Source organism: Pseudorca crassidens, chromosome 9 (assembly GCF_039906515.1).
Source record: "Pseudorca crassidens isolate mPseCra1 chromosome 9, mPseCra1.hap1, whole genome shotgun sequence".
NCBI classification, from domain to species: domain Eukaryota; kingdom Metazoa; phylum Chordata; class Mammalia; order Artiodactyla; family Delphinidae; genus Pseudorca; species Pseudorca crassidens.
In genome coordinates, this window is record NC_090304.1 from 5,982,627 (window position 1) to 6,046,945 (window position 64,319).

At 53.4% G+C, this 64,319-nt stretch overlaps 2 protein-coding genes and 2 long non-coding RNA genes across 10 annotated transcripts; 2 read left to right on the top strand and 2 right to left on the bottom strand.

Annotated features, from left to right (window-relative positions):
• Positions 1-5,188: 5,188 nt before the first annotated feature.
• On the bottom strand, positions 5,189-12,644 carry RHOD (ras homolog family member D). 3 transcript variants are annotated; one of them, XM_067748140.1, is made up of 5 exons: positions 12,389-12,644; positions 9,224-9,311; positions 8,366-8,475; positions 6,369-6,478; positions 5,189-5,817 (listed from the first exon to the last, which is right to left on the bottom strand). In XM_067748140.1, exons 1-5 carry the CDS (start codon positions 12,518-12,520, stop codon positions 5,655-5,657), a joined length of 603 nt encoding a protein of 200 aa, XP_067604241.1. In that variant the 5' UTR covers positions 12,521-12,644; the 3' UTR covers positions 5,189-5,654. The 3 variants fall into 3 exon arrangements, with proteins under 3 accessions (XP_067604241.1, XP_067604240.1, XP_067604242.1); XM_067748139.1 differs by having other exon boundaries at positions 6,344-6,478; XM_067748141.1 differs by lacking the exons at positions 8,366-8,475; positions 9,224-9,311 and having other exon boundaries at positions 6,344-6,478.
• A 115-nt stretch (positions 12,645-12,759) lies between these two features.
• Positions 12,760-23,328, top strand: LOC137229916 (uncharacterized). The gene is made up of 2 exons (XR_010945906.1): positions 12,760-12,901; positions 21,594-23,328. It is a non-coding gene; the product is annotated as an uncharacterized lncRNA (long non-coding RNA).
• SYT12 (synaptotagmin 12) lies at positions 18,084-39,546 on the bottom strand. 5 transcript variants are annotated; one of them, XM_067748134.1, is made up of 9 exons: positions 39,307-39,384; positions 33,661-33,717; positions 33,098-33,257; positions 28,801-28,994; positions 26,310-26,702; positions 23,458-23,673; positions 22,649-22,769; positions 21,649-21,782; positions 18,084-20,271 (listed from the first exon to the last, which is right to left on the bottom strand). In XM_067748134.1, exons 5-9 carry the CDS (start codon positions 26,583-26,585, stop codon positions 20,098-20,100), a joined length of 921 nt encoding a protein of 306 aa, XP_067604235.1. In that variant the 5' UTR covers positions 26,586-26,702; positions 28,801-28,994; positions 33,098-33,257; positions 33,661-33,717; positions 39,307-39,384; the 3' UTR covers positions 18,084-20,097. The 5 variants fall into 5 exon arrangements, with proteins under 5 accessions (XP_067604235.1, XP_067604234.1, XP_067604236.1 ...); XM_067748133.1 differs by lacking the exon at positions 33,098-33,257 and having other exon boundaries at positions 39,307-39,546; XM_067748135.1 differs by lacking the exons at positions 33,661-33,717; positions 39,307-39,384 and adding an exon at positions 33,563-33,581.
• Positions 39,547-42,604: 3,058 nt separating this feature from the next.
• LOC137231207 (uncharacterized) lies at positions 42,605-46,626 on the top strand. Its single transcript, XR_010946407.1, has 2 exons — positions 42,605-45,441; positions 46,408-46,626. It is a non-coding gene; the product is annotated as an uncharacterized lncRNA (long non-coding RNA).
• The last annotated feature ends 17,693 nt before the right edge of the window (positions 46,627-64,319 follow it).

Below are 64,319 nucleotides of genomic sequence, written 5' to 3' on the forward strand. Positions count from 1 at the left end.
CCTACGTGTCAGAAGCCTTTAGCTTGGAGATCAAGCTCTGGGTAGGGTGGGTGGTCAGGTATTCCACGCTGTTTTGGATCTCTCTGCCCCTCTGGTCTCAGGCTCTGCTGGATCCCTAGCTAGTGGCTTCGGGATGACTTCCTGGAAGCTGTGAGTTCTCATCCTCCAAAGGAAGGGTCCCCAAGAGCAAAAGGCAGGAGAGAGCAAACAGGGTGGCCTGAAGTGGGTGATCTGCCAGCCACCCATCCCTTCCCACACCCAGACGCGGGGCCCAGGGTGCTGTCTGGGCAGAGGGGAGAGGAAAGCTTCGTGACTCACAGATAGTGTGCCCCACCCTCCCTGCACAAGGATGCCAGGGAGTGGCCTGTCCTGGGGAAGATGACTTGGGGTCCCCTCCCCTACCCCTTGCCTTCTTGGCAGACACCCCCAAGGCTGGGCGGAGGCGGTGTGAAGAAATGAAGACACTGGTTTGTGGCTCTTGGCCCCAGCTGGCCTCCGGGCTGCACCTTCCCCAGGCTCCCACTCGTCTGGCCACGCCGCCCTGCCAGGCTGGTTGTGAGGAACTGAAAGCGGCTCCTCAGCTGGGCATCTCCAAGTGCTGCCACTCACCCTGCCCTCCCGTGACACCTGGGACAGCTGTGTGGTGGCCGGGATGGCTGGGGGCCTGAAGCTGGAAACCAGCCACCGAGTGGTTCCCACCTCTCCCAGAGCAGGTGTCTCAGGAAGGGGCTCGCCTTCTCACGCACGCAGGGGTGAGGCCTGCATTCTTCCCTCACTCTCAGCGTCCCCACCCTTCCCACACGCAGTCCACCCTCTCTGCAGCCACCGCTTCCCAGCCCAGAAGTCACCCGGCCTTGACTTGTGGTGGCCTGTTTCTCATGTCTGGGTGTCTGCAGCTGCCCAACTGGTCTCCTGCTCCCACCTCTGCCCTCCTGGCCACCCTGCCTGGTCTCGTCACCAGATGTGTCATCTTGAGGAATCCAAGCTGGCCTTTCCCACAGCACGGGAACAGAGGTCCAGTTCCTTAGCCAAGGGGCCACGCAAAGACAGTAAACGCTCTGGTGTGCAGGCGGGTCCGTGTGTGTGCGGTGATGCAGGAGTGAGGAAGCCAGCAGAGCCACAGGCTTCCTGGACAAGGTGGTGTCTGAGCTGGGCACCGAAGGATCTGGGGGTGGAGGGGGGTTTGAACAAGCGGTGACTGGGAGGAAGGGCAGGCCGAGGTGGGGAAACAGCCAGAGCAGAGACTTGGAGGCTGGTCCAGCTACCCTGGGTGTGGCTGGAGTGTCAGGTGTCCTAGGCGTAAGGTGGGGAAGGTGGGCTTCAGCCAGATGTGAGAGACCTCCCAGGTCTCCACCTGGCGAAGTTAGACCTTCTCTGGACAGGGGGGCTGCAGAAGGCTCAAGGTGACGTGACTGGATCTGTGCTTTGGAAGACTGCTGATGGGGAGGATGAAGGAGGCCAAGAGCCTGGAGGCTGGGAGACCTTTGAGGTGGTCCAGGCAGGCGCGGCTGACAGCCTGAAGTGGGGCATTGCCTCACGGCACTCGTCCATTTGTTCATCACGTATTTCTTTAGTGCTTCTTCCATGCGAGGCACTGTTTGAGGCACAGGGGATTCCAACAAACGCAGTCCGTGCTCTCAAGGAGTTGGCAATTCAATGGGAGACAGGATCACGTCAAAAGTTGATGAGCTCTCCAAGAATGTAAAAGAAAGCAGCCAAGGGTGGGGGGCGGGGGGAGGTGTGGCTGGAGAGAAAGTAAAGGTGAGTGTTCCTGCCTCAACTGCTCCCCTGCAGGCACTCTCCTCTCCAGCGGCCCCCATCAGAGCAGGCCCCTGCCCACTTCCCCCTCTGTGCAGTGGCCCCAGAAGCCCCCCTTCTCCACCTCTCACACCTGTGGATCCTTCCACCTCCTTGACCCCCATCCTGCTTCCCCGCTGCTCACAGACAGCAGTTGTTCCCAGACCTTGACCTCCCAAACCGTGTCCTGGGTGAAGTACAGCAATGGCCAGAGTTGAATTTCAGTCCTACTTCTGGCCACGTGACCCTCTTCTTCCAGAAACCTCAGTGCAGTGTTTGAAGGCATTCACCTCATTGGATGAGGCCCACACACATCATACAAAGTAATCTGCTTTACTCAAAGGCTACAAATTTAAAAGTAATCGGGGGCTTCCCTGGTGGCGCAGTGGTTAGGAGTCCGCCTGCCAATGCAGGGGACACAGGTTTGATCCCTGGTCCAGAAGGATCCCACATGCTGCAGAGCAACTCGGCCTGTGCGCCACAACTGCTGAGCCTGCACCCTGGATCCCGTGTGCCACAACTGCTGAGGCCTGCGCACCTGGAGCCCCTGCTCCACAGAGGGAGAGCCACCGCAAGGAGAAGCCCACGTACAGCAAAGAAGAGTAGCTCCCGCTCCCAGCAACTAGAGAAAGCCCACGCACAGCAACAAAGACCCAACGCAGCCATATTTATTTTATTTTAACTAAATAAAAATAAAAGTAATCGGGACTTCCCGGGTGGCACAGTGGATAAGACTCTGCGCTCCCAATGCAGGGGGCCCAGGTTCAATCCGTGGTCAGGGAACTAGATCCCACGTGCATACTGCAACTAAGAGTTCACATGCCACAACTAAGGAGCCCACATGCCGCAACTAAGGAGCTGGCAAGCTGCAACTAAGACCCGGTGCAGCCAAATAAATAAATATCTTTTTAAAAAGGTAATCATATCAAAAAAATACCTTCACAACATCTCAACTGGCATTTGACCAAACAACTGGGCACTGTAGCCTCATCAAGTTGACATATAAATTTTTTTTTTTTTTTTTTTGGCTGCGCTGCATGGCTTGTGGGATCTTAGTTCCCTGACCAGCAAACCTGGGGCCAAGGCAGTGAAAGCACCGAGTCCTAACCACTGGACCACCAGGGAATTCCTGGGAAGTCCCAACATTTAAATCTGGCCATCACACCTATTTATTTATCTATCTAATCATCTCATTCTTGATGTTCTTAACCCTGCTGAGAGATAAGAGGCAACAAGGCAGAATTTATTCCTCCTGTTTATCAGGTGAGTAGACTGACACTCTCCAGAACCAAGCCCACCACTCCATCACCTTCTAGTTAATACTCTCAGCCCTCCTTGGCCTGAGCCTCTTGTCTCGTCTGCCTGGCAAAACCTCACACAACATTCGACAAGACTCTCAGTGGCACTCATTACCCCCCAGGCTCACCGGGCTGTCTCTCTTTTCAGGGAAGTGCCTTTTCTCTCCTGGTAGCTTCCCAACCACCCCTGCATGCTGGGGTTAGGACCCCTCCTCTGTGGCATTGCAAACAGATCTGGCTTTGAGGGCACAAACTGTGGGTTCCCTGTATAATACCCCTAGTTCTTGTCATGGTGTTTCGGGCACATCAGGGAGCTCCTTGGACACCAGGCTGTTGAAGGCACGGATGATGGAGTCCCTGGTTGTCTCAGGGAAGGAGTCTGAGCCAGCGCTCAGGTCTCCTGACATCTGGTTCAGTACCTTGCCCTCCCGTATAGGATACACTGTCCAGTACAGCTCTACTCCATGCAATCCAGCCCGTGTTTCCTGCACACCTCCTTTATTCCTGGCACTGTGCTAGGCACCTGACAAGCAGTTTGTCACTTTACCCTCACAGCAACACTCTAGGACGGGCATGATTACCTACATTTGCCAGATGGCATGTTGAGGCTCAAAGAGTGTGACTCTCATAAAGTCACATGGCTCTGGAAAGTGGCAGGACTAGGATTCACACCCAGATCTGCTACTGACTCGAGAGACGGAACACTCTGCCTCTCTGCAATGCCAAGAGGCCAAGCCACATCCCCAACTAGGGTCTGGGAACAAAGAGATGAGGGAGACGAAGAGCCTGACTTCAAGGGAAGCCCAGGTCTGGTGCAAGAAGTCAGTGTGAAAAGCTTCCTATAGCCAGATAACTATCAAGGGTTCCAGGGACTCACATTTGGGGAAATTAGAGGAGATGTGTGAACTGGGCTTAGCTCACTGGGCTGGGGAGGGCAGGCAGGGGGAGAAGAGGGAAGAACATTCTGGGCATGGGGTGTGCTTGGGGAAGGAGCAATCAGGCTAGAAATCTAGGCCAGGAAAAGTTGTTTCCCACCCCTGAGCAGCTTATATTAAAACACTGGAGTGGAGCCTGTAATCCAGGTGGGGTTTTCTGAGCAGGTCCCTAACATCACTTCCTCTGCCTCAGCTCAGCTCTGTAACCTGAGCCATGAGCCCTCACCTGGAGGAAGTGGTCCCACCCCTGGAGCTGTTTCCTAATGAAACTGAGGGGGTGGGTGTTAGTGGCTGGTTCTGTGTGGGTGCACCTCATCCAATCAGTTGAAGACCTTAAAAGAAAAGACTGAGTTTTCCCAAGGAAGAAGGAATTCTGCCTCAAGTCAGTAATACGGAATCCCTGTCTGAATTTCCAGCCTGCTGCCCTGCAGAATTCAGACTCAAGACTGCAACATTGGGACTTCCCTGGTGGTCCAGTGGGTAAGACTCTGCGCTCCCAATGCAGGGGGCCCGGGTTCGATCCCTGGTCGGGAAACTGGATCCCGCACGCATGCCGCTACTAAGAAGTCCACATCCTGCAACGAAGACCCCACATGCCGCAACTAAGACCCGGCACAGCCTAAATAAATAAATAAATAAATATTTTTTTAAAAGAAAGACTGCAACATCGACCTCCAGCCTGCCCGACAGGTTTCAGACTTGCCAGCCTCCACAATCGCAGGGACCAATTCCTTAAAATCTCTCTCTGTATATATAGAGCCTATTGGCTCTATTTTCCTGCAGAACCCTGACTATCCATTTTATCAGTCATATTACATACATCTATAGAATATTGTCTATTGTATTTATCATAAATAAAAGTGACACCTGTGAACCTTTTGTGAGCACTTACTGTGTGCCAGGCACCTGCTACGTTCTTCGCAGGTGTCTCATGATGCTCTTACTCATCCCAAAGCTCCATGAGGTCATCTGTGATTGGTCCCATTTCACAGACGAGAGGCCCAGAGAATTCCAGTAACTTGCCCAGGGTTCTAAAGTGATAAAGCCGGATTTGGATCCAAGGTAGTTACACTGGGTCCAGTGCCTACGTGGGGTGTGCTCTTATCCACCATGGAACGTGTGTGTAAAGGCATTTCGAAACAAGAGGCGTGACGCAACTGAAAAGTGATGTCATTTTAGTGTTACAGTTACCACTGGGATGGGCAGGGCGAAGGGGGACGGGGCAGGGTGTGAGTTCTGGCTGGAGCGTCCTAGCACCACCGGTTCCTGAAGGTGCAGGCCCGAGAACACCCATGAGGTGGCGCCAGGCTGCACAGGCCGCTCCAGGATGTGTAGTCCAGGGCTGGGAGCTGGGAGTGATTCCAGGGGTCTCCAGGCCTAGCCCTCCACAGGGCTGGTGAGCCCGGGAACCCCCTTCCTCAGGCTTCAGAGGGGTTTCTCTCCAGTCCAGGGATACCAGCGCCAGAGTCAGGGGCCCGGCCTCGGTGGTGTCCATCTGTTTGGGGTACAGTTCGGTGGTCACAGCCTGGGGACTGGGTCCAGCCCAGCCAACTGGCCAGGTCAGCGCCCAGCTCCTTCCTGTGCCGCTGGTGTGGTCAGGGAAGGAGCGCCCCAGCCCATCAAGTCACCACACAACAGCTCTGGGTAATCCGCCTCCAGAAGTTGCGACGGCGGCTGCTGAGGGCCACCTTGGCCGCCTCCTGGAAGATGGTGTGGACGTTCTCCTGGAACAGAGCCGAGCACTCGAGGTAGGCCACGGCGCCCACGGCCCGTGCCATCTCCTGGCCCTAACAGGGAGAGCGGACGGGGCCGCCGTCAGGTGGGTGCCGCTGGGGCCTCACGTCCAGCCAACCCCCAGCCCCCTTGGCCATCCTAGGTGCGTCTTCCTAGGACACCCACAGCTCCTGTCCCCTGGCCTGACCAAGCCCATCTATGGCTTCATCGGGTTTCCTGCCTCAGTTCCCGGCTGGGTCTCTGCCTCTCGAGGCATCAACGAATTAACTTCCCGGCCTGACCCAGGCATGCTGCAGAGAGGGGCCTGTGGACTGGAGACCTGGGGGTCCCCCCCCGGCTGTGAAGCGCGTAGGCAGGATCTGACGTGCACCGCATTCACTCACTCTCCATCCCACAGCTGGAAACTTCCAAGCCCGGCAGTTCTTGACCATGACTGCCTCCAAATCAACCCCTACCCTGACCCACACCCTGCGGGTGCCAGATGTCTGGTGCTGCTGAGAGGCTGGGCCGGAACAGCATTACCCCAGGGGTTTCCTCTCCTGGCACCCCTACCCCCGTGCCCTGGGCTGGGTTTCCTACCCTGTGGTAGGTCACAGGTTCCAACCTATTTTTCTGCAGCTTCTTCACCAGCAACTTGTCCTTGCGCAGGTCAGTCTTGCAGGCCACGACGATGATGGGCACCTCCTTGCAGAAGTGATTCACCTCCGGGTACCACTGTGGGGAGGGAGGTGGGGAGGGGGTATGTGTGAGCCATCAAGGGAGTGGGCCGCTCTCCTGCCCTCCAGGTAACTCCCACAACAATAATCAGCAAAGCCAGTTTAGGGAGAACTACTCTGTGCCAGGCTAAGACTTTACATGTAATGAACACATTAACCCCCCAAGTCCCTATGAAGCAAGTTCTATTATCAATCCCATTGTACTGATGCACTAACTGAGGCTCAGGGACGTTATATAACTTGCCCTTGGTCACACAACTGGAAGTGGCAGAATTTGAACCCAGGGGGTGGCACCCAGAGCCCGGTTCCCACCTGCTCTAGAATCCTACCTCTGCAAGGTAAGGGGTCCCATGACCGTCTCCCCAACAGGGTAAAATATGTAAAGAAATCAGTGAGGCTTTAAAATTAAAGCATCTCACAACATGGTTGCAGCAGCTGTTGCCTGTTGGAGGGGGCACTCCTGTCCCGTGTCAGCTGCTCTTCGGAATGCGAGCCTCCAGGGCCTGGTTATTTCAGTCTGGACTATAACCTGGGAGCCTGGAATCCAGGCTTTAGATCTCCAGCAGCGCACGCCTGCTCAGTTTCAGGAAAAATTGACATCAAACCGTCTGGCTTCTGGAGCCAGATGGGGCCGGTGTGCGGTCCCAGCAAGTCCTCCCCTCCACAGAACTGCCCTTGAAAAGGGTCTCCTCCCCGACTCCACTTTGCTAAACGCAACAGGGAATCCTCAGACCTCACCCTACCTGAGCCCTGACATCAGCGATCACTCCCTCCTCTGAAACCTGGTCTGCGCTTCATCCCAGGGCCGCGCTCTCCTGGTTGACCCCAGGTCTCCAGGTGACAGCCCCCCTCTCCCCCACGCCCAGTCCACAGCTCTTCCCCACCAGCAACTCCTAAATGGATCTGCCCAGCCCTGCCCCCTCCCAGGAACTGCAGCCTCAGACTTCTGCCTGCCTGCCTGACCCTCCACTGGGACGCCCAACGGGCCTCCATCGCCCACCTCCCTGCCCCCAGCTTGCTCCTTCTCATCTTGGGAAATGGCAAGTCCACCTTCCAGGTGCTCTGGTCAAATGTCTCTCTCCCACCCATGTCCAATCCATCTGCAAATGCTGACGGTTCGGTTCTGCCTTCTGAACAGATCTGCTGGCCTCTCACCACCGCCTCTGCTGGCACCCCGGTCCCAGCCACCACTTGCCTGGTCCTTGGTGCCTACAACAGTACCTGGCACACAGTAAGTTCTCGATAAATGCTGCCATCATCGTTGTGGTTACGGTTACTAATGCTGTCACTGGCTGTGTTCTGAGGAACCCTGGAGCACGCCGTTCACACGCGCATGGAGGCCCTGGCAGCAGTGGGGGCGGGGCTGTGGCTGCTGGGTAGGAGCAGAGGAACTCAAGGGACCGTTTCCCTGACACCTGTGTGCAGCCTCGGGAACCTCTGAGATAACTGGGGGACATCCTGGGAGGCCGCTGGGAGCCAGCAGTCACACTGATGGAGGCTGAGGGCTGCTGGAAACTGATGGCTCGTGTGACCTTGGGCAGGCCCAGGCTGGGGAGATGCGGGGGCCTCTGGGTCGCCCAGAATCTTCAGGCAGGGTCACGGTAGAAAGAGCCACAGCGTTCTGAGTCTGCAGTATGGGGCAGACAAGGAGCACTGGACCGGGAGTCAGAGGGCCGGCCAGTCCAGACCCTGCCACCAAATCCCTGGGGGACCCTGACTAAGTCTCTCTAGGCCTCAGTTTCCCCATATTTATGCCAAAGGCACTGGACCCGATGCCATCCAGGGCCTGCCGAGCTCTGACAGTCTGCTGGGTCAAGGGTAGGGGTGGAGCAGAGTGGCCCGGCTATGGGGCTGTGCCTGTCTGCCCCCCACCCGCTGTACCCACCCGGTTAGAGATGTTGTCAAAGCTGTGTGGGCTGGTGACGTCAAAGCAGAGGAGCAGGACGCTGGCATCAGGGTAGAACAGGGGCCGCAGGCGGTCGTAGTCGACTTGCCCTGGGTAGAATAGGGGTGGTCACTCCCTCCAGATCTCCTGCCCATTGTCAGCACCTCCCCAGCATCAGGGAGGTCACCCCAACCAAGACTAGGGGCGGGTGTCGATGGGGATGGTCTGGATCAGGGCCTAGACCTGTGCCTCAGGATCCAACACGTGAACGTCCCCCTCGGGGCTGTGTTCCCCTGGCTGGCCTGTGGGACGTGCCACTGCTGAGAGAGCCCTGTTCTGGAAGGAGTGGGGGATGTCTGAGGCCATCACTCAGAAGCCTGCTTTGCCCTGGACTTGGGGCGGGGATGGGGGATGAGAAGAAAGAGGCAGGCAGGACCTGGGCAAAGATATCACAGCCCAACCAAGGTAAGGGGGCTGCTGGGATTCCCAGAGTTTAGCTTTGAGTTCTGATGTAGATTTGACTCTGAACCCTCTTATGGGCTAGGTCAGGAGGCTAGAGGGCAGAGGTCACGTTCAAACAGACCTTACAGAAGCTAAAGCCAGGGTGGACCGCTCAGGAGGCCAGGAACGGTCCATCCCTTGAGAGCTAAGAGCTCCGATTCACCTCCAGGACACGGTGGGCTGCTCTGGGCTGGAGAAGCAGCAGACACAGATGCCGAAGCGAGGAGGGGTCAGGCTCCCGGGGGCCCTAATCCTGGCCAACACCTGTTCCCTGGAGACTGGTTGGCCTCCCTGGTTCGGAAGGAAGGTAGTGGGTCCCTTCCTCCCACTCTGTCCCTCCCCCAGCCTGGCACCCACCTGCTGTGTCCCAGATTTGGAGGTGCACGGGTTTGCCCTTCACGTGCAGATTCACGGTGAGCTGCTCGAATACCGTGGGGGTGTAGCTCTGAGGAAGAAGGGGTCAAGGGGGCAGCTGAGAAGGCGGCATCTGAAGCCGGTGGTCACAGTGCCCAGGCCAGAGCCCAGGAGTGCCCGCGGCACTGCCGCTCTTTGGAGTAGCTTGGAGCAGAGTGGAGTAGTTTCTGGGGGGGAGTCGGCTGGTGGGTGGAGGCCTAGAGCTGCCACTCTGTAGCTGTGCACCCTCCCAAGGCACTGAGCCTCCCTGGCCTCCTCTGCGCCTAAAAAGTGGGTCTATTAAGGCCCCCAGCGCAGCACGTTGCTGAAAGGATTCAAGGAGGAGCTCCATGCGGAGCCCTGAGCACAGGGCCTGGTAGAAAATAAGCACTGTACACATGCCGGGACTGTTATTTTTATCTCTGTCCTCGTCCAGACTGTCCCATTTCTGAGCCTGCCTTCCTGCCGTCCCCTCCTCCTGGAATGACATTAACCTATGTTTGTTCATTCACTCACTTACTCATTCATTCATTCATGAGCACCCTCTCTGGATCCGATTCTGGACACCCGGGAGCAACTAATAAAGACTCATTGCCTGCCCTGGGGAGCTCCTAGCTTTTGGGGGCCCCTCCTTTGCCTCTCAACCTTCCACAATCCAACCAGGATGCCCCTGTTTCTGTCTCTCTTACCTGCCCTGCCTGGCCCCAGGGGGAGGTCACCCAGGCCAGAGGCCCCTCCGCCCCAGGCCTGCTGAGCCTGAGCTCACCCCGTCTCCACAAAGGCTGGATGAATGGAAGCAGGATGGGTTTTTACACAAGCGCAGGAATAAAGAGGGGGAGCTTTTAAGGACGGGGTCTGAGCAACAGGGGAGAAGGTTTTCAAAACCCTGCCACGACACAAGCCCTTTGCACCAAGGGGCGTGCTGGACCGCCTGCATCTTGGGTGCCCAGGCCTTGCTCCCTTGCTCAGGGCTGGGTGGGGGGACCACAGACAGGAGGACACTGTGGGGCCCTGTGCCCTGAGGCAAGACTCTTCTCTCTGGCCTCAGTTTTCCCATCTGTAAAATGAAGGCCTTGCCAGCTCTCAAACCTTGTGTTTCTTTTAAATGAAGAGGTCTCTTGGGAATTCCCTGGCGGTCCAGTGGTTAGGACCCTGTGCTTTCTGTGCCGGGGCCTGGGTTCGAAACCTGGTCGGGGAACTAAGATCCCGCAAGCCGGGCGGTGCCCAGATAAATAAATAAATAAATAGATAAATAAATAAATAAATAAATAAATGGAGAGGTGTCTCTTGTGCCTGGAGGCAGACGGGTCCCAGGAAATCAGGGTCCCCAAACAGGAGAGGAACCTAGACAAGGCAGGTCCAGCCCTTTGGTGACAGGCATGTTCTTCTCCCTTTCCCTTCAGAGTGTCCTTCACCATGCACTGTCTGGACTTCCCTGGTGGTGGAGTGGTTAAGAATCCGCCTGCCAATGCAGGGGACACAGGTTCGAGCCCTGGTCCAGGAAAATCCCACATGCCGTGGAGCAACTAAGCCCGTGCGCCACAACTGCCGAGCCTGCGCTCTAGAGCCCATGAGCCACAACTATTGAAGCCCGTGCGCCTAGAGCCCGTGCTCCACAACAAGAGAAGCCACCGCCAGGAGAAGCCCGCGCACCACAACAAAGAGTAGCCCCCACTCGCTGCAACTAGAGAAAGCCTGCGTGCAGCAACAAAGACCCAACGCAGCCAAAAAAATAATTAATTAATTAATTTTTTTTAAATTGTGAAAAACACACTGTCCATCAACTGTGAGATGCCCATTTCCGCACTGTAACCTCTCTGCAATTGGGATGGGTCTCACTCTCAAGGCCATCTCAGAGCCCAGGACAGTGGTGGTGAGCGACCACCCCTCCCAGCACTGCTTCTGGGCCCCGGCTGGCCTAGCCTCTCTGTGGCACTCTGTGGTGCTCCCTACACTGCCATAATTGTTGGGTTCTAACAGGCAGCCTCTGGGGGCCTGGAAACACATCCCTCCCCCCAGCTAAAAAAAATGTGACTGGCCAAAGGATGCGACATCAGCTCCAAAAACCACAAAGCAAGAGTCGGCTCGATGCTGCCATAGTGGAAAGAAAGGCTGACTCTGGGTTAGCAGGCCCGGCTGCTCCTGCCTCCCGCATCCAACCCCCCAGTGCTGTACCACCCCAGGGCTTTGGCGGGGGCTGGGATCAGCAGGCAGGGGGACGTGATGCTGGAAGCAGACCCACGCATGGACTCCCAGGGGAACTGGGCTGAGTGGGGCACGGTGGGTGGGTGTGTCCAGCCCGTCCTGGTACCAGTGAGTCCGCTTGGACAGGCAGTAGGCATGTCAGTGAAGGAGTGACAGTCCACATGCTCAGGCGTCAAGGACATGCCAGGTACTCGGGGCCGTCTCTCAGCCTTACCTTCCACCTCACCACCACCCTCGGGTCTCTCCACCCGGCGAGGTCGAGCGAGGGGTCAGAGGCTCACAGAGGCTGAGCAAAGTACTGAGGGCCCCAGAGTTTGTTGGAGGAGACTGAGGTGCTAACCCAGCTGTCTGAGCGGCTGGTGTGCTCTTACTCTCCAAGGCTGAGCCCACGGGACATCCACTGTAGGGGCAAGAGCTGGGGGAAGACACGATGTCTCCCAAGAAAAACGCTGGCCACTTTTCAGTGAGTCCTTCCTGTTGCAGCTCAGAGCTGAGCCCCTGACCTGTATGAACTCTCTCATCACTGCGACCCTGGGAGGTGGGCACCACGGTTATTCCTATTAAGCAGTTAAGGAAACAGGCACAGAGAGGGTAAGCGGCTTGCCCCAGGGCGCACAGCTGTAAGTCGCAAAGCCGTTATTCGAAGCCAAGGCTGTCCGTCCCACTTACCCAGGCTGTGCCGCCAAGTGCTCTCTTAGGACCCTCTATGTTCCCCAGGCTGCCTAATTCAGTCCCCGGGACACCTCCCCCGGGTAGGTGGCATTCTTGGCACTTGACAGGCGATGTCACTCCCGCGGGCAAAGTGAGAACTGCCTTCGACCCCACGCTCTGCGGGGAGGCAGAACGGGCGCACTTCCCTCCCGGGGTGGAGAAGGATGCACCCAGGCCGCGGCGCCCCGTTGAGCCCGAGGGGCCGGCACTCACCTCGGGGAAGGCGCCCTCGGCGAAGACCATCAACAGCGACGTCTTCCCGCAGCCGCCGTCGCCCACCAGGACCACCTTGACGGACCGCGCGCCGGGCGGCGCCTCCTCGCCTGAGGCCTGGGCCGCCTTCATCGCGGGGCAGCGGAGGGAGGGCCAGGCGCAGCGGAGCGGCGGCCTCGGGGCCGGCGGGGCAGGAATGTGGAAGGGGCGGGGTGGGGCGGGGCGGGGCGAGGAAGTGCGGGCGGCGGCTGGCGGCTCAGGTGAGGGGCCGGGCGGATTCCGTGGCCTGGCGCCGGCTGGGCCCTGCCCCTCGCGTCCCAGGTCCCAGGCGGCCCGAGGAAGACACACCTCTGTGTGGGGCGCTAGGTCACAGGAGTGGGCACCGAGACTCGGCCTCCGTCCTCAGGAGCGCACCCTGGTCTGATGGGGAGCAGACACGTAGCTGGGCAGTGATGGTGTGGACGGGGAAAGAGGAGCGTCCTGGCCCCCTTCCCCGGGAGAAGGGAGGTGGGGGTCAGCCCTGCTGGCCCACTAGCTTGCTGGGGACAGGGACTGGGTACCTGGTGCCCAGCCTAGGCGGGGCACCCAGCAGGAGCTGGTGACTTTTGATGGATGAATGAATGAGTGAATGAATGAATGTGCATTTCCCCAGGGCTCTGGAGAAGCCCTCCACACCACGGCCTCCCTACAGGTGTTTCAGGGCGGGTGGGAAGGGGGTGATCTGGCAGGCCTTTATGCGTTACTCACTGGCACTGCCAGCTGGGCCTACCCTCCCCCAGCCAGCACCAGGAAGTCTCACTACAGGCGGGTCTCACCTCTGCCTCGGTCATGGTCTGGAGAAAGCGATGGAACCTTCCATCTGTCAAGCGCTTAGAGTAGGGTCTGGTACGTGGTTGGTGATGCCATGTGTGAGTGATTCTTATAATTTAACCAACACTGATGGCCCCCTGTGCCCACGGACCTGGGGACCCTGAACCGTTGAAGTCAAAGTCTCCCACGGCCTAGAATGGGAGACAGGCAGGACATCACTGTGATAAGAGCTACAACGGTGGGGGGGACAGGCAGCGGACGGGAGTCGGGAAGAGGGGCTCCTCACCGGGGTTGGGGGTGGTCAGGAAACCCTTCTGAGAAAAGGGGCCAGAGTCTGCAGGAAAAAGTGAGACACAGTTAGATAGTGGAAGGATAAAGTGTTCCAAACGGAGGCAACAGCACGTGCAAGGTATGGAAGCAAGGGGGAGGGGGGGATCCTTTGCCGGGGGTTGGGGGGCGTGGTGTGGTTCTTCCCTGTGATGATGGTGAGGCTGGTTTGGGGAGTTGGTGCAGGGGGTGAGGCTGAGGGTTAATTAGGGCCTGGAGAGTGAAGCACTTTGGACGCCAGGAATAAAGACAGAATTGAACTGGAAACTCACTGTCACCCGACCTCCCACCCCTGTTAGTAGACAGAGTCAAAACATGTATTTAAAAAATGGGCACAAGGACCCCCAGATCTTGGACTGTTTTCACTGAAGCTCAGACAAACAGAGGGCAGAAGTTTTGGGGTTTCACACCCTTCCCCACACAGGTCATGACATCATTCCTCATGGAGTTCCAAGCCAGGCAGGTGAAAAACCACCCTCAGCCCCCTTTAAACCTCACTGTGGCCCAAAGAGGTAGCCAGGGCAAGAGTCACGGCCCCTCCTGCACAGAGGCAGAGCCCAGACCCCTGACTCCCATTCCAGGCTCACCCAGGGCCACAGTCAGCAGGCTGAATGAAGCCTCACCTGGATGGAGGGAGTGCCCCAGGACATCCCCAACCTTTAGGCCCCTTCCTCCCCAAAACCACCAAAGGGCTGGACAGTGACCTGGCACCAGGCTGGGTGTGTAACCACTGATCAGGACTCCCCGCCCCAAGGAGTGGTGGGGAGGGACCCCATCCCCCAGCCATCAGCTGTCAGCCTCGTCATCCCCTAGTCTCTCCACTACTGCTGTCATCAGGCTTTGGGTGGCAAGGCTGGGAGGCAGGTGGGGTCAGACCAGGGGTGGAGGGAGCTGAGAGTCAGACAGAGGCTTTTGGCCTTGGTTGCTATGGGGATAATCACTCTAATGACACTCCTGATATGCGTCATGCTTTGGAGTTTCACTGAACATTTCCTAATAGTAACAGCGCCCATCAATGGATTGCCAACCGAGTGGAGGCACTGTCCCCTCGCAGGTGGGAAGTGTTAGCCCTGGTTTACAGATGGGACCCTTGAGGCCCAGGGAGGTTTAAGCTCTTGTCTAAGATCCAAGAGGCTAGCAGGAGGCAGAGCTCTGAGTTTGAACCCAGGTCTGGTGACAAAGCTGGGCTGTCTCCCAACATCACACCTCATGTGCATTATTTCATTTAGTGCTCAGACCGTGAGCTGGGCAGGGTGGGTCATCGGGAGCTGAGGCTCAGAGAAAGGCATTGGCTTGTGGCAGGCTAGCACGACCCAGAGCCAGGATTTCAACCCAGGTCTCCTGATGTTAAACCCAGCCTCACTCCCACTCTGCGTTCCTGATTCTGTGAGAGGGAGATTAGTCACTGGGCTGGGGAAATCTGCCTTGGTTGGCAGGGAATTTCTCCAAATCTCAGACATTGCCAGGCCCTGGCCGGCACCGTTTTCCTGGAGTTTATTTTGGAGTGGGGAGGCGGCCCAAGTCACAGTCCGCCTGGTCAGGGTACTGTTAACTGTCTTACTGTTTTCTGTGGCTGCTGGTCACTACCGGCTTGCGGGTGACTCATCCCCTTGAGGCCCCACCAGTCCCAGGTCCAGAGTCCTTCAGCACCCTGCTCAGCGGGTCACTGCCCTGCAGACCCCAGGCCCTCGGCCTGAGGTGGAATCCCCTCCTTCAGATGCAGGTGGCCAGGCAGGATCTTCCAGTCCCCAGCCAAGTCTTGAGCACCTCCAGGGCAGGGGCCGAGTCCCACCCATCTCTGTATCCCAGACAGGAGTGCCTGCCCCAGGCTGGCATCCAGCTGTGGCTCAGGATGTTATGTCCAGTTCACTGGCTGGACAAGGAAAAGGAAGGAAAAGGAAGGAGCAAGGGAAAGAGAAAGGAAGGAAGATGGGCTCCCTCAAAGCATTTACAAACTGAAGAAACAAAGGAACAACAGTTGCATGGATGAGTGAATTCAGCGAATGACCTGAGTGTCGGGTCAGTAGACAGGTGACCACCCTCCGGCCTCCATCTGCTCCAAGGCCCCCCTGGCCTTGGCCCCTCTGCCCCTTTTTCTGACCTCCCACCCCCATTCTCCCTGAGGCCGGAATCCCCTGCTGTCGGGGCCGGGTCTCTGCTGCCCCCGTGTGGCCGCTCTGCTCCCTGCACCGTCATCACCCGGGGCTGCCAGCTCTGCTTCGGGTTCCCGGCTTGGGGTGTGGAGTGTTTATGGATGGTTGAAGGAGTGGAGGGACATGGAGGCACCCTGGAGTTGGTGCCAGAGGGGGTGGAACTTCATAGGCCCAGTCCTGCCCCTTGGGATGCCTTGGAAGGGGACACAGACTCTTTGCTCCCGATGCCTCCTGGGATGTCCCCTCCCGATGTCCCCTCCCCTCCCTTTCATCCCAAACACCAGATCCCAGAGCTCCAGAACTCCTCCACCCAAAGCCTTGACCTCACGTTTACTGAGCACCCACTGTGTGCCAGTCAGTTGGCATGTGGCATTTAATTCCATCCTGTGAAGTATGTATAATTCTTATCCTCCTCTGACAAATGAGGAAACTGAGGCACAAAGGGGCTAGATAATTTGCCCAAGATCCCACGGCTGATAAGTGGGGGTGTGGGTGCTTTTAGAGGCCTTCTTGACTAATACGCTCATTCTCCAGATGGGGAAACAGGCTCTTGAAGGGAAGGAATTGTCACACAGCAAGTAAGCAGCAGACCCAGCCTATGGCAGGTGGAACACAGAAGGGCTTCTTCTCCCAAGTTCCCTTCCGTCTGGCCTCTCCAGACCAACCCAACTCTGGCTGCCGTTTAACTGGAGCTCAGGGCTGGGGCCGCAGGCCACCTGTCCCTGCCTCGCCATTATTGACCCTTCTGGATGGGAAGGTTGATAACAGGGTGGGAGGGGGTGGAGAGTGAGGGAGCCCCGTGGCCCAGTCTGAGTGTTCCTTTAGTTGTTTGGTCTGTCCCTTCAGGTGTCTGCAGGCATAGACAAGGCAGGAGGGAGGAAGTGAAGCTTCGAGCTGCTGTGGCTCACCCTGCTCCTCCCACACGCAGGCGTGGACCGCCACTGCCGCTGTCAGGACAGGGACCTCCATACCTGTCCTCTTGGGTGGGACTTGGCTATTCCTGAGGGCTCCCAGACAGAGGGGGCTTGGGACCCTTGAAGCAGGCCCACGGGCCTGGGGCTGGAGGAGCGGGGAGAAGAGTGGAGTGGCAGGGGAGGAAGAGGCAGGAAGAGATGGGAGTACGGTGGTTTGGGCCCTGCTAAAGGCAGCTGGGATGCTCCTCACTGACCAAGAGCAGCACTCGCTGATGTCCCTCGTCATCACTTCAACGCGGCTTAGAGCAGCCCCCCCTCCCTGCCTCCCTCCCTCCCTCTGACCTCTCCTGCCCAGGGCCTCATTGCCAGCAGGACCAGGACCTTCGGCCTCACCCTGGACATGAAGCTTCCCCAGCTCAGCCCCACCTGGCCTTTCCAGCCCCAGCTGGCTGCGTGGCTCCCCAGACACCTGTGGCACCTTTGCATAGGCAGTTTCCCTGCCTTGAGGCTGCTCTCCCTTCTCCACCTGCACAGCCCTTGCCACCCAGTGAGGCTAGTGCCTCCATCTCCTCCAGGAAGCCTTCCCTGGTTTCCACACTTCCTGGGCTCCTGTAAGGCCTGTCTCATTGGTTACCTCTGTCTGCCGGGCTCTGCAGGGGGTGGGGGTGGTGTTCCACAGAAGCTCTTCCTTCAGGCCCTGTGGTGGGCAGGCCTCCTGAGAATTTCTACCCAGATTCTCCTCCTTCCATGCTTGCTGTGATCTTCCAGGGGAGGGGAGGGGAAAACAAGAGCAGCCTGGGATCCAGAAGGGCTTCTCTGCTGCCCCTCGGCCCCACTGTCGAGAAGCTGGGGAAGGCGGCATTGTGGTCTAGTAGTTAAGTCATGAGCTCAGGAGCCAGACAGCTTGAGCTCAGATCCCAGCTCTGAGATGCTCTGGCTGTGTGGTCTTGGGCTAGTTACCTAGCCTCTCTGAGTTTCAGTTTCTACATCTGCAAAAAAGGAGCCAACAACAGACCTACCTCTAAGTCTGCAGGGTTGCAGGCCAGGCAGCAGTACTCACTGAACTCACATGGCCCGTCTCCCCTCCAAGCCTTTCCCCGGGCTCCCTTCTCCCCATCCTCCCCAACTTTAGCAAAGTTGATGCGTTGGCCAACTTCTTGTCCACTCCTGCCCTTTTCTACATGCTGTTCCCACAACCAGGAAGGCTGTTTTGGTCTTACCCCCCTTTTCTGGCCTTAACCCTCTCGCCCTGAAGACAGCTCAGCAACACCACTGGGCGGCCTTCCTTGATATTCCCTTCTGCATTCTCCCTGCCAGGCTGGCTCGGGACCGCTTCTCGGAGCTTCCCCAGCAGCCTCGTGGCACTGGTCCTTGTGACGGTCTCCCCAGCCAGAGAGAACCTTCCTGCTCTTCCGGGCGCCCAGCAGCAGGGGAACGCGTGCTCACAGCAACCCGCACCGAGGCCCGAGGCCCTGATTTCTGGAGACAAAGGTGATTTGGGGCGAGCAGGGCTCCCCGGAAGCCCCCTCCCTCCTGCCCCAGCTTTATTTTGGTTCTAGAATTACTCCAGTCAGCATACTCGGTCCCCACCACGCCCATCCGGGTGCACAGTCAGCATTTCATGCAGTTAGAGGGAGGGATGGAAGGGGAAGAGAAGGCAGGCGAGTAAATGGTCTGCACAGCAGAGCCACTGGGGTGGAAGGGCGGGGGCCTCTCCCCGGCGGCAGGGGCCCGCCAGCTGCGTGTCCCCGGGCCCTGGGCTGGCCTGGGCCGCGCAGACCTCCTGGCGCCGGCCACACGGTGGGCAGCCGGCCTCGGGACCGGGCCGCAGCTGCGTCAGGTGGGGAGAGCCACCACGCTGCCTCAGGTCCCGTGACCACCCTGGGCTCCCCGACATCACTGGGGGTAACTGGCTGGGCCTGGGTCTCCGCAGCCCACCAGGTCCAGAGGCAGCCAGCCTGAGGACCTACCTCTCACCTCCCTTCCCCCCATCGCTGTAACCCGGTGGGCCCCCCACCCCTCAGCTGCGAGGGGCACACAGCGCCTGCTTCTCTGGGGCTGCCTCCGGCGGCTTGGAGCCGCCTCAGTGACACCTAGAAGGCCACGCACGCCTTCCCTCCAAGACTCCTGTGGGTGTGTAACGGTCCAGCCCTTGGCTCCTGGGCAGGACTCCTCTGGGGTGCCATTCGCACAAGCCCTCACCGTTGGGACTCCCCGGAAGCCATAACCTGCCGGCTCCTTCGCTTGCCCCAAAGCCCCCTCTCTGCCTTACAGGGTTCTCCTGAGGGCTCTCCCCCAATAAACCCCTTGCCTGCGAACCTCGGGGTCTGCTTCTGGAATCAGCCTTGGGCAGCTGGTGTCCTGGGGGTCTGAACCAGGCTCCAGAGCCATCTCCCCCGCTGGCATTCAAGACTGCCCCCCCAACTCCATCCTGACCCCCTCAACTTCCCCTCACGGTCGCCACTCAGGTCGCCCCTTCCTGCAAGGCCCAGCCCAAGGCCTCGGGCTCCACTGTGTCCTCCCAGGTGCCTGCTGCCCACAGAGGCCTCTCCCATGCCCCTCGGCAGTCTGTATTCTGCCTCCCCATTGCCCACCAGCACCCCCCAGAGGCTGAGGCATCTCTCTTCCCCGCAGGGCCTGGCCTGAAGGGACACCAACCAACGCCGTGGAGCCAATGCCTGAACACAAGGACCTGGCTCTGGGACTCTTTGGACCCCTGGGCCTTATAAGGGTTACAGTTCTATTTCATAGAGGATGACCCAGCGTCCCACATGGCCTGAGGGCCACTGATTGGCCTGGTCCCTCGGTCTCTCCTCCTTCCCAGAGAGAGGCCCTTGTGTCCACGGCAGTAGGGTGAGAACTGCGTTTGTGACAGGGATGTTCTTACCCTGCCATGCTGCGGACGGGCCACTGGCCTGGGACACTCAGTTCTTTCCCTGACCCTCACAGCACAGCTCCCATCTTGTCCCCGCGCTCCCCGGCCCCAGAGCCCTCCCCAGGTCTACGTGGAGGGGCCGCCATCCGCAAAGAGCAGATCACCAGGGCAAGGGGATCTTGTCTTCCCGACGTCCTAGGGGCTGTGCCTTGTTCGTGTCACCCCAGCCTGTGCCTTGCACAGCACCTGGCCTCCAAGACTCATGGTCCTTGTGCGTGGCCTCCCAGCAGGGATGGGATGTGGGGAGCTCTGAGAGGCCAAGGCCCCGCCAAGGCCAAGGGACAGGCCTGTTGGGGAGCTCAAAATGGGAGCACAGCAGGCCAACGCCTGGCTGCCCTCCCCGGGCCCTGGCCCAGCCACGGCTGGTCCTCAGTGGGAGACAACCCTGGGTCCCTAGACATCCAGCCAGGCCTGTTCCTCCACCGCAGCCTGGATAGAGGGACCAAGATGGCTCTTGGGGACTCCACCGGGGGACCCCAGCGTTCAATGGTTCCAGCCAGACTACAGAGAAGGGTGTTGGAGCTGAGTTCACGCCGGGCTCCGGTGCCCACCCGGGCCCTGCCCCGGCTGCTAGTTTCGACGGACAGGGTGCCACATGGACACGGGCCTGCGCAGCGTGGCCAGCATCTGGTTCCAGTGCGTGGTGCCCATGCCACTGGCCGACGGCCCAATGATGACATGGCCTACGTTGTCCCCACGGCCATCACTGCTGCTCTCAGCTACCGTCACACGGAGAGACAGGTCCTGGGGAGGAAGTGACATGGGTGCTAGGGACCAGGGGCAGTGCCAGAGGTCCCCCATGGCCCCCAGGCCCCAGCGGGGTGCCAGGCACGGCCCCGTGAATCCTCACCTCTGACCTGTCTAACCTCACAGCCCAGATGTAAATGCTGGCCTCACCACTTCCTTGCTGCGTGACCTTGGGCAGTGACTTGGGCTCTTCCTACCTCAGTTTCCCCATCTGTAAAATGGTGATAATCATAGTTCCCACCTGTTCTGGGAACGAAATGAGTTAAAAGGTGTAAAGCACTTAGAACAGTGCCTGCACACCATCAGCGCATTATAGATGTCTGTTGTTAATCCTGAGATAATCATATGTTGGACTCATAACAGGAAGGGAAAGAACTTGCTTGAGATCAAAGTGGTGAAGCTGAGACTGGAACCCAGCCTGACTTCTCTCCTTCCCCTCCCCCCTCCCCTCCCCTCCCCCCACCGCCGGTCCCAAGAAGTGTCTCGCCCTAGGAGGCTGCAGAGTAGGAGTAGTGGCACTAGAACACCCAGGGAAGCAGGGGGCAGACGGGTGGCCTGTCCCATGAGGGTGGCAAGGCAGGACCAACCAGGGATGCTGAGATGTTTTTCTGGATTCCGAACACCCAGAGTGCGGCAGAGTTCTGGGCTTTCAAATTCAGGCCGGCCATCCCAAGAGGGGAGATTAGGGGGTTTCTGTACAGCCCCAGGGCCAAGGGGCAAGTTTTGGCTCAAGGCACAAAAGGACTTTCTCACGTGGTCAGGAATGCCCAAGGATGGAAGGAGGGAGTGAGGGAAGGTGGTGAGCTCCCCATCCTCTGAGGCATGCAAGCCGGGCCACTTCTGTGGCCCAGGGCACATCCTCTGCAGTCCTCCCACCCTTGGCCTGTGATATCTGTGCTGGGAGGGGGTCTCCCTGGGGCACATCGCCTGCTGAAGGCCAGGGGGGTTCTGGGGAGCTCCACAGGGCCTCTGTAGGCAGAACCTCGGGAGATTTAGGGCCAGGGCTCTGGGCGTTGGGTCAGTCCTGGCTCATCCCTAGTCCTCTGCAGCTCCCTCCACCGGGAACTGTCTTCCCACAGATCTCAGCTTAGCTACCCCCACCTGCAGAGGCCTCCCCTGACTGCCAAGGTCTGGCATGCTCTTAGTGGATGTGATTGTCTGCAGACTTTCCTGCCTGTCCCTTGTGAGCGCCAAGGAAGCAATTCCCATGTCCCCAGCACCCACCAGAGGGCTGGTACCTAGTAGGTGCTCAATACACGCTTCTCGACTAGAAAGGTGACGCCTTAAGGCAAACCATCACCCCCTGCAGGAGCTCGGAGGAGATAGACTGGAGGGGATAGAGGGGCCCCCACCCCCTGCGCCATCCCCCCTCACCTGGAGCACGATGGCTGGCACTGAGAAGATCATGGCTTCATTGAACACTGGGTTAGGGTCGTCCCTCTTCACAGCCGTCTTCTTTTTGCTCATCTTCCTCCCATCCTGCAGCAGGTACACCTTGACGAAGGGGTCTGTGGGCGGGGAGGGGGGTGGGGGTGAGAGCCAGTGCGACACTCACTTGGCATAGACCTGCCCGGTCACAGCGGCTCACCGGCCGCTCTCTCCTGCGGTCCTGCCATCAGTTCTTTATTGCGTTCCCATTTTACAGATGAGAAAACTGAGGCTCACGCGCGAGTCAGGAGAAGAGCTGGGCTTTGGACTCCGGCAGCCGGCCCACCAGCCCGCACGAGTGCTCCCCTCACGTGAGGCTCTGGGGAGCTCAGCAGACCCACCAGTTTTCATTCTATAAATGGCCCAAACGCAGATGTCAGCCCCGAGTCACCCGGCGCCTGCTCAGTGGAGCCTGACTCAAGGACATGCAGCTCTGGAATAACGAGTCGCTGCCTGCTCGTCACTTACCACCCACTGGGTGTCCTTGCTGCACCTGCCTGGACCCGGGTCCCCCAGGCTCCCAGTCAGCCTCCTGCAGCCCTCAGTTTTCAGTTACTCGGGGCTGAGGCTCCTGCAGACCTGACGCATCAGGTCCTGCCTGGCACCCCCACCATCTCGGTGGCCCTGGTTCCCGTTTGGGATCTGGGATGCAGTCCAGCCTCTGGGAAACGCCTACCTTGTTTTCATACCAGTGCCCCAGCCTCCTGCTCTCAGACTCCCATCCCTCCCCCACAGGGGCTCCCTGCCAGCCTCTGTGGTTCCCATGTTTCCCCAGCTAGATTAATCTTCCCACTGTGCATGGCTCCTGAGCCCAGCCAAAGCCAGGGGTGGGGGGCCTGGCACTGTGCCCTACACCTACTGATGCCTCCAGGTGCCCAGGGCTTAGCAGCTGGGCCATGGCTCCCACCTGCCCCACGGAGGAGCCAGGCAGCCAGGAGGGCCTTACCCGCTGTGGTCCTGTCGTTGGTCCAGATAAGATTCTTGGCTTTCACCACGACCACTGTAAGACGCTCGGCCGTTGGGAGGTAGCTGAGGGACAGCAGGATCTCGCCCACAGCGTCGGCGGCCTGGAGGACAGGCGGGTGACTCGGAGGGCTTCTGCCCCTGGACTTGAGGGGCCCAGGGAAAGGCAGAAGCTTCCTTCTCCACTGAGAAGCTGCTGCTCTTGGGGGCCCTCACACCAGGGCACCAGGCTGGTGGGATTGAGAAAGGGACCCCTCTCCCGCTCCACAGCGCCACCCCTGCCTTGTACCGGGTATGGGTCCTGCCTTGGAAGGAAGGCCATAGGCTGCCTGTCAAATGCAGCCACAAAATGCAGTTATGTCCCTCATTCCAGACCAGAGAAAACATTCTCCGGTAGTAGCACTTACAGGTCCAGGTGGGCTGGAATTAGTAGGTCATTTGCTTAAATAACAGTGATGCCCCTAAGCGCTGCTACATTTATGACGGTGAACTGCAGCTTGGCCTCTGTCTGAAATGACTCACTTGAGGGCCAGAGGAGTACCTCCCTAACAGAAGCTCTGCAGGAGTAGAGCTTCTAAAGGTTTGGTGGCAGGAGCAGTAGAAGGGCTCTAAAGAGTGGTCAGGGTGCCTTTCATTTGCAAGCAGTAAACCGAGTTTCCCTGAGTGTGGCTCAGCTCTTTCTCTAATCTCCTAAAGATGCTGGTGTTCAGGCTGTTGCGAGGACAGTGGATTTCCTCCCCTGAAGTGTACATATGGCGCTGTCCTCAGGCACAGGCAGGTGGGCGGGCTTACCTTGTTCTGGTCCTGTAGGTAGAGCCAGCCGCCGAAGGGCTGCAGCGGGAGGTCAAGCACAGAAAGCTTCAGCTCCACCACCCCTGTGCTCACATTCCGCTCATCTTCATCGATGCCAAACACGGAAAACCGCAGGCTCTTCTCCTCCAGGGCTGCAGGGTCCAGGGGGATGGAGAACTTCTCGTCGAAGAAGATGGAGTAGGCGTTCCTCTGGATCTGCAGAGAGAAAGAGCAGTGGAAGGAGGTCCAAAGCTGGGGAGGAGGTGGCAGCTGGATGCCTGCGAGGCCATGGCAGGGAGTGAGCGCTGGATGGGGTGTCTGGAGACCTGGGCTAGCGTCTTGGCTCTGCTGTCCCCACACTGCAATGCCAATCCTTCCTTTGGTGGCTCAGCCCTGATGATATAAAAGCCCCCTGTCCTCTTCTCAGTGGTGGCCAATCTAGTGGCCTGGCATTCGAAGCTTCCACAAGCTGACCCCAACTAATTCCCATCCTCAGTGCCCATGGGTCCACAGAACCCTTGCAATGTGCCGGCTGAGCTGGCCATCTTTCTTGCACGTGTTCAAGTCCAGCCCTGGGCCAGGCATGCAGTGAGTAGGGATAACTGTCTGTGAAGTTGAGAGTCACTGATGTCCCATCCCGCATGGGGCCTGGCCTAGGACTCTCTGAACGTTATGGGGTGGATGGACCGATGGAGTGACGAGGCAAGGCTGGGCAGACTCTGTTTCTAAGCCTAGTCCTGCCTGGTGGGCGCCACTGGCCTCTTCCCAGGAAGCCGTGGGTGGGCCCTCTGGGAAGGTGCACTTGTGGGCACTGATCCCCCTTCCGTGGGGGGCTGCTTTGGTCACTGCCTGGCGATATTTTAAGAGAGGAGATCTCATCCCTGGCACCTCGCCTGATGCCGGGGTGCTGCCCAACCTGGGGGCAGCCACCCACTCACTGGGATTGGCTGGGCTGTGATGCTAAGAAGCCTGCATTCTTGGGAATAAATCTGTCGGTACCTCCAGATGCCCTGAGCTGCACTCTTCGGTCACTGTCTGGGCTGGAAAAGCCTCTTCTTACCTTGCGCCCTGAAGGCTACATCCCCTACCCAATCACCTGCTTGAGAACCAAGGGCGACCCTTCCTTCCTGGGATAAAGCCCACCTCCTGATCCTGACCCTGACATTCAGGCTTTTTCACGATCTTTGGCCCTAAATTCCTTCCTCTGGCCAAATTAGCCCCTTGACTGTCCCCTGCCCATAGGAGTACAGGCTCCCTGACGATCCATTCTCTGTACGTTGCACTTTATGAGCACGTGGAGACCCCTGGGGTGGAGTCCTGGATCTCCTGCTCACTTGCTGGGGTTGTCGTGGGCAAAGCACTTTCCTGAGCCTCAGTTTCCTCATCTGTAAGATGCCCTCAATCCATCCCCCATCACTGGGGCTAATGAGAGGGTCACAGATGCGTTGGGCTCTGTGAACCAGGTTCTCAGCATACATCAGGCCGTGGTGGCTGCTGTCAACGTGCTGCCTCGAGGGGTGTGTCCAGAACCGCCCAGGTCCTCCAGGCAGCTGAGGCCGCGGGCAGCGTGGATCTGGGCTCAACAGGAACACCTCATGGTCCTGACAGACGACAATCCACTGAGCGCTTACCAAGGACTGGGCTAAGGATTTTGCGTTTCCTGAAGCACTATGATGCTCACTTGACAGATGGGAAAACTGAGTCGCAGAGTGCTTAAGTGACTCACCCAAAGTCACACTTCTAGGAAGTAGGGAACCAGGATTTGAACCCAGGCAATCAGGCTCCAGGGTCCTGCGCCTAACCACCCACTGGGCTGCCTCTCTGAAGCTGGCCTCGCCTTCTCGGCCCTACGTACGCCCTGGTGGTTGGTTCTAGACCCTCCTAGAGTGAGGGGGGCAGGGTGGGGCAGGAGAGGAATGACAGTCTCCACCTCTGAGGGGCAGCCAATTTCAGCACAGGAAACAGGACTGGACACGGGTGGGTCTCTGAGGAGCCAGAGCCACTTGGCCGCAGGATCCTCCTGCCCTGGTCACAGCCCGTGCTGGGCTGGCCTCGACCGCTGGTGCTGGGCAGCAGGGTGTCTCACGTAGACCTCTCTCTCTCTCAGCAAGGGGGGCGGATCATGGAGGGGTATCCTGGGGGGTGTGCTGGGTCCCTCTCCTTGCCCCTCCCGGCTTATTCTGCACCCTCCCCCCTGCTTTCGGCCCCAGGGGCTGACCTCCATGGGCTGCATCAACAGGCTCCCTAGGCCTCTGGCTTCCGGTGGGGTCAGCCAGTAGGGGTCACTGGAGGGAAACCAGAGGTCGGAGGGAGGTCGGGGTGCTTATTCCTCCAGGTCCTTCTCGGCAGGATCGCTGCGAGCAGACGGCGCCTCTTGACCAAAGGGCACGGCGCCTATCAAAGTGGCCCTCTGCATACACTGGTCTTTAGGTAACCTCGCGTTCCCCTCATCCCCTCAGGCCAGGGTACCACGCCATCCCTGAGGTCGCCCCACACACAGCATTATAACAGTCCTGTTATTAAGCTGTCCCCAAATTAGCCAACATGAGCTTGTCATCCCTTCCCTGCCAGGTCCCCAAGTTGACACAATTGACAAATGGACAATTACCACACACTGGATTCATGTGGCAGGACTGCTGAGAACTGCACACAATGGGAGCCTGCAGGTGGAGGCCCCAGACTCCCAGTTCTGTCCTCCCTATAGCCAGCACCTTCCGCTCTGGGATCAGCATCCAAATCTGCTCTCTAGCACCCTCCTGAGATTCTGCCTGGCCCTGCACCCCTGCCTGCCTGGGCAGGACTCCTGAGAGCCCGGGGCACACGGCTGCCCCGCCCTCCCAGCCCCCACTTACCCGGGAAATGCCCACGATCTGCTCATCCGGCAGCAGGCTGACGCGCATGAAGCAGGACTCGAAGCTGGCTTCCTCCCGCTCCAGGAGGTCCTTGCCCTGCAGCACAGCCACGTGGAGGGTGTGGGAGGCGGCATCGTAGTCCATGCTCACCTCCACCTGGCCCAGCGTGAAGTCCTGCCCGAAGGTGTTGCTCACGGAGGAGATGGAGTTCAGGGAGTCGGCCGACTGGGATTTTCGGAGGGTCCCGTAGGGGGCCAGGTCCAGCTCACGGCCCATCAGCTCCAGGGGTCCCAGCTCGCTGATGCTCTCAAAGGTGTCCTCAATGCTGAGGCTGCCTTTGCGACTGGGTGGCCCCCTAGTGCTGGTCCGCTGGGCATTCCAGGCAGGCACTCTCTGGGGGTGAGAAAAAGGGACATGGGAGCATCGAAAGGGCAATAGGCATGGTCTTGAAGAGACAGCAAAGAGATACGGTAAGCCCTGTTCATGCAAGGCACCTCCAAGTTCCCCTTTCGCAAAAACAGGGCATGCCTTAGTTAGGAAGGTCCTTCTTTTTTGTTATTTCATGTCAGTTTTCTCTCCCTAACCAGAAGGTAAGAGAGCTTTTTCTCAAAATGTTTATTTATATGGACTGAGTTTCATACATAAAGATGTTCACTGCAGTGATGTTTATAAAAAGGAAAAATAGTTAGCAATCTAAGTGTCCAGCAGAAGGGGAACGGGTAAGAAAACTAGAGTACAGATACTCAATACATGACAGAGCAGCCTCAAAGGAAGTTTACAAAAATGTCTACCACATGAGGAAGTTTTCAAGTTGGATAACACTAACTCTAATATTCAAATTTTTCTTTTCTCTCAATTGACCTTGGGATTTGAGAAAACAAAAACCTTTGTACTGTAAGCATCTCCCATGTTGGTACATAATCTTCATTACCATAATTTTTAATGGTCCCCTTAATTTGCCATTGAGTGGATCGCCATAGTTTATTTTACTATTCCCCTACAGTTGGACATTTATATTGTTTTTAATTTTTCACAAATATAAACAATGCAGCATTGAATAGATTTCCTTTTTTTTTTTGGCCGCGCTGCGCGGCATGCAGGATCCTAGCTCCCTAACTAGGGAACGAACCCGTGCCCCCTGCAGTGGAAGTGCAGAGTCTTAACCACTGGACCTCCTGGTAAGCCCCTTGAATAGCTTTCTTAAAATCTTGACTTAGAGGACATAGTTCCCTTTTTTTTCCTTAAATCTATTTTATTTATTTTTGGCTGTGTTGGGTCTTCGTTGCTGTGCACAGGCTTTCTCTAGTTGCTGCGAGTGGGGGTTACTCTTTGTTGCAGTGTGTGGGCTTCTCATCGCGGTGGCTTCTCTTGTGGAGCACGGGCTTTAGGCATGTGGCTTCAGTCGTTGTGGCACATGGGCTCAGTAGTTGTGGCTCTCGGGCTCTAGAGCACAGGCAGTAGTTGTGGCGCACGGGCTTAGTTGTTCCACGGCACGTGGGATCTTCCCAGACTGGGGATCGAACCCGTGTCCCCTGCATTGGCAGGTGGATTCTTAACCACTGTGCCACCAGGGAAGTCCTGAGGACATAGTCCTTTTGAAAGCTTTTGATACATGTTTCCAAAATGCTCTTTGGAAAAGTTGTTCCAATTTACAGTCCCTCCAACTGAGCGTGAGATAATTCCTTCCAAAACCCCAAATAAGCGAGCATGTGGGACCTTTATCTGGTAACAGATTCTGGCTGTGCTCTCTGGAACTCTACATGATGTTAGAAAAATTCTCTGCCAATGTTAAGTGATGAAGCATTTAGCAATATATAGAGAGCCCTAAAAATGTTTATACTCCCTGATACAGTAGTTTCACATCTGGGCATTCATTCAAAGTACGTAATCCCAAATGAAGACAAAGTTTTACACGTAAACCATTTACTGCATTATTTATAGTGGCATTTAGTAAACCATGGCACATACACAAAAAGGAATCTTAGGCAGCCATTAAAATAATGTTTACAATCAACAATATGAGGAAGTGCTTCCGTTTTACGTGAGATGAAAAGGGTAGGGTATAAAATTCTCTGTAGAGATGACACCCATTGTGTAAAAACTATGCATGGAAAAAAGACCGGGGGGGAGGGGCCTAGATTTAAAATATTGGAAAGAAATAAATCAAAATGTTAATAGTTTGAAGACAATTCACAGTTGCTTGCCTCTGGGTGGTGACATTTGGGGAGGTTTTTCTTCTTATTTTTATTTTCCTGTAATTGTCACAGGATGGTGTTTTAAATTGAAAGCATTCATTCATTCGCCAAGTATTCATGGATTACCTAGCACTGGGCTATGTTGGAATGTGGAGGAGGACAAGGGTCCCTGTTCGCAGGAGGAAATTAACCAGGAGGGAGTGAGGGGGGGAGGGAGTGGGGGCCAGTCCTGAGAGTGGACGGTTGGGGCATGGGGTGTGCAGTCCAGTGTGCACCCATGAAAACAGAAGCCTCACCTTCTGCTGGGCCTCTGCGTAGTTCTCACCATACTTCTGCTGAAGGTACCTGTAGTCGTAGTTTGGGAACGGAGAGGGGCTGGGGAAGCTCCCCGACGTCCAGAGCTTCCACAGGCTCACAGCTGCAATTCCCAGCAGTGCCAGGGCCCCGGCAGCATAGACACCCACTTCCCAGTCAGGGGGGCTCTTGATGACTGCAAGGCAAGAGCAGAGCAGTCTCTCATTAATGGGCACTAGGACCCCTCAGTTGTTACACACTCCCACCCAGTGAGCCTGTAGTTCAGCACTGATTTGCTTATTCATTGAAAAAATATTTACTGAGTGTCTACTATGTCAGGTTCTGTGCTGGGTGCTGGGGATCCAGTGTTGAACAAGCTATACACCCTCCGATATCTGCTTTTAGCTCCTTTCCACAAAAACATACATTACTATCAGGAGCGACCCTTGGGTAGAGCAGATGAAGAGCTGTGAACAATGGTTAAATATTCCTTAGGCTTTAAACAGGTAGGGGTTTTTTTTTAATTAATTAATTTTATTTTTGGCTGCACTGGGTCTTTGTTGCTGCACAGGGGCTTTTCTCTAGTTGAGGTGAGCAGGGGCTAATCTTCGTTGCAGTGCACAGGCTTCTCATTGTGGTGGCTTCTCTTGTTGCAGAGCACGGGCTCTAGGCACGCGGGCTCAGTAGTTGTGGCATGTGGGATCTTCCCGGACTAGGGTTCGAACCCATGTCCCTTGCTTTGGCAGGCGGATTCTTAACCACTGTGCCACCAGGGAAGCCCCAGATGGGGTTTTTCTTGCCTCTTTGAGTTCTCTCTACCTTCAGAGGACTTCTGCTTCCAGATAATCAATGCAGCCTGTTGGGATCTGAGGAGAGTGGAAGGGAACTTGGGGGAGAAAAAGAAATGACCCCCTTTTTGCCTCAGACCTCATCTAAAACAATCCAATGTCCATCAGTTGATGAACGGGAAAATAAAATGTAGTACAGCCATACAATGGAATATTATTCAGCAATAAAAAGGAATGAAATGATACACGTTATAACGCGGATGAACCTTGAAAACATCAAGCTAAGTGAAAGAAGCCAGTGCCCCAAGACCATATGTTGTATGATTCTATTGCTATGAAATGTCCAAAAGAGGCAAATCTGTACAGACAGAAAGTAGATTAGTGATTGTCAGGGGCTGCCAGGGGTTGGGGGGAGTAGGGGGAAATGTGGAGTGTGGGGTTTATTTTTGGGGTGATGAATATATTCTAAAAGTTGATTGGCTAATGGTTGCACAATATACTGAAGCCCACTGAATTGTACGCTTTAAGCGAGTGAACTTATGGCATGTGAGTTTTATCTTGATAAAGCTGTTACCAAAAACCAAACAAACAAAAAACTCAGCCAGAAGTGAGAGGTGGCTGTAGGCTGGGCAGGGCTTGGGGACAAATCCAGATGCTCAAATGCGTTCTGCCCACGGATGTTTTAATAACCTCACTCATCTGAGCCTCACTGTCCCCAAACAGTAATTAACTACCCCCTCAACTGTGTTGGGTAAGTCCTCACCTAGCACAGAGCTTGGTCCACGGCAGAACCATAAATGTTAAGTCACTCTTCTGGGAAACCTGGCTCTGCATTCCCAAAAGAAGCCAATGAGACAGTAGGATTCGTTTTGCAGAAGATCGCACTGTTGGCAAATATAATTCTCTAAACCATTCTCAGTGTTGCCTCTATACTCGATTCAAATGGGGAAACTGAGACACACAAGAACTTGCCCAAGGTCACAGAGCCAAGAAGGGGTGGCCCTGGGATCCCAACACTGGCGGCCAGATTCCAGAGCAAGCAGGGGTAAAAACCACGGCCGCACCCGGCCTCCACCAGCACGGTTCCCCAGCAGCAGGGCGGAGAGATGTGCGGAGGGTGTTTCAGGGCGGAGATTTCTCATCACACAGCCACCGAGCACCTACTGTGTGTGAGCACCCTGCGGAGCGGGTCAGCCCCAGGCCCAGTCCCCGTCCTTAATAAGTGGCTCATAGTCTAGTGGGTGGGGTGGGCAGATAAATAGACAAAAGAGGGATGGGGGTCGTGATGAGAACAGCCCAGGAGGGCTTCCCAAAGAGAGATGCCTAAGCTGGGATATGCAGGAGCAGCAAGAAGTGTGCCGGCCAAGGCGCCAGGCACCAGGAGTTTACGGAAGGAGGAGGAGGGTGTGCAAAGCTCAGAGCGTTCAGAGCACCCAGTGAGAGAGAGGGAAGGGGGCATTTGGGGATGGAGGGGCCACTGCCACTGCTCCCCAAAGCCTGCGTAGGGAGGAATCATCCAGCAATGGGAGGCCCCAGCCGGGCCCTGCTCTGCTGAGCCCAGCCAGCTCCAGCCAGAAGCTACCATACTTGCTCACCCCAGAGAAGGGCAGGGCCCAGCCTTCAGCCCTGGCATTTACGCAGCACTTAGCACCCTACGAGCTCCCTACCTCCACTTTCCAGAGGAGAACTGAGGCGGATAGCAGTTAAAGAACACATCTGTTGGGTTGGCCAAAAAGTTCGTTCCGGTTTTCGGGCCCAGCTTCTAGACACACCCGAACGAACTTTTTGGCCACCCCAATATTTATGGGCTCAAGGCCACAGGGGTGAGAAATGGAGAGCGTGGTGCAGGTGCTTTGGCTCCCTGAGGCCACCTCACCTCCCTGGCTCCAGTGTCCTCATCCAGAAAGAGGAGATGACACCAAAAACATCCCCATCCAGTGGTTCTACCCCAAAGGAATTGATTCTAAGGGAAAAATCCCAACAAGTTTTATGTCTGGAGTGAGTCATCGAGTCTGTATTTATAACAGCAGAAATCTGGAAGCAGCCTGAGGGTCTGAGCAAGGGTGCCTGTGGTGCTGCCTCAGGAGGGGTTGTCACTGGGCTTTGAGAATGGCAGTTGAGGTCATCAGGATGTCACCGTGGCAATGCAGAGAATCATTTCAGGCATTGTTAAGAGGAAAAAAAAAACAAAAAACAATCCCCAACATGGTATAAGCACGTGATTTTGATGTAAAACTCACGCAGCAGCGTATGGGCAAGGGCTGGGCGGACCAGGGAGGCATGGGAGGAGCCAGAGATGCGGATGGAGGGACGGTGAGCAAACCTGTTTACTCCTGACTTCTGTTGCGAGAATGTAATTTGTGGGATAAATAAAACCACAACAAAGAGCTACCGGGGGCCCAGGGCCAAGACCTGGCCAGGCTCTCAGGAAGTCCTGGGAGTCCTGCGAATAGGGGATGGGATGGGAACGTACCTGGTGCCTGGAGAGTGAAGTGCATGTGCGGGGGGGCTCCCACCTAGACACACACACAGCCCCAGCCAGCTCACAGGGGCTTGGGTGCTGCCAGGAGGCGGGCCAGGGCCCGGGCACAGCGTCCACATAGGCGATGGGCACAGCAAAGTGGCAAAGCAGCCCCAGGCTCCCCTGAGAGTGAGGATCCGGGGGCTGAGGGCCTGAAGCCAGCACCCTGGCTGGCATGAAAGGGGGGCCAGGGCCAGGGACACGAAAGGAAAAACCCCAGCAAGCTGACATGAAATGATGACAGTTAATGCTCATTTATTTACTCATTTTATTGCGTACCAGCCTCTGGAAGGTATGAGAAGAATTCCCCAGGGAAGTGAGGTCTGAGCTGAGACCAGAAATGAGGAAGGAGGAATCTTAGTAATAATGGTTCCCTTACTATTTTCCATTCGCCAGGCTCTGTTCCAAACACTTCATGTATACTAACCCACTGAGTCCTCAGAACCACCCTGTGAGGAAGGTTCTATTATTATCCCCATTTTACAGACGATGAAGCTGAGAGATAGAGGAGCTATTCGCTGCCAGACAATCTGGCTCCAGATCTGTGCTCAAAATCTCCACACCAGTCTCAAGGCCTTAGCCAGGCAGAGGCAGTTCCCAAGGGAAGGGAACAGTATGTGCAAAGGCCCGGAGGTCGGAGAGAGCTGTGTTCAAACTGTTGGGCACTTCACACATGTTAGCTCGTTGAATCTTCCCAGCAGTCCCTGAGGCAGGCCGCATTGCCCCCATTTTACGGATGAGTAAGTGGAGGTTCAGAGAGGTTTCATCACTTACTGATGGCCACGCCAGGGCCTGGACAAAGACCTGTGAGCCTGCAGGTGAAAAGTGAAAATTCCTGGCTGGGAGTTGGAAAAGGTGGTTCCCCCTTGTACGTCCTTCAGCTCAGCCCTGGGCTGGCTGGGGTCTGAGCTAGGGGAGGAGCTGGAGTGATGGGGAGCACCGGCCTGGGAGTCAGGAGACCTGGGCCCACGTCCTGACCCTGTTACTTACTTAGTCACTGTCCCTTTCCTTTGCTGAGCCTGCCTTCTCCCATCTGTAAATGGGGAGGGGAACGTAAGGAGAAAAGATGGCGAGGGTACTTCAGTTCTGACACCATCCATCGTCAGCTGGAGTGTGTCTGGTGTCTTGAGGCCGGTCCCAAGCTCAGTGCCTGCAGGGGCACACATGAGGAGAAGGTGGGAGCTGCCATCCCTGGACTGGGCGACCTCTGAGTTTAATGTCCTGTGGATCTAACATCGACCTTCCTGGGTTTCCTCGCCTTTGGCTCCAGGAATGGCCCCAGGGGAGTGGATTCCGCATGACAGGCTCGACCTTAGGGAGTAGCAGCACATGGGCCTCCCGGGCGATCCCCTCAAGTCCTTCCACCGGAGCAGAAAGACGAAGAGACCTCAGACTGGCCCCAACCCGGCGTCCCCAAGGCTGTGTGATCTTGGGCAACTCACTGACAGTCCTTACCAGTAAAACAGGGCCGTGACTGGTGTCCCACTGACATCCCCCACCCCAGGCCCGGTGGGAGGGTCCTGTGAGATGGCACGTTTGCCGCGGGGACTCACCGCTCAGATGGTATTCTGCCACGTCCACGGCCATGACGCCCACCGCAGGGGCTGAGACTGGAAGGGAGAGGAGAGTCAGTGGAGGGGGTTTCAGAGGGTCATCAACCCCACCCCCCGCTATGGCCCAGGTGCCCATCATCCAGCTCACACTCAGGTGGAGGGGGCCTGGGCAAAAGTAGTGTTTTTTTCATTCTTTCATTTTTATTTTTTGGCTGTGCTGCGTGGCATGCAGGATCTTAGTTACCCGACCAAGGATCGAACCTGGGCCCTCCGCAGTGGAAGTGCGGAGTCCTAACCACTGGACCGTCAGGAAAGTCCCTAAAATAGCATTTTAAAAAAATGGTGTTTAAAGCTCTTTTCAAGCACTCTGAGACCTCATTTCAGGGTTGCCAAACACGAAAACACAAGACACCCAGTGAAACGTGAATTTTGGATTCGTTTTTAGTAGAAGTATGTCCAAATATCGCATGGGACATGCTTATACTGAAATATTATCCACTGTTTATCTGAAGCTCAAAAGTTGCTGGCATCCCGTATTTGTACTTGCTAAATCTGGCAACCCTGCTTCACTTCCGTCCTACCAACGACAGGCTGACCAGCAGCAACTCTGTTACTCCTTAGAGCGGCCCCTCAGGGTGTTCCCTAAGGCTGACTTCAAATGCTTTTGTTTAAATTGGACCTGAAATTTTGCATTTCTACAATATTCTATTATCAGTTCTTTCTCTGCTTGGGATGGTTTCCTCCCCACCCTCCGCTCCCAAGTTATATGAACCACTGAAGGTTTGAGAGGTTTGAAGGTTTAAGTTGTTCTAGAAAGGTCTAGAAGCTCATACAAGCCATCACCTGCCCAGGCAACTGCTTACAGTTTTATTATTTTTGTTGCTAAGAAGTAAACTGGCTCCCAGACATGTTCTAAATGGGGTGGGGGGTTGAAAAAGGGAGGCTAGGAAGAGCTGTATGGATCTCAGCTCAAGGGACACGGAGGACAGGATGGCCCCCACGCTAACCTCTGCATTCCCTCGTGGTTCAGAGAGGTGGTTATAAACAGGTAAGATGGGGTACACGGGGCGGTGGCGGGGGAGACCTGCAGAGTGTCCGTCCACCCAAGGGCAACTGCTTTTCTGTTCCCGCGGGAATGCCAACCCAGCCTGGCTGGATCTTCTGAAAAGCCAGATACCGGTATTTTTTAACATGCAGTTTCTTGATTTTTAAATGTTGCAACCAACTCACAAAAAATGTAAACACTACTGGGTGGAGAGGAAAAGGGTCCTGGCTGGTGGCGGCTAGCCTGTTTGCAGCTCCTCGAAGGATTGTGTGGGCTCCCTTTGGGACTGGGGTCAAATCAGGGGGTGAGCATTTTCTAGAATCCTGGGGTTCTCCCCAGTTTGTAGCTCTGGAGTCAAGAAGCTGGGGTGCCTTGATCCAGACAGGGTTATCCGGCACATGTGGGAGTGCCGTAGGTCCCAGGACAGGAGGCCTCGAGAAGCAGGGCGGAACAGGGCCCTGGGGCAAAGCCCTGCCAGGTGCACAGACAGCTCCTTGCTCCCAGCTCCCCTGATGATGCCCCCACTCCCACAGTGAGATGTGGGTTGTCATGGTGATGGGAGGGAGGCGCTAACCTGGACCGGCTTCACCCATGCCAATTCAAGTGGAAGCTCATTGCTGGGACCTGCTGAGATCATGATAAGTACCTTGCTAAGCACCCCTTACACCCAAGCCCTAAGCACTTTGCATGTATATTACCGCATATATTACCTACCTCTAACAGCCCCTTGAGGTAGGTGCTATTACTATCTCTGGTTTGTGGAAGAGAGTCATGAGACAAGAGAGTCAAGGCAAGAGTCATAAGGTCATTTGCCCCAGGCTACACAGCTTAAGAAACTGTTCAACCCGGGCCACTGGTTCCACGCTCCCTAACCCCTGTGCCTTACTGTGGGGGGAGGGGGGGCGGCATATGGATTCAAAAGTTGCCTGAGAACCCGCAGGCCAAATTAGGCACTGTGTACAAGCCCAAGGTGGCCCTACTTCGTGGCAGAAGGGAGGCTGGATACACCAAAACACACATGTTAACATGAACACACATGTCCCAGTCTGCCTCTGCCTTGCTGGGAATCTGATCATGCCATCAGCTTTCTTTCCTGTTTCTCTAGCACAGGCTGACTTCCTGCACGGGGACAGCCCATGCCAGCAGCACACTAGAGTGGGTGGGCTGGGTACACCCCTGCGGCAAGTTCCTGTGGCTGGGGACAGAACCCCATACCTGCTGTATCAGACCTCTGGCTGTCGAGGGGCCCCCATGTATCAGACCTCTGGCTGTCGAGGGGCCCCCATCTCTCCAAGGCTGGTCCAGCTCAGACCCCAGACTCCCACACTGCCCACCTTTCCCCCTCCCCTCATCACAACACCCTGGGAGCTGTGCTTTCAGTGGAGTTGTGAATGACTCTAGGCTCACCCAGGCCAGAAGGTCCCGCAGATGTGCCCTGGGAACGGGAGAAGCCAAAGCACATCTGCCTGAGAGGAGGGAAGAGAGAACTTGGGGGAGATGTCGAGGTTCCTGGGATGGGGCGGCAGCCTGAGCACAGCTCTGAACCCCAGATCTGCCCCCTCTGTAAAATGGGGCTTAAGATGGCCTTATCAGGGTGTCAGGAGGGAGGAATGAGAAGTGCAGTGGGGCTTTTTGGCAAATCTTAGCTGCTGTGCTTCCTCGCCTGGCAATGGTCCGAAAGGCCCCTGAGCCCCTACTTTGAGCAGTGGAATTGTGTGGGCAGCACTGCCAGCCTGCAGATGTGTTGTATTTGTCTTAAAGTGAGTTACCAACATTTAAAAATTGGGAAATTTCCCATTAAAAAATGAATTTCTTAAAAAAAAAAAAAAAAGGATAGATTTCCAGCTTCCCGTTAAAAGTAAGATTTGGGAACAGTGGGTCTGTATACCCTGCCACCCCCACCCCCCACCCCCAACAGCCAGAGCTGGAGCTGAGTAGGCTCTGTCCCTCAGACGGGGCATCTGCTCTTCCGGCCTGGCACCTCCTACCCTTCCATTCACTTCCAGAACCTGCTGGCCCCTGGAAGCATCTCTATTCATGAGCCTGGTAAGCAGGCTTTTGGATGAGCTAGGGGAGGTTCAGAAAGGTTAAGTGACTTGCCCAAAGCCACACAGCCAGCAGTGGTAGAGCTGGGCCTGCCACCCCATCCAGCACCTCTTCTATTAGTAGCCACAGCCCCTGTGCAAAGGACTTCATGTACGTCTTCCCCATGGCCTCGCCCAAGACCCCTAGGGGGCAAATCCTGTTATTATCCCCACTCCACAGAGGAGGAAAGTGAGGCTCAGGGAAGGGCAGTGAATTTGCCCAGGGTCACCCAGCCAGTAAGCGGAGAGCTGAGACCGAGCCAGACCTGGCTCTGCAGCAAGCGCCCTTCTTAACGGCTTTACTTACTATCCCTGAGACCCCCTGACTCCAATCTCAGCCAGTACTGACAACCTCCGCAGACTCCCACTGGCAGCCTGGAGGTTTGCCAGGTAGAGGGGCCGCAGCTTCAGCTTGGAACAGGACGCTGACAAGGCACATCCGAGGCCAGGGCAGCCTCTGACCAGAGCTTCCCTGCATTTCTGACACACAGGAAATGGGGCACAGCAGGGGTGGGTCAGAGCTGCCCCAAACCTTCATCTGAGCCCCTTCCTGGCACCCTTCCTCACTCCATCTATTCATTCTGGCCCCAAACCCCCAAACCCTAAATTGCATGGCGCTTGTTCATTGAAAACAGCTCTGGGTTCCAATGCTGGCTTAACCATACCTACCCGGCAATACGTACCTATTGCTGTAAGAATTAGACATAATTCATGCTAAATGCCTAGCGTAGTGCCTGGCTCGTAGTGTGAACACGATATAGACCTGATGACTGAATGGATAAACGGATCCCCCTTTTACAGATTAGGAAGGCGGGGATGGAGTCACTCGTCATATGAGTAGCAATACTGGGACTGACTCCCGGGTACAATGCATCTGGGCCTGGACTCTTGGCCACCATGCCACCTCCTGACCAGGCCTTTTGGACGTGGAGATGGGTGGGAGGAACTGCCACGGGCCTTACTGGAATCTGACCACAGTCGAGGCCTCCTCCTGGGCTTATCAAGAAATGGCTTTCCAGGAATTTGGTGACTCTGCGGCGGAGAGGCTCCCCCTCACCCCATTTCCTTGCTTAGTGTCCCCATGTCACATCTCTGGCTAGCAAGCTTTTGGCTCCCCCTACCCTCACCCTGAGGCCAGCAGGCAATGGGAAGGATCAGGGGGTGGTACAGGGGAGCCCTCGACCTTCCAGGCTGGGAACCTCTTTAGGAGCGTTAGCTTTGAGATCCTTTTCAAGTGCTCCCACTTCCTGGAATAACCACATCCTGCTACCATCCCCCCAAAAGCCCACAAAAACCACAGTACAGACTGGCGAGGATGGTGGTAGCTGGCATTAACTGGGCACCTACTATGTGCTGAGCACTGTACCAAGGACTCGCCAGGTGTTATTTCGGCAAGTCCTCCCTGCTGCCCTCTGAGGGGGCTGATACTCTTCCCATTGTACTGGTAAGAAAACTGAGGTGCAGGAAAACACTTGCCCATAGTCACCAGAGCAGACAAGAGGCAGAGTCCAAGGTTGAACCCCGGGCTGGGAGCCCCCTCTCTCCCAAGCTGTTTGGAAAGGCTTCAGATTTCAGGGTGGGGAGGCCAGGGGCTTGGGTCTTGACCCTTCTCCAGACTGGCTGTGTTAATTTGGGTGAGTCTCCTGCCCTCTCTGAGCCTCAGTTTCCCCATTTCTAGTAGGATGCATAGCTCCTGCCGCTCTCCAAACCTGTCACCCACCCCCTGGCTCAGGGAAGAGGCTAACATTCCAGGGTGCAGGTTTCCCAGGCTCTTTGTGGGGGAGGGTGGCCTCACTGGCTGAGGAGGGGGCACCCAGTCCCTCTGCAGCCCATGAAAGAGGGATCACTAGGAGGGCGTGCTCAGGGCTCCTCCACCCACAGGCCTGGCTCCAGGTCCCCATGTTTGGACCCAGTTCCCCCTTCTTCAGCCCAAATCTACAGCCCCAAGGCCCTGGGATGGGCAAGCTTCCTCTCCCAAAGAGCAGTGGCATCAAAGGTTGGCAGGGAGACCCTGGAAAGCTCCCCACCCGTGCTGGTGACACCAGACAGAGGCTGAGGATCCTCTTGGCCTCCCAGGGCTTCCTGGCAATAGGGTGCGACATGGGGCATTTCCTGAAAACCCAGCACCCATGCCGCGGTAACCCCCAGGATACATGGGGACCGGAGTGTGGGGGGCTGACCCGGGAGTCGGGAAGAGGGTGTGAGGCGGGGCCGGGAAAGTGGGGACAATCAGGGCGCTGTGTGTGTGAGGGGCGTGCGTGCAGCGCGGGCGCCGGGGAGGCGTGTAAATGGCCGGGTGAGCCGCGTGTGTGCACACGCGGGGCGGGCGTGTGGGGCACGATGCGATGCGCAGTGCATGGAGTGGCAGGGCCGGGGAAGGGTGCCCGGCGTGCGCTGTGCCGGGCTTGCGTGTGCAAGCGCGGCGCGGGTGTGCAGACGAGAGGGGAGCTTGGAGCCCGGGGGTCCCCGGCGCTGGGAGGGGCACTGCGCGCATCTGCGCGAAGGGCGCGTACTCACCCCGGCTCCGCGGAGGGGCCGCCGCTCCAGCTCCGGCTCCGGTTTGGGCTCCGGCTCCGGCTTGGGCTCCGGCTCCCGGCCGGCCTCCCGCAGCGCGCACGCACCGGCGCCAAGCCCGGCCGTAGCCGGCGGAGCCAAGCCTGCAGTGTCTCCCCGCGCCCGCCTGGGAGGAGCGCGGCGCGGTCCGGGGGCTCGGCCGGGCCGGGGCGGCAGTCGCGAGCTGCGCCGCAGTCCGGGCACGCTCCCAGGAGCCCGCCGCGCGCTCCCTCGCGCTCGCCCGCCCGCTCCCTCTTTAAAGTGACAAACCCGCGCGTGGTCTCCGCTACCGGGAGTTGCGCGGCGCTTCCGGGGTCTAAGCCGAAGATCCCCAAGCGCTCCCCGGATCCCAGGGGGTCGTCCGAGGCAGAAGCCAAACCCTCACTCCCTGGCCCAGGATGAGTGGGGATGGGGAATGGGAACGTGCTCACCGCGAGCTTCGAGAGGCTGGCGGAGCACTGGGCACGGAGTCAGCAGGCTTGGGTTCTAGCCCCAGCTGCCGCACCCCGGCTTATCCTGTTCCCCTGTTAGGCCTCAGTTTATTTTTCTGTAAAACGGGCTGGATACTGTGCACCTCCTAGGAACCGATCAGGAAACAGGAGGCGGGAGGTTTCCGCTTCTCTGAATGGTAGGCCAGCATCATCTCAGTTAATCCGCACAATGGCTTAATGGTGTCAGTGGTCACTCCGTTTTCTTTTTACAGGAGGAAACAGGTTCAGAGAGGTGAAATGACCTTCCAAGGTCACAGAGCCAAGGGTCAGAGCCAAGACTTGAACCTAGGTCTATGTGACTTTAAAGCCCATACTCTTAACCACTTAGGGGTCCTGCTTTCTCTCAAAAGGAATGAATGAATCATTCAGGAGATATGACGCCCCCGCTGGATGCTAGGCACAGTGCCAGGTGTGGGCGATCTTCCATCTTCCGGGAACAGGGGGACAAGTCCCTCCCTGCCCGCGCAGTCTGGCAGGGAGGCACGCACGCATTAAGAGGGGCTGGGGTGTGCGGGGGGAAGGTGCCACGTGCTGTGGGCTCAGTTACCAGGACAGCAGGCTTGGTGGGTACCTGGGAGGGCTTCTGAGGGGATCTGTAGAATCTGGGGTGGGATGGGAAGAGGGGAGAGGATCTCAGGTGGGGAGCAAGTGTGCTAAGGCAGCAGTAGTTTCTGGATCATCTACCCTCTGGGATTTCGGGGCTGAAAGCAACCTGCGGGCACTGCCCTCTCAGTAGGAGCTGGGTCTGTGCTGGCCTTGTTGGTGGGAGGGGGCATCCTTGGTCTAGAAAGCAGGACCCTGGGGAGCCAAGGATCCAGTTTCACTCTCGTCCACAGGGGACACCCTGTTTTCAGTTCATTTTATGGATTCCGAAGAAAAAGGAGAGAAAGGTCATTAATTATGCCCCTTTGAAGGGGGGGGCTGGGCACTGGGCCATGGGCTCTCATTGCCATTTCTCATCTAAGTTAATCTTCATAGCCAGCCAGGTGCAGTTTGGAATGACCGAGCCCATCTTCCACATGAGGACACTGAGGCATGAAGGGTTCCGGTTCAGGAGAGAGCATTGAAATTAGACACACCATCAGCACATAAAATGGCACACTGATACTGGCTTCTGTTGGAGCAGTAAAAAGGTGAGGTTGATCAACAGCAAAAAGCCAAATAATTCAATTGAAAAATGGGTGGAAGACTTTAATAGACATTTCTCCGAAGAAGGCATACAGATGGCCAGTAGACACATGAAGAGATGCTCAACATCACTAATTATTAAAGAAATGCACATCAGAACAATGAGGGACCAGCTCACATGGGTCAGAATGGCCATCATTAAAAAGTCTACAAATAACAAATGCTGGAGAGGGTGTGGAGAAAAGGGAACCTTCCTACACTGTTGGTGGGAATGTAAGTTGGTGCAGCCACTATAGAGAACAGTATGGAAGTTCCTCGGAAAACTAAAAATAGAACTACCATATGATCCAGCAATCCCACTCCTGAGCATATACCCCGACAAAACTGTAATTCAAAAATATACATGTACCCCTATGTTCATAGCAGCACTATTTACAATAGCCAAGCCATGGAAACAACCTAAATGCCCATCAACATATGAATGGATAAAGAAGATGTGGTACATATATACAATGGATACTACTCAGCTATAAAAAAACTGAAATAATGCTATTTGCAGCAACATGGATGCAACTAGAGATTATCATTTTAAGGGAAATAAGTCAGAAAGAGAAAGACAAATACCATATGATATCACTTATATGTATAATCTGAAATATGGCACAAATGAACCTATCTAAAAAACAGAAACAGACTCACAGACATAGAGAACAGGCTTGTGTTTCCCAAGGGGGAGGGAGGGAGGGAGCAGGAGGGACTGGGAGTTTGGGGTTAGCAGATGCAAACTACTACGTTTAGAATGGATAAACAACAAGGTCCTACTGTAAGCACAGGGAACCATATCCAATCTCTTGGGATAAACCATAATAGAAAAGAATATAAAAAAATGTATATATGTGTATAACTGAGTCACTTTGCTGTGCAGCAGAAATTAGCACAACATTGTAAATCAGCTATACTTCAATTAGGAAAAAAAAAAAAAAAAAAGGTGAAGTTGAGGCTGTTCTGCTTCTGGTGTCAGCCCAGTGGGCTGATGTGGGAACTGGAGTCTGGAGTGAGCTTGAAAGGAGGTCTTGCCAATTTCATGTAATAACCCTTCAGTGACCAGAAAAGCATATGTATGTGTGCCAAAGACAGGAATTACAAGTGCCTGTCCACAGGAGCGTATGTAAGTGCATAGCGGTACGGTCACAATGGCACACGGTGCAACAAAGAGGAGAAAAGAGCTACCACCACCTGCAACAGGTGGATGAATCTTGCTTGTAAAGTTGAATGAAAGAAACCGGCCACAAAAGACCACATGGTGTATGATTCCATTTACAGAGAGTTCAAAAAGCAGGCAGAACTACTCTCTGCTGTTAAAAGTCATCATGGCGGTTACCATACGGTGGTGACTGTGAGGGGCCTGAGGGGGATTCTGGGATGCTGTTCATGTTCTGGTTTTGATCCCAGTGCAGGGTCCCCCCCACCCCTCCCCCCAGCTCTGTTTTGTGTGTGCGTGTGTTTGAAAATTTGCAGCACTGCACACTTATGATTTGTATACTTTTCTACATGTGCGATACACTTCAATACCACTTACAGAAACACACAAAAACCTTGTGTGGCTGCCCACTGCACTGGAAAAAAGCCAAACTCCTTTCTGTGGTTTACAAGGGCCTGCTGGCCTCTCTGACATGCCATGCCGTCCTCACCCACCAATCTCCTGCCTGTCAGCCTTCTGGTGTTCCCAACACCTGCCAAGCTGTTTTCCTCCTCAGGGATTCTCACTCGCTGGTCTCTGCCTGGAAGGTGCTTTCCCTGTTCTTGCCAAGACCGCTCCCTTCATCCTCTGCACATCACCCTAAAGAAGTCACCTCTTCCGAGAGACCCTCCTGACGACCCCACCTAGAGTCCTCCACCCACAGCATGCTGTTTGTTTCCTACAGAACACTAGCCATAATCTGCAATTATTTTATTTGTTTACAGTTCATTTTCTGCCTCTGCCAGGAGACTGATAATCACAAACACACGGCACACTTACCGTGTGCCAAGCGATATTCAAGCATCGTATTAAGGCATTGAATCTTCACCCCAACTCCATGGGGGGATACTCTCCTTAGCCCTATTTTACTGTTGAGGCAATTGGGGCTCAGAGAGGTTATATAAGTTGCTCACGGTCACACAGCTGGAAAGTAGCAGAGCCAAGGTTTGAACCCAGGCAGCCTGGTTCCAGAGTCCTTTCTTTAAACTCTATACTTTGACAGATCTGTTTTTTTTTTTTATTCCCCTGTAGTATATCTGGGACAGTATGTGGCACACCGTTGGTACTCAATAAATGTTGGGGGAATAAATGAGTGTGCTAAAGAGAGGTGAGGGGGAAGCTTGGATCCCAGAGTGGGTGTTGAGGGGAGGGATTGTGCAATGGAATCTGGAGTCCCAGGAGCAAGGTAACCAGGGAACCGACAGCAGATGGAGGTTCCCAGACAGCTGGAATTAACTGCAAGCTGTAGTCAGGGCCAAGGCCTTGCCTGGACCTGGGCCTGGGCACATCTTCCCAAGTGGAGCCTACCTTCAGCCTCCCCTACAGACCCTACAAGACACATAGCCATTCACAGAGGGGGCTCTGCCTTAAGGGCATACAACCTGTCTAGGGTCCCTTGAAGGATGGAAGCCCCCCAGGAGGTGATGCTACCTATCAAGTGCCCAGGGCTGTGGTGGCCCTGGAGAGAGTGACATGAATCTTGTGAATCACCTGCCTCTGGCCAGAAACTTTCTGGACCTTGGAACCTCCCCCAGGGATAGGAAGGTCCTATGTGACTTACTTGGAGTCTAAGATGTGGCTACAGTGCTGGTCAGTGAAGGCCACAGCCTGTGTCACCATCTCCCTTGAACTTGTCATGAAGTTCCCACACCCCGGTAGCTGGAGCCAGCGCGTCACTGGTTCCCCACCATCTTCTGCACCAGCCTGTCCTGGTGGGGCTGTCACGGCTGTGAGCCTGCTCAATCCATCTCCCAGCGGGACCCCTCCTCATTCTTCATCAGCCTCTGGGACAACTGCGACCAGTTCCTGAAGAGCAAGGGCGCCTTGGGTGAGGCGTCGCCCTGAGGTCTGGCCCAAAGGATGCTCTACCCCTGCAGCTGCTGGGTGTGAAGTCAGCCCAGCTACAGTTCACGAAACTAAGGCCCAGAGAAAGGAAGGGCCAGCCAAGGCTGCGCAGTGGGGGAGTTCTGGAGTCAGGACAGGGGCGTGGGCCCCAAGGCCAGTGCTCCAGCAGCAGTTCCACATTGCCAGGGCCCTGGCCGGGAGCTTGTCCGCTCTGCATCTTGAGACCTGGGCCTCCTGCGGGCCCGACTCTTTCATGTTCGGAGAAGCTCAGACTAATTCCCGTGGGCATGAGCTCTGAGGTCAGGCAGACGTGAACTTGCACTTCCATCCCTGACAAGTGGTTTCACTTCTCTGAGCTCAATGTCCTCATCAGTAAAATGGGGCTGAAGTTCCTCTCACCTCACAAGCTTGGGGGAGCATTAAAGGAGCTGGTGCCCGGTGTAGAGCAAGGCCTCAGTGAATGGGAGCTGCCGCTATCACCCGCTCTTTCCTGAGCTCTCCGTTCAGGTTTTCCCAACCCTGCCCTCAGCCTGCCTCTTTGTGATGATGTTTTGCTCCAGCCATGAGCTCTCTGGCCTCCCTCTGGCCTCTTCAATGCCTTTCCTCCCACTCCCACCTCATAGAAATCCAGAGCCTTCCTTGCCAGCAAGGGGGGCAGGAACCGCTGGACACTTCTGTATTCACAGTTTTTTACTGGTCACATACAGGAAGGAAATTCATAAAGATCAGAACACTAGACACAAAGGGATGCTAGCAGTGAAGCCACAACTGCTGGGATCTGTCAGACATGTTTCAAACCCTCTTTCTATTCATTATTTCATTTGATCCTGTCAGGCTGATGCTACTCTTTTGCTGATGAGGAACCCAAGTCCAGGAAAGCTGAAATCACTGGCCATGTGGAGCCCACGAGCCCTGGCCCCAAATCCTGAGCCCCCTCTCTCCAAGAAGCCCTTTATGTTCCCTTTGCTCCCAGTTGGGGCTCCCATCAACCCATCACCTGAAGGCACCCACCTTGCCTGATCCCACACGCCTCCCTTATCTATGCCAGGGTAAGGAAGTGGCCCCTTGAGCAACTGCCACCGACACAGCTCCTTGGAGAGTTGCCCGCTGGGACGCAGAGAGCATGAGGCAAGGGGCCAGGACCCAGGATGGGTGAGTGTTGATGAGGGCAGCCCAAGGGAGGCCTGGAGATGCAAATGCTGTTGTGGTAGCAGGGGCAGTTCCCAGAGCTGGCTTCAGCCTCCCTGCTTCCCTGTTGCAGGGACCATCAGTCTCTGTACGCACAGGACACCTGGGCTGCCTGTGTCATCTGCAACTAAGAGCCCCTCGGGTGGGGACAAAGCTGCCACTGGCATTAGGGCAGAGGAAACCCAAGAGGGAGCTGCAGCTCTGGAGGTAGGGGCCCCTGTTCCAGCCACCCAGCATGTGCCCAGGGCAACCTGTCTGCCAGCCCCTTCTCTCCTGCTGGGTATCAATCTGTCCACCTGCCTCTGCGGCTCAAAGGCCCAGGGTTGCTGTGAGTCTCCCCACCTCACTCCCAGGCCCGTCGGCTCTCTGGGCCCACATTCGCTGGCTGAGATGGTCCTTCCATTGCCCCCACCCCACCACTGTCTTTGGCAGTCCTAGCCTCCAGGGAACGTCGATGTTGGAGTCGGGAGGCCACGAGGGTCCCAGCTGCCTGTGGAAGGCCGGAGAGAACAGCTACGTCCATCTGTGTCCTCAGACTCCCATGCCAAGCCTCCATCCCACCACCCACCCCTCCCCCTCCCCCTCCCCATGCTGCAACCCCTCAGCCCTTTATTCTCCAACCTGGGTTTTGCCCACAAGGCCCCAGGTTTCCACCAGGTCCCAGTTGCTGGGGACCACGTTGTGCTCACAGCCCGGCCTCAGTGCCCAGACAGAGGGCAACCAGGCCCTTTCCCCAGTCCTCTCCAGAGAAGCTGGTATTTGGGAGGCAGGGTTGCTAGCCCGTGGTATCTGTGGTTGCCATTCCATCTACTCCACCTGCCAAGCTCCCCCACCGACCCTGGCATCTGTTCTGGACATGTTACTTGGATTCCCAGTCCTTGAGTCCTGTCAACAACACCTCTTTTCTTCCAACGAGCATTTTTTGTGGGGATGTGCGGGTGAGGTTGACACTGTCCCTGACCCTTGATGGGATGCTGGAGTGAGATAAATTGTGCCCCCCTCCAAAAAAAAAAAAAAAAAAAGATATGTTCAAGTCCTAACCCCTGGTATCTGTGAATGGAAAAATAAAGAAATGTATTTGCTGAGGTAATTAAGGATCTCAGGATGAGATCAGCTTGGACATAGGGTGGGTCCTCAACCCAATGTCTGGTGTCCTCCTAAGGAAGATCACAGACGCAGAGAGGAGAAGGCCAGGTGAAGACAAGGCAGAGACTGGAGTTAGGAAGCCCCAAGCCAAGGAGCGCCAAGGGTTACCAGTTGCCACCAGAAGCTGACAGGGAGGCATGCGGGAGATTCTCCCTCAAGTCTCCAGATAGAACCAGCGCTGCTGACACTTTGACTTCAGACTTCTGGCCTCCAGAACTGTGAGAGAATAAAGTTCTGTTGCTTTAAGTTGCCAACTTTGTGGTCATTTGTTACAGCAGCCCCAAGAACCTCATACAGAGGGTTTGAACCCCGACCTGCACCAAAGGCACTGAGCAGAGGGCCACGGGGTCTGGGGGCAGAGCAGCCCCGACCTGGGGGTCAGATGAGGCTTCTCAGTCATGGCCACACTTGACATGGGCCTGTAACCTCGCCAGGAGGAGACAGGGACATGGGAGAACCTCACAGACAAGGTCCAAGGCAGGACCATTCAGTGTTTTCAGTGCCCAGTTAACTGGCCGGTGGGGCCTCAGCCCAGGGAGGGGGGCTGTAGACCAGGGGCCTGGAGTAGTGATTGGGGTGGGCGCAAGGGCTGAGGCCTTGAATGGTGGGGTTGGGGCAAAGAGGAGAGAAGTAGGAATCTTGCCTAAAAACCAGAAAGATCTGGATGGCCTGCTCAGCACCTGGAAGGGCTGCAGGGAGGAAAGGGGGAAGGGGGGGGATCCAGGTGGGCCTTGAGCACCAGGCCACCTGAGGAATCTTCAGGGAGGCGGATGTCAGCTCAGCCCCCCAGACTGAGAGCATCTCGGAGGGACAGCAAGCTCCCCATTAAGGGAGGTGTGTAAACAAGAGTGCCTGGGGGACTTCCCTGGTTGTCCAGTGGTAAAGAGTCCGCCTTCCAATGCAGGGGACGATCCCTGGTCGGGGAACTAGGATCCCACATGCCGCGGGGCAATTAAGAGCGCACGCCACAACTACTGAGCTTGGGTGCCTCAACGAGAGCGCCCGCGTGCCGCAAAACTACAGAGCCCACGTGCCCTGGAGCCCGTGTACCACAACTAGAGAGAGAAAACCACATGCCACAACTAGAGAGAAGCCCAAGCGCCACAACGAAGAGTCCGCGTGCCGCAACTAAGACCCAACACAGACAAAAAATAAATAAATAAATCAATATTAAAGAGAAAAAGAATGTAAAAACTTATTTTAAAAAAAAGTGCCTGGGAGAGACCTCAGCCCCATACAAGGCTTGTTACCGGTGGCCCCGAAGGACCCCTTTCTGTCCTGAGACCCTATACGCTGCCTGACTGGGCCCTCACCCCAGCAGCCGGTCTCGGACCTCCCCTCCCCACTCCGGGAGTCCATTTCCCTGAATTACTCTGGCCCAAGCCAGCCATACCCCCTTTCCTGCCAGACTCTGGAGCCTGCCACCTGTGAAGACACAGGTGCCATTCTTTGAGACCCAGAATTTGGGAACGACAGGCAGATTCTCATCACCCCCAACCTCCCAGAAGAAAGGCTGGCCCTCCTGGGCCTCAGAGCCCCAGCTTATCTCCCGGGACTCCCCTCCCCCTGGGGGAGCAACCACTGCCGCCCCCTTTTAGTGTATTTCCTTCACACTAAACATCTGACGTCTGTTAACCTTCTCCACAACCCTCAGAGGCAGTACACAAGATTAAGAGCACCAAAGTTGCTGCGGGACCTTGGATAATTTTATAACCTCTCTAGGCCTCAGTTTCTGCAAATAGCAAAATAAATGTAACTGCCTCCTAGATGGGTTACAATCTGGAGTGCGGCTCCATAAGTGATGGCTCTTATTATCATTTTGAGCCAATGGGGAAACCAGCCCCAGTGCTGACTGCAAGGCTCTTTTGCCCCATTTACCTGCTGACATTTATAAGCCCCTACATTTTCAAGTGGATGCTGGTCTGAGGGCCAATGAGTGAGATAGACCCTACCCTCAGGGGGCTCACAGTCTGATAGTGAAGGCCAACTTATGACCAAGTTACAAGGCGATGTGATAAGGGAGTACAGAGCACCGTGCGAGGGCAAAGGAAGGGTGGCCCGTCCAATCTGAGGGGGGAGGGCTTCCTGGAGGAGGTGACATTTAAGACCTAAAAGATGACCAGGTATAGGCCAGGCAAAGGGGGTTGAGGAAGGCATTCCAAGCAGAGGAAACTGCAGATACCAAGGAGCTGCAGTTCGCTGGGCTGTAAACTCCGTGAGAGTAGGGAGGGGGTTTCACCTGATCAACCCTGCACGTGCAGCACCTGGGAGGTGCCCATAAGTATTTGTTGAGGGAATGAAATTCACTTGGGGAGGGGAAAGGAGCAAGACGGGGCTGTGGAGGTGAGAAAGGACTGAGCAGGGTCTTGTGGGTCCCAGGAGTTTGGACTTTATCTTGAGGGCTTAAATGCAAGTCAGAAGGAGTCCTTTTGCTGGAACAAGAGGGTTGCAGTGGAGATGGAGGTGGGAGCATATCTGGAGGCTTTGCCACCCACATGGGTACCTGGGCTCCAGTGCCAAGTCCCTAGCCTGCCGATCTGTCCAGCCCTGGGGCCTCCCTCCCTGGGCCCAGGCTTTCCCTCACCCCCTCTTGTCCCTGAACCCCGGCCTGTGCCCATCCAGGTGCTGCACCCCACCCCTGAGCATAGCCCCAGACCCTGAGCCTTTGTCCCTACTGTCAGTCCTGCTGTGGAGGTAACAAGCAGCGGGGGCTCCCCCTGTCTTTTGCAATAGGTTTCTTGCCACTAGGGTTCCGACCTAAGAACCTCAGTTTTCCCGTTTGTACAATGAGCATTGCTCGTCCTTCCTCTCACAGGCTCGCTGTGATGAGCGGTGAGATGGTGCATCTGAAACGTAAAGCACGCTAAATACACGTAGTGTTCATTTTTTCCTTTCACCATTACGGTAGTCAGATGTGTGTCCGAGAGAAAGATTGTAAAATACTAGTAAATAGAAAAAGGAAAACAAGTGTAATTCCCTGAAGTCCCACTGCCCAAGGGGAACATCTTGGTTTCTGCCTCAAGTGTGTGTTGTGACCATTCCAAAGGGAAACCCAGCCCCGGAGGAAGCGTGGGACAGGTCAGGCCGGCCCTCCAGGCTCAGGCCTTCTTTGAGGAGGAAAGGTTATATGGAAGCCCGTCAAGGCACATTTATTAAGCACCCACTGTGTGCCCGCGCTGGACCGGGAGACAAGCCCTTCATGTTTAGTGAGAATGTTGATTTCCCAGAAGGTTTGTCACTAAGGGTGGGATTGTGCCGGGGGACACTGCGGGGTTCAGAGCGGAGGCTCCTGAGGGCTGAGGGGTTGGGAGCCTCTGTCAGAAGTTCTTCAGAAACAGTCTGGTACCTCCAATCCAGTTTGGCCTACAACGTCTGACACCTGGGAAAATTATTGCCTTCAAAATAAGGAAAGAAAATCAAAGTTAATATTTTATCTCACACAAATATTTTGACAACTAGTAAACTGCACGTCAGTATAGTGTGATACAGAATTCTGTTTCTGTGAAGTGTGGATCCATTTTGTGTGATGTGTTGTGTTGTGGGATGAGGCCTTCAGGAGAAAGAGGCCCTGGGGCCTAGGAAAGTCTTACATGTCTCTGGCCTCCAAGTTCTTTCCCCAGACCCGGAATTGCCTTGGCTCAGCCTCCTCTGGGGGGTGAGACCAGAAAAGTGCAGGCACCATCACCAAGAAGTCACTGTTAACATAAGACAAAAGGGTTTCCCTGGTGGCGCAGTGGTTAAGAATCCGCCTGCCAGTGTAGGGGACACGGGTTCAAGCCCTGGTCCGGGAAGATCCCACATGCCACGGAGCAACTAAACCCGTGAACCACAACTACTGAGCCCGCGTGCCACAACTACTGAAGCCCACGCAACAAGAGAAGCCACTGCAATGAGAAACCCGCACACCGCAACGAAGAGTAGCCTCTGCTTGCCGCAACTAGAGAAAGCCCGCGTGCAGCAATGAAGACCCAATGCAGCCAAAAATAAATAAATAAAATTAAAAAATAATAATAAAAAATAGGACAAAAGAACCACAGGAATGCATCTCCCAACACCCCCCCACCCCTGCCCGAAGACCCTGAGATGCGATTGAGTCTACCTTCCCCCAGTATGCCCAGGGAGAGGCGTCAGGGCCTTATGGGAGTAAACAGGATGTGGGGCAGCCGCAGAAAACATTTGGAGGTGGTGGCAGGTGTCACCAGCAGGCCTCTGGCTGACACAGAGCCGGAACAGTCCTGGCAAGACGAAGGGGCATGAGCTCAGGCTTGGGCACGGAGCCCAGGAAGGGGTCAGGTGGGGCTGGGCGCTGCCCACCTCCAGCTCCACCATGAAGCCTACTGTCAGGACACTGACCTCCTCCCCCTGCCACCAGCTCTAACTTGTCCTGCCCACCCCTCAGAGCCCAGCGCGTCAGAACTCCAGAAACCATCCATACCCACCCCCTCAAGGGAGCCTGGGATAGAGTTGGCATGGATGCTTCTGTGGGGGAGGAACAAATGACTGAAGATTCTTCTTCAGGGTAATTCTTAAGACTCTGCTCTTTCTTTTTTTAGCCTGGGAGGTGGCAGAGTATTTTCTCTAAATGTCTCGGTAAGCCAGAAATCAGGTCAGATATTTTTGTTGTATTTTCTCACCCATCGCTTTGGCCTTTTGTCTAGCCCTTGCCATCCCTCAGGCCACACACTTTAAGCTTCAGCCACGATGCCCTACTAACTATTCCCCAAACACAACAAACTCTTTCTTGCCTCCAAGCTTTTGCTCAGTGCAATTCCTTTTGCCTGGAATGCCCTCTATTTGCTTCTCTCCATGTAAACTCCTCTTCATCCTTCAAAACCCTCTCCTGTAAAGCCTTCCACGATTGCTCCAGCAGGTCAGTCAGGCTCCTCTCCCACAGTACCTGGACGCTCCCTCTAGCACATCACATAGAGTGTCTTTCCTGGAAGTATTTCCTTCCGTGCCTGTCCCTACTGGATGCTGGCCAATTGAAGAGTAGAAGCTGGTTTTTAGTCATCTCTCAATCCTTCATGCCCAGCATACAACAGGTGCCTTGTCAATATTTAAAAATCAAAGAACCCACATTTACGGCTTCCCTGGTGGAGCAGCGGTTAAGGATCTGCCTGCCTATGCAGGGGACATGAGTTCAAGCCCTGCCAGGAAGATCTCACATGCTGCAGAGCAACTTAACCCAAGCACCACAACTACTGAGCCTGCGCTCTAGAGCCTGCATGCCACAACTACTGAAGCCCGCGCGCCTAGAGTCCATGTTCCACAACAAGAGAAGCCACCACAATGAGAAGTCCGCACACTGCAATGAAGAGTAGCCTTTGCTCTCCGCACCTAGAGAAAGCCTGCGTGCAGCAACAAAGACCCAACACAGCCAAAAATAAAAAATAAATAATTTTTTTTAAAAAGAACCCACATTTATGAAGGCCTTCCATGCCAGGCAGAGTTTTCAGTGCATTACATGTATCTAAGTCTCCCAACACCCCTACAATGACGATTGCTTTATCAGCCCCAATTCTACATATTCAGAAATGGAGGCATAGAGAGGTTAAGAAATGTGGCCAGCAAGACATGGAAACAACCTAAGTGTTTGCCAATGGATAAATGAATAAAGAAGATGTGGTAGATATTCACAATGGAATATTATTCAGCCATGAGAAGGAAGGAAATCTTGCCACTTGTGACAACATGGATGAAACATGAGGGCATTATGCTAAATGAAATAAGTCAGACAGAGAAAGACAAATACTGTATGATATCACTATGTGTGGAATTAAATTAGCCAAACTCATAGAAACAGAAAGTAGAGTGGTGATTACCAGGGCCTGGGGGAAGGTGGGGGTGGGTGGGAGACGCTGGTCAAAGGGTACAAATTTCCAGTTATAGATGACTAAGTTCTGGGGATTCTAATGTACAGTATGGTGATTATAGTTAACAATACTGTATTATATACTTGAAAGCTGCCATGAGAATAAATCTTCAATGTTCTCATCACAAAAAAGAAATGGTAATTATGTGATGTGATGCAAGTGTGAGTTAACATTGTGGATCATTTTGCAATATACAAGTATATTAAATCAACCCCTTAAACGTACACAATGTTATATGTCAATTATACCTCAATAAAACTGGGGGAAAAGTTATTTTTAAAGAAACAGAGTGGTTTCTGACAAATCATAAATGAGACCTGATGAAGGAGTTCATGTATTTGATGCTCGTACAATTTGATTGTCTTAAGTGTGGCTTCTACTTTTATCTGGTGGGGGATAAGTCAATTAATTGTTCTACTAAAAAGAGAAAGAAAAAAAGGAAGGTACAACAGACACCGCAGAAATACAAAGCATCCTAAGAGACTACTACAAGCAACTCTATGCTAATAAAATGGACAACCTGGAAGAAATGGACAAATTCTAGAAAGGTATAACCTTCCAAGACTGAACCAGGAAGAAATAGAAAATATGAACAGACCAATCACAAGTAATGAAATTGAAACTGTGATTAAAAATCTTCCAACAGGGCTTCCCTGTTGGCGCAGTGGTTGAGAGTCCACCTGCCGATGCAGAGGACACGGGTTCGTGCCCCGGTCCGGGAAGATCCCACATGCCACGGAGTGCCTGGTCCCGTGAGCCATGGCCGCTGAGCCTGCGCGTCCGGAGCCTGCGTGTCCGGAGCCTGTGCTCCGCAACGGGAGAGGTCACAACAATGAGAGGCCGGCATACCGCAAAAAAAAAAAAAAAAAAATCTTCCAGCAAACAAAAGTCCAGGACCAGATGGCTTCACACGTGAATTCTATCAAACATTTAGAGAAGAGCTAACACACATCCTTCTCAAACTCTTCCAAAAAATTGCAGAGGAAGGAACACTCCCAAACTCATTCTATGAGGCCACCATCACCCTGATACCAAAACCAGACAAAGATACTACAAAAAAAGAAAATTACAGACCAACATCACTGATGAATAGGGATGTAAAAATCCTCAACAAAATACTAGCAAACAGAATCCAACAACACATTAAAAGGATCATACAACATGATCAGGTGGGATTTATCCCAGGGATGCAAAGATTCTTCAATATACACAAATCAATCAATGTGATACACCATATTAACAAACTGAAGAATAAAAACCATATGATCATCGCAATAGATGCAGAAAAAGCTTTTGACAAAATTCAACACCATTTATGATAAAAACTCTCCAGAAAGTGGGCATAGAGGCATCCTACCTCAACATAATAAAGGCCGTGTACGACAAACCCACAGCAAACATCATTCTCAATGGTGAAAAACTGAAAGCATTTCCTCTAAGATCAGGAACAAGACAAGGATGTCCACTCTCACCACTGTTATTCAACAAACTTATGGAAGTCCTAGCCACGGCAATCAGAGAAGAAAAAGAAATACAAATTGGAAAAGAAGAAGTAAAACTGTCACTCTTTGCAGATGACATGATACTATAAATAGAGAATCCTAAAAATGCCAGCAGAAAATTACTAGAGCTAATCAATGAATTTGGTAAAGTTGCAGGATACAAAATTAATGCACAGAAATCTCTTGCATTCCTATACACTAATGATGAAAAATCTGAAAGAGAAATTAAGGAAACACTCCCATTTACCATTGCAACAAAAAGAATAAAATACCTAGGAGGGCTTCCCTGGTGGCGCAGTGGTTGGGAGTCCGCCTGCTGATGCAGGGGACACGGGTTCGTGCCCCGGTCCGGGAGGATCCCGCATGCCGCGGAGCGGCTGGGCCCGTGAGCCATGGCCGCTGGGCCTGCGCATCCGGAGCCTGTGCTCCACAACAGGAGAGGCCACAACAGTGAGAGGCCCGTGTACCGCAAAAAAATTTAAAAAAAATAAATAAATAAAATAAAATACCTAGGAATAAACCTACCTAGGAAGACAAAAGACCTGTATGCAGAAAACTGTAAGACACTGATGAAAGAAATTAAAGATGATACCAACAGATGGAGAGATATACCATGTTCTTGGATTGGAAGAATCAATATTGTGAAAATGACTATACTACCCAAAGCAATCTACAGATTCAATGCAATCCCTATCAAATTGTCAATGGTATTTTTTATGGAACTAGAACAAAAAAAACCTTAAAATTTGTATGGAGACACAAAAGACCCTGAAGAGCCAAAGCAGTCTTGAGGGAAAAAAATGGAGCTGGAGGAATCAGACTCCCTGACTTCAGACTATACTACAAAGCTAAGACACAAAGCTAAGATTACTACAAAGTAATCAAGACAATATGGTACTGGCACAAAAACAGAAACATAGATCAATGGAACAAGATAGAAAGCCCAGAGGCAAACCCATACACCTATGGTCAACTAATCTATGACAAAGGAGACAAGGATATACAATGGAGAAAAGACAGCCTCTTCAATAAGTGGTGCTGGGAAAACTGGACAACTACATGTAAAAGAATGAAATTAGAACACTCCTTAACACCATACACAAAAATAAACACAAAATGGATTAGAGATCTAAATGTAAGACCGGACACTATAAAACTCTTAGAGGAAAACATAGGAAGAACACTCTTTGACATAAATCACAGCAAGATCTTTTTTGATCCACCTCCTAGAGTAATGGAAATAAAAACAAAAATAAACAAATGGGACCTAATGAAACTTGAAAGCTTTTGCACAGCAAAGAAAACCACAAACAAGAACGAAAAGACAACCCTCAGAATCGGAGAAAATATTTGCAAACGAATCAACGGACAAAGGATTAATCTCAAAAATATATAAACAGCTCATGCGGCTCAATATTAAAGAAACAAACAACCCAATCCAAAAAAGGGCAGAAGACCTAAATAGACATTTCTCCAAAGAAGACATACAGGTGGCCAAGAAGCACATGAAAAGCTGCTCAACATCACTAATTATTAGAGAAATGCAAATCAAAACTACAATGAGGTATCACCTCACACCAGTTAGAATGGACATCATCAGAAAATCTACAAACAACAAATGCTGGAGAGGGTATGGAGAAAAGGGAACCCTCTTGCACTGTTGGTGGGAATGTAAATTGATACAGCCACTATGGAGAACAGTATGGAGGTTCCTTAAAAAACTAAAAATAGAATTACCATATGATCCAGCAACCCCACTACTGTGCATATACCCAAAGAAAATGATAATTCAAAAAGACACATGTGCCCCAGTGTTCATTGCAGCACTATTTACAATAGCCAGGTTATGGAAGCAACCTAAATGCCCATCGACAGACAAATGAATAAAGAAGATGTGGCACATATATACAATGGAATATTACTCAGCCATAAAAAGGAATGAAATTGGGTCATTTGTTGAGACATGGATGGATCTAGAGACTGTCATACATAGTGAAGTAAGTCAGAAAGAGAAAAACAAATATCATATATTAACGCATGTTTGTGGAACCTAGGAAAACAGTACAGATGAACTGGTTTGCAGGGCAGAAGTTGAGACACAGATGTAGAGAACAAACCTATGGACACCAAGGGGGAAGCCACGGGGGGTTGGAAATGGTGGTGTGGTGAATTGGGTGATTGGGATTGACATGTATACAATGATGTGTATAAAATTGATGACTAATAAGAACCTGCTGTATAAAAAAATAAACTAAAATTCAAAAATTAAAATAAAAAGAAAAAAGAAAGGAAGGAAGGAAGGAAGGAAGGGAGAAAGAAAGAGAGAAAGAAGAGAGAAAGAAAGAAAGGACTTCCCTGGTGGCGCAGTGGTTAAGAATCCACCTGCCAATGCAGGGGACACAGGTTTGGGCCCCAGTCCGACATGCTGCAGAGCAACTGCAGAGCAGTTGATCCCACATGCTGCAGAGCAACTAAGCCCATGTGCCACAACTACTGAAGCCCACACACCTAGAGCCCGTGCTCCACAAAAAGAGAAGCCACCACAATGAGAAGCCCACACACTGCAACAAAGAGTAGCTCCCACTCTCTACAACTAGAGAAAGTCCACATGCAGCAATGAAGACCCAACGCAACCAGAAATAAATAAAATAGAATAAATAAATTAAAAGATCCCCTTGTTAAAAAAAACTTTATGAAAGAAAGAAAGAAAAGAAAAGAAAGAAGAAACGTGGCCAAGAACAAACACCAGCAGGTGGCAGAGGTGGGATTCAAACAAATGAGTAACAAGTGGTAATAATAATAAGTAATGAGTTGATGAATGAACAGATGAATAAAAGGACTGAAAGGAGGAGAAAAATCAAATAAAGAGGGATGTCCTCAGGATTGGGGAGGAAGTGTTCCCCCTCACATGTGAAGAGAAACCTTTGATCCAAATCTTTTAATAAAGAAATATATTCTTCCTTCTCCCGCTCCCTCTTATTACTGCCTCCCACTCAGGAACTGAGAACTGGCATGTAAAAATAGCAAACCTGAAGGAGTGTGAAGGAAGTGCTCAGCAGAGCACCCCACCAGGAACTCCACTCTCCTACCGTGTCATCCACTCCCGATTTCTTGCTCATCCTTCAGGGCCCAGTTTATTTCCTTCTCCTCTGTGAAGCCTTTGCCAACCCCCAGCAAGTAACAGAAACCCAAGGAAACTAGCTGAAGCAAAAGAGGGGGACTTATCAAAAAGATCCAGTGTTTCAAGCCATTCCAGGACATCAATGCAGCCAGATGTCCATGAAGGACAAGGATCAGGGACGGAGAGACTATCAGGAGCCCTAATGGCTCCCCGCCTGTGGCTCAGCTTCCTTCTTCCTTTTGTGCGGTCCCCCGTTGCGGGGGAGAACGGCCACCCACACCCACGCAGTTAACATCATCTTTAGAATTTCAATCTGTGCCACATTCTTAGGGAAGAGCTCTGATTGGCTGGTGTGGATCAGGTGATCAGCCTTGCTCCAATCCCCTTGGTCAGGAGTGCTGTCACGTGGTACAAATATGACGGCTGGAGGCCTGCCCTCAGAGAGTGAGGGGAGAAGCAAGGCACCCAGAAGGTGTCTCTGCTACCTGCTCATTCATCACCCTCACTCTTCCTGCGGAATTAATCTCCTCTGTGCTTACTGTTCTTCCTTCACAATTCCATTCAAGCTCTGATCGCGTTCTTCGGCTTGCTGTCTGAATTGAATTGGTGCGTGTGTGCCTATCCTTGTGCACAAGCCCACAGGAGAGCTCCAGCTTGCAGAATAGACTGACCCTCGACCCCTGTGTTACTTTAAGGCCTCCATCCTGAACCTCTCCTGAAGGCCAGCTTCATGGGTGTACAGCCTGCGTGTGGTTTAATGCTCTGCTTTTGCCCTCTTGAAATTCTCAGTAATTTTTGAATAAAGAGTCCAGCATTTTCATTTTGCACAGGGCCCTGAAAATTATGTAGCTGGTCCTGCCTCTCTCCTAGCCCCACCTCGAGCTCTTCCTCCCAACCTAAGTCTCCTTGGGCTGTCATAATAAAATACCACAGGCCGGGTGGCTTAAACAACAGAAATTGATTTTGTCATATGTCTGGAGGTTAGAAGTTCAAATCAAAGTACTGGCAGAGTTGGTTTCTGGTGAGATTCCTCTTTCTGGCTTGTAGAGGGCTGCCTTCTTGCTGTGTCCTTAATGGCCTTTTCCCTCTGTGTGCTTGTGGAGAGAGAGTGCATTCTGGTGTCTTCCTCTTCTTATAATGTTGCCAGCAGATCTGATTAGGGCCCATCCTAGTGACCTCATTTAACCTTAATTACCTCCCCAAAGGCCCTATCTCTAAATACAGTCACACTGGGGGGGGGGGGGAGGGGTGGCTTAGGGCTTTGACATACGACTTGTGGCGGTGGTGGGGGACACAATCCAGTCCATAACACTGACCTTCTTGGATCCTAGCCCCTTTGCTTGCACCCCAAGCACAGCCTCATGCCTGCTCCTTGGATTTGCCTGATGATGCTCTCCCTTGGAGTTGACCTCTAGTTTTCCTCCTTAGTGGTGGCCTACTTTGTCTTGGATTCCTCACCCTGGGCAGCACCCTGCCGTACCCAGTCTACTCCTGACCTTGTCTGTTACAGTCCTTTTGGGCCAGGGGACCCCCCCACCCCAGGCCTGGAGGAGGGCGGGGCCGGTCTCCTCCATGGCATGGGAAGCACTCACACCCTTCAGGGACTTTGTCAGCGTCCTGGATGGTGCTTTCTTGCTTGCCTAACTCATACTCAACCTTCAGAATTTACCAAGAGCCCTCTCCTTCTTGCATGCCATTTCTGCCCACCTTCCACTACTCCCATGGCTGGGGTCTTATCTTACCCCATTAGCGTTCCCACGATACCACATCACAATGGCCAATTTCATACCTATTGGTTCTGCTGGTGCCTTTGTCATCATCTTCACCCTGGTGCCTCACACAGGGTTGGCACAGAGCAGGCACAATAAAGGATGAGCCCCTATTGAAGGTGAGGCTTAGATTGTCACCTTTGATCCTTTTCCCCAGACCCTTTCTTTTTTTTTTTTTAATATTTATTTACTTATTTGGCTGTGCTGGGTCTTAGCTGCAGCTCGCAGGATCTTCGTTAAGACATGTGGGATCTAGTTCCCTGACCAGGGATCAAACCCAGGCCCCCTGCATTGGGAGCACAGAGTCTTAGCCACTGGACCACCAGGGAAGTCCCTCCCCAGACCCTTTCTGACTGTACCCAGAAGGTGTGCAGGGAGTATTGTCTGCAGGGACAGAGAGGGAGTTGGCCACTTCTAGGCCAGATGAGAAAATAATCTGTTGGTTTCTTAATCATATGGCTTTTAAAAACTAGAGCCATCAAAGGCCCCAGATAACGTCACATACTTTGGTCCTTTTTACTTTCTATTTGCAGTCGTGATAGCCCTTAGGAAATATATTCACTAAGTTTTTTAAAATTATGGAAGCCATACAGTTATATCCTCACTGTAGAAAAATCAAACAAACGGCTGTAGTCTAAGATTTGAAACACAAAAATTGGTTCAAAAAACTGCAACTCTTTCTAAATCTGTAATAAACATGATGACCCAAAAACCTATGAGATGCGGCAAAAGCAGTTCTAAGAGGGAAATTTATAGCAATACAACCAAGAAACAAGAAAACAAGAAAAATACAGGAAACAAAAACTGTAAAGAAATACAAACACATGGAATCTAAATCTGTCGTAACTGAGCTCAGCTCCCTAGCCCACAGTTCTGCTCAATAGCAGCAAAATCCCCATATTTCCAATTTACCACTGGGCACTTTCCATTCACACTTACACTTATAAATCTTTGAGAAAGTTTTTCTTATATTTTTGACCTTGGCTAACAGTAGGAAATCCACTGCACTTTGAAACCCAGTGCAACATTTAATCAATCATCAGGGAGCAAAAGTTTCATAAAATAAAACTTAATTTGATACTCTCTGATATTTTCTATCCTGTCTCTATTTTCTAATCCATTCTGCGATGCTTTATTTGATTTTATTCTGTGTTGTCCACTCAGTGAATTTCAAGAACCACTGATGGGTCATAAGCCAGTTTGTCTCCCTAACCCTTTCCCTCTGCTTCTAGTGTTACCTGAAAACTGGGTTTGCCTCTTGGTGGGTGTTGAGCCAAAAGACACAACCAAGCCAAAGATCAGGAGAAGGAAGGATTTACCACTTGCAGCAAGTAATGAGAACACGGGGGATCTTTCCCAAAGTAGTGTTGCCCTGAAGAGCAAAATTGGGGAAGTTTTAAGCTAAGGTATATGCATATTCATGAAGGGGCTTGAGTGTCATATGCATATTCATGAAAGGGCTTGAATAGAGAATTCAACACAGAATTGGGGCAAAGGTTGACAGAGTCCAAGCTTCAGTGGATTGTTGAAAGGTCCACATCTTCATTCCTTAGGTTCCAACCAGTTTGGTGTCTGGGGTCTTAGCATGTAGTTCTTGTAGAACAACTCAGAGATGTCCATTGTCCTTGAAACACTGGATCTTTTTGATAAATCCCTCTCTTTTTTTTTTTTTTTTTTGTGGCGATATGCGGGCCTCTCACTGTTGTGGCCTCTCCCATTGCGGAGCATAGGCTCCAGACGCGCAGGCTCAGCGGCCATGGCTCACGGGCCCAGCTGCTCCGCGGCACGTGGGATCCTCCCAGACCGGGGCACGAACCCGTGTCCCCTGCATTGGCAGGCGGACTCTCAACCACTGTGCCACCAGGGAAGCCCAAATCCCCCTCTCTTGCTTCAGCTAGTTTCCTTGGGTTTCTGTTACTTGCTGGGAGTTGGCAAAGGCTTCACAGAGGAGGGGGAAATAAACTGGGCCCTGAAGGATGAGCAAGAAATCGGGAGTGGATGACACGGTAGGAGAGTGGAGTTCTGGTGGGGTGCTCTGCTGAGCACTTCCTTCACACTCCTTCAGGTTTGCTATTTTTACATGAGAGGATACACGTGTATCTGGTTGTTCTTTTTTTTAAAAATTAAATTCTAGTTAATTTATAATGTTCTGTTAATTTCTGCTGTACAGCAAAGTGATTCAGTTATACATACATATACACGGAAACCCCCTGACTCTTTCCACTGAGGAAAACTTTTTGTTCTGATTGCTCCAAGGCCTGCAGCACTTTATTTCTCAACAAACCTCTTCTTCCTCAGAAAGCCCCACAATAGAAAGCTCCTATGGGGAGAAACTTGTTTTGTTTCTGTTCTGAATTTTGAAAAGTCTAATTTGAAACGCAAAGCTGAGCAATGACTTCTTTTTTTTTTTTTTTTTAAAGATAGAAATTTTATTTATTTATTTATTTATTTATTTATTTTGTGGTACACGGGCCTCTCACTGTTGTGGCCTCTGCCATTGCGAAGCACAGGCTCCGGACGCACAGGCTCAGCGGCCATGGCTCACGGGCCCAGCCGTTCTGCAGCATGTGGGATCTTCCCGGACCGAGACATGAACCCATGTCCACTGCATCGGCAGGCAGACTCTCAACCACTGCACCACCAGGGAAGCCCTGAGCAATGACTTCTTTGTTCCCCTGCATTTGCCCTCCCAGAAACCGGTGGTGGTGGTGGTGTGGCTGGAGGGAAGGGTAAAATGAAAGAAAAAACAATAACAACTGCAGAATCAAAATAATACTCTTCTACACAGATGGAGTGAAAACCCCCCCGCTCCCCTTCCCCACGCTGCCCTCTGAAAGTAAGCACCTCTATCAGGTGTTTGTTTATACATTCCTGTATACATATATGCACACAACTTTGTGTGTGTACATATATATTCTGCTGTTATTTTTGTCATTTAGAACCAGCCTGCCTGGATTCAAATCCTTGCTCTGCTATTTACTACATGTGCGACCTTGGGAAAATTACTTAACCTCTCTGTGATTCAATTTTCTCAACTGTAAAATGGGAACAACAATAGTGATTAAGCCAGAGTAGCGAAGATTACATTTATTTTATTATTATTATTTTTAAATTTATTAATTTATTTATTTTTGGCTGCATTGGGTCTTCATTGCTGTGCACGGGCTTTCTCTAGTTGTGGCAAGCGGGGGCTCAGTAGTGGTGGTGCATGGGTTTAGTTGCTCCACGGCCTGTGGGATCTTCCCGGGCCAGGGCTCAAACCCGTGTCCCCTGCATTGGCAGGTGGATTCTTAACCACTGTGCCACCAGGGAATCCCGAAGATTACATTCAGAGAGAGGCTAGCACGTGATGAGCTATACAGTGTTAGCACTGTGATTTATTGCAGAATATTCCATTGTGTGGGCACATCATCGTCTCCTATTGAAAGACCAAGGTTGTTTTCAGGTTTCATTATTGCAAATAACGTTGCAATGAACACACTGGGCATGTGTATTTTTCTTTTAAAAGTTACAGCCCAATTGTCTCCTCCAATGATTGTATCAATTTATACTCCTGCCGACACTACCTATTTTTCCTACACTGTCATCAGTACTGGACACCATCAGTTTGTTAGGTGAGAGGATGATGTGGTATTTAGCAGGCTTCTCCACTGTCAGCTTACTTTTTATTCCCCCATCCCTTGGCTGTGAACTGTGTTTATGGTGCCTATGGTTATACAGTGAGCACTCCTGGAACACTTAGCCTGTGCTAAGAGCTTCTGCGGGTTGTCTCCCCAATTTCTGAGGACAGCCTGTAATGTTGGCTCCGCTTATTGTCTCCATTTCATAGATCAGAAAGCAGAATCCTCCCGCGATGAGCCACACCAGAGCTAGCAAGTGGCAGAGTAAGGACTCCTTCCTGGTCTGTCTGACCCTGCATGTAACTGCTTAGATGTAGAAACTGAGGTCCAGAAAAGGGACGTTTCTCTGAGTGCACCCAGCATGTCCGTGGCTCTGCCCAGGCCCTTGCACGGCCAAGCCACCTCTGACCCCACAAAGTCGGCAGCTGTTTCTCACCCACCGTGGCCTTCCCTGGCCCCAGCCCCGCCCCAAGCTGCCCACTCCAGACCCTCCTCCAGTTTGTGTTCTTTGGCCACTGTGGCTTCTAGCATGCCCGGGGAAGGGACCCAGACTTCCCAGCAAATAAACACCGCCCACAGATTTCCAAATATACAGATAAGTGTTCCCTCCCACCTCGACCAGGACTGGCTGGAACTCCACACATTCGGCCCTTCTTCTGCTCCTCCTGGTGCCGGGTTCTGTGTCTGAGTCCTCAGTGGAACAGCATGTGTCCTCCACTGTATGGGGGAGGGGAAACCTGCACCGTGGGGCATCACTGTCCTCAACAGTAGCAGAGTAACTAACAGCCATATCCTGGTTTGGATACGCTTTTCCAGTGTTCACATTTTACGAAACAATTGTGAACAGAGTCTCCCCAAACAACTTGGACAGCAGTGTCTTTGTCACCAGAAAGAGCCCTTTTGGGAGTCATCTAACAGGGCTGTCACCAGCACCGCACACCCCAGCCTCACATCCAGGGGGGTGAATCAGGGTCCAGAGCTGTTCAGGTATGTTAGCCATCTCCACGTGGTCACCACTTACAGAGAGGGCTGCTTTTCAAAAATTTGATTAGGAAGAATTTTGAACATATATAAAATTAGGCAGAAAGCCCACCCTCACCCTGTCCCCATCACCCAGCTTTTGCAGTTATCAGCTCAGGACTGATCTTGCTTCATCTTCATTCCTGCCTGTTTCTCTCACCTTTAAAACAAATACTGTATCATTTCATCCACAAAAGGTAAGAGTAGGGCTTCCCTGGTGGCGCAGTGGTTGAGAGTCTGCCTGCCGATGCAGGGGACACGGGTTCGTGCCCTGGTCCGGGAAGATCCCACATGCCGCGGAGCGGCTGGGCCCGTGAGCCATGGCCGCTGAGCCTACGTGTCCGGAGCCCGTGCTCCACAACGGGAGAGGCCACAACAGTGAGAGGCCCGCGTACCGCAAAAAAAAAGGTAAGAGTAATCTAAAAGACGAAGAGTCTTTTACTAATATAACTATAATAACATTTTCACCCCTAAGAAAGGAATAGATCTCTCATATCATCCAAAATCTGGTCAATATTCAAAGTTCCAGATACTTCATAAATCTTTTCTTTTTTGTATAGTTTGCATTAGTATCTAAATAGGGTTAATACACTGTGATTGGTTCATACGTCAGGTTTCTTTTACTCTGGAATTTCCCCCTCCATCCCTCTCTTTTTCTTTTTCTTTGCAATTTATTTTGTTGAAAAAACCTTGGCTGTTTTATCTGTAGGGATCACTGCAGTCTAGAATTTGCTGATTGCAGCCCCATGGTGTAGTTCAGCATGATTCTCCATCCCCAGGGGTTCTTATAAATTGGGAGTTGCATCTAGAACTGCATCTGATAAATGCAGGCTTGACTTTTTTGGGCAAGAATATTTCATAAGTGGTACTGTGTCTCCTGTCTGGAGGCATATACTGTCTGGTTGCTTCTCCTTTTATGATGCTATCATGTCGCTTTAGTTTTTTAAAGCTCTTATTTCGAAAAAAACTTCGAACCTATGGAAAGTCGCAAGGATAGTGCAATGAACTCTCATTGATTTACCAGTTTTTGCCAC

What these genes read in the sequence shown, in the direction of transcription:
- RHOD (XM_067748139.1), bottom strand. Translation starts at nt 12,520, where the DNA reads ATGAAGGCGGCCCAGGCCTCAGGCGAGGAGGCGCCGCCCGGCGCGCGG. An exon ending in CCAAATCTGGGACACAGCAG is followed by an intron (nt 8,476 to 9,223) that starts GTGGGTGCCAGG and finishes TATTCTACCCAG; the next exon opens with GGCAAGTCGACTACGACCGC. An exon ending in TTGACAACATCTCTAACCGG is followed by an intron (nt 6,479 to 8,365) that starts GTGGGTACAGCG and finishes CCCTCCCCACAG; the next exon opens with TGGTACCCGGAGGTGAATCA.
- SYT12 (XM_067748133.1), bottom strand. Translation starts at nt 33,694, where the DNA reads ATGGCCGTGGACGTGGCAGAATACCATCTGAGCG. An exon ending in ACGCAGAGGCCCAGCAGAAG is followed by an intron (nt 26,703 to 28,800) that starts GTGAGGCTTCTG and finishes TCTCACCCCCAG; the next exon opens with AGAGTGCCTGCCTGGAATGC. An exon ending in AGATCGTGGGCATTTCCCGG is followed by an intron (nt 23,674 to 26,309) that starts GTAAGTGGGGGC and finishes TTCTCTCTGCAG; the next exon opens with ATCCAGAGGAACGCCTACTC.